Source organism: Musca autumnalis, unplaced genomic scaffold, assembly GCF_047663935.1.
Source record: "Musca autumnalis isolate F117 unplaced genomic scaffold, ASM4766393v1 scaffold_4, whole genome shotgun sequence".
Lineage (NCBI taxonomy): Eukaryota > Metazoa > Arthropoda > Insecta > Diptera > Muscidae > Musca > Musca autumnalis.
Genome location: NW_027411977.1, coordinates 131,909,224 through 131,981,312, shown reverse-complemented (window position 1 = coordinate 131,981,312; position 72,089 = coordinate 131,909,224). Strand labels below are relative to the sequence as shown.

The window sequence follows — 72,089 nt, the reverse complement described above, 5'->3', positions numbered from 1 at the left end:
TCCTGTTGGAAAAAGTTTATGCGAGTTGCGAAAGTCAAAAAAGTGGGACAATATATTCAAACAGCCACATGTTACTTGCTTATACGATCATGAATCGATCGGTAAAAGAAGTAACTGGTACCTTTGAAAACGACGAAAGAGAATTTGCCAAAGTCAGTCTGGCAGTAAACGGTGCTAAAACCAATGTTTCAAACTTGGCAGGTAGTCTGCTCGATGTCCTCAAACAGTGTGGAGTGATTGACAGTATTAAAGGCTTTTATGTCGATCACAACCAACACTGTCATATCGCACGGCTTGTTCTGGTTGAACCCTCGGTTAATGTGTGGTAAGATGACGTGTATTGCTGTGCTGCTTATGCTGGTTTCACTAGCTACTCTACTCATTTTCCAGGCTTCGGGGGACAATGTGGGTGGCAAGCGACAGATTGAGCACTTTTTTAAGTTACTCAACTCCTGGCAAATTCAGCTGTTTCAACTTTACCATGGAGATAACTTAAGTGCCTAACGCCCTGGATGATTGTAATGCTTTGAAAATTTGAAAATTTGGAGGTTCCCCCTCGACAGGAAGAAAGCTAATGCGACGTTAGTACTTTCTTTTCTCTTCGCCCTGTCATTCCTGAGCTGCTCGACAAATTGTCAACGGTCATATCTTACTTCTTTCCAGGGTTGGAGAGTGACATAATTTACTAATTCCGGCTCCATTGTTGCAACTCTTCAGATGATCTAGCCACTTTTTCCGCTTGTGCTCTCCGTCCAATCTATTAACTTCCAGTGTTAACTCCCTAACTCTGGCTCGACAAAGCTCATTACGCTTATATGCTAGTCCCTTCGCCTTTGCTGAAAAAATGTGGTATCATTTCGGTATGTATATAGCGAGCGGCTGCAGGTGTGATGATGTCCTGGTACATTCATTCTTCTAATCAAACATTAGTAGGGTTAAGGGGTATCTGGACATTGGAAAATTGCAACTATAGTAAGCATATACTGAACTCAACAATTCTTCACTAATCTCCGTGCTACGTACATTGCAAGATATAACCTTATGACAAAAATTAGTTAATATTAAGTGTGTCTGCGTACTCGATAATTTGTAATCATTATTACAAATTGTTACTGAATGTTGTTTTTTTACACAAATGTTCAGTAAAAGAGAATGAATTGAGAAACTCGTTTTGAAATTTTTATTACTGAAAACTTATAATTTTTACTGAAGGAATTTTGTTCAGTAACATTTTGTAGCTTTAAGCAGTTGTCAGAAGTTCAAAATATTCAAATATCATAATCGTAAATATTAATCAAATTGAAAATTTTTACTGAATGTTGTCTTTTTACTTTTTTAATTTTTTCCTTTGAAAGAGTTTAAAATGCTTTACTCTCTAAAAAGATGTTACTGAGTAATATTTACTGAGAAAGTACAAGGACAAACCTATTGTCAGATTATAAAAATTAAAAAATCTAATTCTTTCGAAGCTTCGAATCAAAAACTGATAAAAATATATGTTTTCTTTGATATTTTCAAGGTAAAACGTTTACGGCAACGTGTGGAGGAACTAAAACGAGAATTGGCATCTGCCGAAGATGAGTTGGATTCAGCCGTCAATCAAGTGCGTCGTTTACAAAGATCCAATGATGAATTGGTCGGTCAAAATGAAGGTTTACAAGTTCAAATACAACACCTACAAACAAGGTTTGGAATTCTATTATTTACTTATACTTTTAATTGGGGTTTCAATATTGAACTAAAACCTTTTAACTTTTTAACGTTTGGAATGCTGCTGGAATTTACCAATTACATTTATCACACTAATTTTCTATATGTATAATGTAAAATTATCTCTTAAAAATAACACACACACACTTAACATTAGACGAATCCCCAGTCCCCAGTTGCGTGGTGGTGGAAGCTATAATGGTGTTCAGTTGCGTAGCAAGATTGCTGTTGAAATACCCAGTGATTGTTTGCCAAATATCAATGATTTGCGCCAAATATTTGATGATGGGCCAACTCAAAGTAATGCTGTTGGACTACGTCACTCTACGGGTGGTGCAGCTGGCAACGAAGCATCATCATCAAAACGTTCTAGTCACACCGAACGTACCCTCTTGCAACAACAACAATCAAGTAATTTTTTCGATGCTAAGACATCGCACGTCGAGGAGAATATATTTGAATCGAAAAGTCGTAATTTGGAATTCGAGAGAGCAAAACAGAAATTTGATAATCCGTCGCATTTGCATCATCAACATCATCACCACCAGCGCGAACAACGTGAACGGTCATCTGGAAGACATGGTGGACAATCAACTACCAATAGCAATGCTTCAAATTCAACTACCAATGCCCCGAATAATCGGGCAAATTTAGTATTGCCATTGAAATCTAGCACAGCTATTGGAGGAGGTAATCATATGGGTAATTCAAATTCTCCGAATCTGAACACAAACTCATCAAATCTTTCCAAAGACGATATAAATCGTCAATTGTTTGAGGATCATTCACGTTCTTCGACGGTTGGTGGTAGCGGTATTGGTGGTGGAAATGCTGATTCCAAATTGTATGCCAAAGAAAATACAAATTCTGCTCCATCTGGAAACTATTCCAGGAACAGTATAAATCTAGATGGTCTGAAGGTATCAGACGATGAGGTAAGTAGTTTACCGGTGCAATGAGCAACAAGATGTGCTCATATTTATAATGTCAATGTAATAGGTTAAAAGTAGTTTTTTGTTACTGTGCTTACATTTTGAGTTTTATATATCTTTTGTTTTATATTTTTTAACAACAATTTGCTTGTCTGATATGTAAATTTGTAAGTATGTTGGGTCACTAAAATACAGTTTACTAACATAAGTAGAGATCATTTACCACTTTCAAAAATAAATTAACTTGAACAAATTATTTACTTTTTCACATAGACTCCGTAATTATGGATCTACAAGTTTGCTACTCGACGAAGAAACAGAAGGAAACAGTGAATGAAATATTGCAGTAGTCGAAGTCTAATTCATTAACGGAACTGTGCTAACATGGATCAATTGGTTTTCGCCAATCAACAAAGAAGATGAAGGATTACTCTTTAATCATTAATATGCAACATTTCTATTCCATTTTAGAAGAAGAAAAAAGTAACAGATCATAAGTATTATTTTAATAACACAACTACAACTACAGAGGACGTTTCCTTATCTACCTTTAAGTATTACATAACTAGTTCGTATATTATAACATTTCCATGAAAGTCTGTGTGCATTTGTATCTATCATCAAGCATTTATGCATCCATACAACATTTGTCCTACGACATCCATATTCATTAGCCTTCACAAAATGTACGTACATAATCGTATGTATGAATTCATATATAACAAAATACATTATAAAAACTGCAGTATACATTATCGACATATTCAAAATATGTGTATGTATGTATTGGAACCAATTCGATTATACAATAAAATATTAACTATCCTCAACTTTTGTTCGTTGTTTGTTTCTCTATGACACTGTTAGATGATAGCGGAGAGTACCGAAATATATATACAGTTTTGGAGTTAATCTAATTTTTGGCCAGATGTGGTATAATTTTGAACTCATTTAATTTAATTTGTTTGCTATTTTCAGTATTAAATGCCCATTACCCCACTACTAAGTACTAAGCAATGCGAAGAAACTTGGTCCACAAGGTTAGGTTAAAGGACGCGCGGCTATCATAATAGGCAGCCGCTCCACTCGGAGACCTTATGGTCCATTGTGTTTATCCTGAAAGAAATAAATGTTTTGGAAAGGATAGACAGAGTATTTAAAGATTAGATTAGAATTATTAAGTTGGATTTACGTAGAGTGGGTATTTGCCAAGTTATTTTTCCGTTAGAGCCATCCCAGGCCTTTGGAGAGGAAGAGCAGACTTATCGGTTTTGCAGAAGGCTGTTAGAGATTAAATCGTGCGTTCACCCATGGTGCGCAATCTTCTGGACATAAACATTGGAAAGCGGCATAACAGGTACGCGATTGTTTCTATCTATTCTTCATCTTCACACAGCCTGCAATAGTCAGTAATTTCATTTCTTTCCCATTTGCCAGTCATTGATCTTATCCTATCGGATTACATAATTGAGAGTAGTGATGCGGTTCTTGGTTTTGAAGGGACTGGCCAGATTGCTCTAGATAAGCTACAGACAGGTACATTTTGCCAATATTGACGGACCTTGTCCAGATAGCCTTGGCACAAGAGTGCCTTGATAGTGTTATCGATCGCGATTTTTGTTGACTCCGATCCGCAACTTGTCAATTCATACGCTTTTTTATTACCTTCGATGTCGCGGGACCTGACGATTGACTTTAGGACCCCCAAAGCATTCTTACAATCTAAAGCCAGGCTTGATGGAGTGGGTCCTAAGTGAGAGATATCCGAGAGGTTTTCAGATAGTCTCATATACTCCTATAAGAAGAGAGCTATAGGGCGAACAAAAATAAAGTATTGTCCAAAGGTGAATTTTCACGGAAATTCTCTAATTCAATTATGGTCCAATGGGAGAAAAACTTTACCAGATCATTGTTGTGGCTAAAAAATTAATCCTATAAAAATTTGTAAAAATCGGATCGGATTTTGATATAGCATCAATATGCATATTTGGCCGATTTTGGGCCCACGGCAGCTGCTTCTTTGATACCGGATTGTTCTGGAACCAAACAACACCCATGTTCCGGCCAGCTGCATCTCAGTGTAGACATGTTTGTATTTGTGTCGGCTTTCTGTGTTGGGACCAGCATTGCCCGATCCCGGAATGCCTGCTCCGGATTCTTTTGGTCCGTGCCTGGACGGAGGAATACAAAGGACTAAATCTTCGCAATTTAATTGCAATACCGAGGAAATAGTGGGTATCTTGAGTCGGAAAAATATCATGGTATCGACGCTGAAGGAAACCAAGCTCAACAACAATTGCAGCTTACAGCGTTGTGATGGTTGTAACGTGCTGAGGAAGGATCGCACCAGAAGTGGATTGGGTGATTAGCTTTCCAATTGCAACAGGCTGTTCAAGACAGACCTATCTAGCTTGAGCCTGGCTCAAACGACCCGTGTATTGAATGGCTGCCACCCCAGATGTGGGTGGAACTGTCGAGGTAGAGTTGCTGAACGTATACATCCCCCATATAAATACATAGCTGTACTCCAGGATATATATTCAATATTAACACGCTTTTGGCGGTTCTTACCGACTGGTCTTGGGGGACTTTAATGCTCATCATGAGCATTCGGTCCTCGGAAGCGACCAGAAGGGTATAGAATGGTCTGAGCAGATTGCTAGCTGTTTGTTTTGAACGGTCACAGAGGACCCTCATACAAGAATTAGCGGAAAGTGCCACAGTTCGCCAGACATAACACTCGTGTCATCTGGGCCCTATTCCTCGAAACAATTTATCAACTTTTCATTTTGCACTTAGCAATATTTTTTGAAAATTTTCACATTTTTGTGTTCCACAGAACCGTTATTTTTGGTAAATGATATGTTAATTGAGTGCCTAAGTTCTTACAAATTATTTGCTCTCTTTTTAATTTCTGTTCCACCGACGTTTTCTTCTGCTGATTTTTGATAAGTGCAAAGTGAAAAGTGATAAGTTGTTTCGTGGAATAGGGCCCTGGTCTGACAAATGAAGTCACCTGGCAAGCCGTCGTTTCTCTTGGATCAGATCATCTCCCCATAATTATGTCCATCAGCAGACCGCGAATTCCGTCGCCAAATGACAGTGACCCCAGAGTCAGAGAGCTGATACTGATAATTAACAGGTTGGTTGGTGAGCATAAGCGGAATAAGTGTTTAAATCATCTGAAGAGTTGCAACATTGTAACCGGAATCAGTGAATTTAGAATGACTCTAAATTCACTCTCGAACACTGGAAAAAGGAAGATATGACCTCAGTCACGTTTGGCGACATCTGTCTGATCCGAAGAGGTGCACAAGTAATTTCAATCAACCGACAGTTTGTCGAGTACCCCGGAAGTGACAGGGTAAAGAGAAGAGTAGTGTGGCCCATTAGATCTTTTCTTGCCTAAATACCAAATTTCAGCCATTTGGGTGGATTGTTGTGGCCACAACTTTCAAAATACCGAAAAGATGGAGGTACCATTTTATGGGGGCTATATGAAGGCGTGGGTGGATCTATACCTACAAATTTCTGGGAGAAAGTTGAATGCCCCCAACGAAGACTAAGTACCAAATTTCAGTCATTTCGGTGTGATAATGAGCCTAAAACCTTCAAAGTACCGAAAATCGGATGGTACCGTTCTATATATATATATATATATATATATATATATACTAGCAAGTGCCCGCTACTTCGTTAGCGGATAATTCACACGAATATAAAGGAGGATAATAAATAAATAAATTAAAATGCAGAGTATAGTTTCACCCGTTCCTATTTACAAATTCTTTAACCAGTAAAGTACGACAGTTTAAGGTATTACCACATATTCTTTCGGTAATTACCGAAATTATAAGCATTTTAATTTTACCGACACTTGTCGGTAACTCACAAAATTAGTTTGTGAATCGCACTACTGAACAGATTTCATTACACATTTGTTTTAAAATAGTTGTTTGGTGGATGGAATATACGGAATCGGGAGAATATATGGGAGCTATATCCAAATCTCAACCTATTCTCGTCAAAAGCAATGGCTATAGTCCTTTGGTCAAAATTGCGACCATCATAAATTTTAACCCGGATAGGATAATAAATGCGACAAAAGTGCATCAACGGATGGACGGGCACGTATAAATGGACTCAGAATGTGATGCTATGTAGATCATCGAAAGGAACCATTGACCTATTTCGTTTCCTTTTGCATGTTACATACAAATGCACAAATTGATAATACCCCTTAAGCTACTTTGCTTCATCAAAAAAGTCATCCCAATGAGCAGTGGGAAAACAAATATGATCGGGAACTTTGTTTCGCACCTATTTCTTAAACTGGGAAAGAAAAGGCAATTCAAAACATATTGCACGATTCATCAGTCTTCGAATCTAAACAAAACCAAATGATAAACTTGCTGATCTCTACAATTTTGTCGTAGTTTGCGTTCGATCACCACAAAAAATATTTTAACTGATATTTTTCCTCATAAACCACTGTTTTGTTTTGACACATTGTGTGCGCAATGTAAAAATAAAGTGGACTTCAATAAGAGCGCTGTTGAAAGATATTGTTTTTAATTCGTTATAGGGAGGTTATTTTGTGTGGGAAATATAACTTGTGTTTAAAAAAACTTCTTTATAGAGAAGTATTCGTTATAGGGAAGTTCGTTATATAGAGGTTAAAATAGGTGAGCATGGACTGAAAAAAACCTGTATTTTCAATATTTCTTCGTTATACAGGCATGTCACAGAAACCAATTCCGATCGAAAGTGGAATTGATTCCGTATTTAGCTTCTTCAGAAACCGAAAAACGAAAAATTCTTTCGGAATGAAACCACTTTTGGTTTATCAAGTGGAATTGCATTTGTTTGGTAACATGTCACTTTAAAACACTGCAAAAGCACTTAAAAATAATAAAAATATTGTTTTATTAACAAAATCGCATTTAGTCTCATATTTTTTGATCATTTTATTGAAAAAATTCGCAAATTTCCATTATTTCTCAATCAACAAAATCAATTATTAACAAAGTGTTGCCACATAATTTTTTTCGTGAAAATCACGTTTTTCTTCGAACAAAGATTTATCAGTTCTAAAAACTAAACAATCTGGCATTACGAATGATAACTTAAAGCAAACATAAAAAAGAACAAAATAAGAATGAACTCAAACACGGCATTTTTCAATGTTATGTTGATTTTTTGAGCCTCAATTACATTAAAACTGAATATCCAATAAAAATTAACATTCTTTTCACACAAAAAAAGCTTTCTTTAAACACAATATTTTCACAATTCCCACTTTCATGCTGTTTCCTAATCATATGTTTTTGTTTTGTTTCTTTTGATTCCTCTAATGTTGCCATATTTATACCAAATAATATGATTTTCGGAATTCACCAAATCGATCGGAATCTGAAGAAGCTTAAACAAAAACGATCGAAATGAAATTACGGAATTGAAACCATTCCGATCGGAATCTGTGACATGCCTGATAGAGAAAAATTCGTTATTGGGAAGTTCGTTATAGAGAAATTCGCGCCATACTTTTTGGCGCGTAATAATACAACATAATGTTCGTGTCATTAGAAAATATAACGTCATCAAAGTACTTTAAAGGACTTGAAATCTTCTCTGTAGAAAATTCGTTTCCCTATATTTTACGGGGAGAGCAGTGGTTTTTCCTATCCCTTCGTGATAATGCTTTTCTGACTTTTTCACGTAACGCACATATTCCAAAATCGTTTTCAATTACAAAACCAAAATTTGATTCTGGTTTGTGGTCTATTATTGATTTCCTAAATTATTTAGTGACGAAAAGTTATAGACTCTACATTTCTATATACCAAGAACGCCATAATAATTCTTAATTGCAAACAGAACAACTCAATTAAAAACACAATTTTTAAAACATCTTCTAACAAAAACTGTATGGGGTTAGTTTTTGATGGAATCGACATCCTCAGATGTAAAAGAAAATCTTGCAATTTTTCTCAACAATCGACTTCGAAAAATGTTGAGTATTTTGATTTGAGTCTGTTGACAGCACTCAACATGAGTAATCCTTTGTCTATACACTTCATTTGTCTATGCCCTTACCATAACTTACAGTTCTCCGAACTTTACAGTATGTATTGCATTTTTATTTTCCAGGGCTGTGAGAGGGTTGCGCCATATTTTTTGGGTTCCGTCGTAATAGTGCAACATAATTTTCATCTCATCAGAAAATATAACGTCATCAAAGTACTTTAACGGGCTTGAAATCTTCTTAGTAGCAAATCTGATTCGTTCCTTTATATTTTGCGGGGAGAAAACTTTTTCCTAACCCTTCGTGATGAATACTTGTTATGTAATACTTTTCTGCCTTTTTCACGTAATACACATACTCCAAAATCGTTTTCAATTACAGAACCAATCTTTGTCTCTGGATTTGATTTCATTAATTATTTAGCGATTTCTTCAAATTACAGATTTTGAAATTGAATAGTTATGACTGTACATCTCCATATACGATAAAATTCTTAATTGCAAATAAATCGTGGTAATATGCACAATTTTATTGCACTTTCATTGATTTGCAAGCATTTAGTTATTACCAAAAAGTCAGGTCCATACAGTTGTTGTTATTTCTGGCCGATTTCTGAATTTATTCCCCTAATGTTGTCTTCAACAGCAACTCATTTGTTCAACAAACCCAACATCATTTATTGAAAGAATTTTTGTTTTAATTTTAAATTGAAAATCAAAATTTTTACAAATGCATCGTTTGTAATAATTTTTTCTAACTGGATTTTAACGAATGAAAATCTTTTGTGCGACACCTGTTATGTGAAAACTAAATCAGGATCGGTTTGTAGTATAGAGTATTTGTATTTACGTTCCACCCTAATACATATTTCAGTACGATCCATCCTAATGTGCAGTATGTGATCTTCTTCTTCTTTTAATTACTGTATGCAGTTACAAGTATCATTTACTCTCACTCTCATCTATTTATCTCTGAGTGATAAAGATACATGGTAACTTGTATATGCATACACACATAAACATACATATAGAACCACTTGTTAGTTTTAAGCTAGTTATGTTTGTTGATGCAAAATAAAAGAATATTAAGCATTTGGAGTTGAAACAAAGAAGTTTCTTTTGGTGTTAATACACTACAATTTGGCGACGAGGAGAAAATTAATAGTTAAAACAACAACGACATAATTTGTGGTTAAATAACCTAAAAAAGAACATTAATATATGTACATACATATAATTAAAAAAAAGCAACAAACCAAACATAGTTACAAACAAATCTCAACACGAATTGAAAACAAATCAAAATCTGAAAAATTAAATAAAAGTTTTTACTGAAAATAATTAAAATATTAAAACGCTAAAGGAACATTAAAAACGCAAAAACTTGAGTGAATGCCGACTAAGATTGAGAATGAAGGCAATCAAAGTTTTAATGCCAGCCAGATTGCTGTGTTCCAAACGGCGAATGTGTCCGAGTTTAACCCCAGTGTGGAATCCTGGAGTGTGTGGAAGGAACGGCTAGAGATCCACTTTTGTGAAATAAATTGCACAGATGATAACGTGCGAAAGTCAATTTTGTTGAAAGCGGTTGGTGCAGTTGCATATAAAGTGTTGCACAGTTTGTGTAGTCCCGATTCTCCTGTGTCAAAGAAGTATGAGGAGTTGTGCGAAATTTTGGACACACAATACACACCACCGACAATTGTCTTCAGTGAACGGAAGAAGTTTCATGTGGCAACCAAAAATGAAAGTGAATCGGTTGCAGAGTGGTACGCCAGAGTGAAGTCGTTGGCGCTTAATTGCAAATTTGGCGATCATTTGGAAGCCTTTGTATTAAATCAATTCGTGATGGGCTTACCAAGTTTTATTTTTGAAAGGCTGTGTGAAGAGGACGAGAAACTGACTATGCAAATGGCGTTGCGAAAAGCCATGATTATGGAGACGAAGAGTATGTCAAGGGCGGCAGAGGCTGAGCAGAGTTCAGTGAACTATTTAAATAAGCAGAGATTTGCCAAGAAAAATTTTGGAAATGCAAATGGCGGTTGCAATAGAAGCAGTGGTAGCAGCGGTAACAGAAGCGGTTCGAGTGGCAGCGGCAGAGGCGATGGTAGCAGAGGTAGTTTTGGCGGTGGCCGAGACAACAAATTTGAAAATGGAAGAAAACCTGTGTGTTCTCATTGTGGTTGGCGCAATCATAAGTCGCAGGCATGCAAATACAAAGACAGTAAATGCCATTCGTGTGGTAAAATTGGACATCTTGCTTCAGTTTGCTACAACAAAAAGAGAAGTGTTAATTTTGTTTCTGATAATCAAAATAATTATGATGATGATGATGATGTTTTTAATTACTCAATTTTTAGTGTGTCGGAGTGCAATTCTAGTGGAGTATATTCTCTTCCGGTTATTATTGATGGAGTTGAATTAAAAGCAGTTTGTGATACAGGTGCTCCGTGTACGTTGTTGCCTAAGTCGTTCCTGGAGAAGAACAATATTAAGAAGATGCTTCGTCCATGTCTTGTGCCATATGTAGATTATAGCGGTGATAAATTGAACCTAGTTGGTGAGTATGATGCCTCGGTTACTTTTCAAGGTAAAACAAAATCGATAGTTGTTGTTGTTGTAGATTCATCGAATCCTCCTTTGTTAGGTCGTACGTTTTTACGTTCTTTTAATTTTGAATTGTTGCAAGTCAACAAAATAGATTGCTCGAATTCTAATTCAATGATTATTAATCAAATTAAAAACGAGTTTTCGAGTGTTTTTGAAGAAAAGTTGGGAGAGTTTAATGTCACTAAAGTTTCGTTGAGAGTTGAGGAAAACGCAATTCCTATTTTTTGCAAACCAAGACCCTTACCGTTGGCTTGGAAGAGTAAAGTTGAAACCAAATTAAAAGATTTAATTAAATCTGGTGTTCTAGAACCAGTTGATAACTCTGATTGGGGAACTCCTTTAGTTCCAATTTTGAAGCCTAATGGCGATTTACGAATCTGTTGTGACTATAAGGTTACTCTTAACAAATGTTTATTGGATTTTAAGTATCCGTTACCCAGAATCGATGAAATTTTTGCATCTTTGCAGGGTGGTGAACTTTTCACGAAGCTTGATTTGTCAAATGCTTACAATCAACTTGTTTTGGATGATGAATCACAATTATTATGTGCTTGGAGTACACATATTGGTACTTTAAAAGTAAAAAGATTACCTTTTGGTGTCAAAACAGCTGCGGCTATTTTTCAGAAAACTGTGGAAAACCTTTTAAGAGATATTCCATATGTTGTTGTTTACCAGGATGACATTACAGTTACTGGTAGAAATATGCAAGAGCATATCAGAACCTTAAGATTAGTTCTTCAGAAGCTTCAATCTTCTGGACTGAAACTAAATGTAAAAAAATCATTATTTCTACAATCTGAAATATCCTATTTAGGATTCAATATTGAAAAAATGGTCTTCGTAAGAATAATGAGAGAATTTCGAGTGTGATTTCTGCTCCTATTCCCAAAAATGTTTCTGAGTTGAGGGCTTTTGTCGGTATGGCAAATTATTATTCCAAATTTATTAACAATTTTGCGCAAATTATGTTGCGATTTTATCATTTACTCAGTAAAGATGTAAAATTCGATTGGTCAGAAAGATGCAAAAAGTCTTATGATGAAATTAAGAAGGCTATAACCTCAGACCAAGTTTTGGTTCATTTTAACGCTGATCTGCCAATTGTTTTGACTACAGATGCATCAAATAATGCTGTAGCTGGGATTTTATCTCATAAATTTTCTGATGGTTTAAGACCAATTGCTTTTGTTTCAAGAGCTTTGTCAAAAAGTGAACGGAATTATAGCACTCTTGAGAAAGAGGCTTTATCGATTGTGTTTTGTGTTACAAAACTTCGCCAATATTTGTTGGGAAATCCATTCGTTTTACGAACGGATCATCGTCCACTTTTATGTTTGTTTGGTAGCAACAAAGGTTTACCTATTATGGCTTCAGCGCGGATGCAACGCTGGGCATTAATCCTTTCAGGATTTGTTTATACAATTGAACATGTAAAAGGTGTTAAAAATGAAGCAGACTGTATTTCAAGAATGCCTCAGAAAAATTTTGAATCTAAAAATATTGAAAATTCTTATATCAATTTTATTGAAAGTCAAGAAAATAACTTGAATTTAAATTTTAAAGATATATCTCGTGAAACGAGACGTGACCCAATTTTGTCAAAAGTTGCCGACTTTGTTTTGGAAGGCACTTTAGTTAATTGTCATGATGACAATCTTTCACCTTTTCGTGAAAAGTATACTCAACTTTCAGTTGAGTATGGATGTATTTTGTGGGGATATCGGACAGTAGTTCCTAAAACCCTAAGATCTAAAATTTTGGATGAACTTCATCGTTCTCATTTGGGTATTGTCAAAACCAAAGCACTTGCCAGATCTTATGTATGGTGGCCTGGTCTTGACAAGGATATTGAAAATTTAATATCAAATTGCATTTCTTGTCAGAAACTTCAATCAAGTCCCGAAAAAAGCACATTAATTCCATGGATGCCTAGTGATTCAGTGTGGAGTAGAATTCACATTGATTTTGCTGGCCCAATCAAAAACTTTTACTTTTTAATAGTCGTTGACTCTTTTTCAAAATTTGTTGAAGTCTTCAAAACCAAAGACATGACAACAAATTTCACCATTTCGAAGCTACGAGAGATGTTTTCTCGCTATGGACTTGTTGATACCATTGTGAGTGACAATGGATCACAGTTCACTTCTCATGATTTTCAAAGATTTTTATCGTTAAATGGTATTAAACATATTTTGACTGCTCCTGGACATCCATCTACGAATGGACAGGCAGAAAATTTTGTTAAAACTTTCAAAAAGTCTATTTTGGCCAATTTGGACCAAAATAAGGATTCAAATTTAGACCAAATTTTATGTCGTTTTCTAATGGACTACCGAAACATGGTACATTGTAGTACTGGTGAGTCTCCAGCGAAAATTTTCTTTGGTAGGACATTAAAAACTCGTTTTTCACTTCTCAAACCTCCTAAAACAAAAGAAAGAATCATGAATTCACAACAACTCAACATTTTAAACCATAAAGGTAACCGTGACATCCAGTTTTGCGAAGGTCAGGAAGTTATGGTGCGTGATTATCGTAACCCTAACAAACCTAGTTGGACTCAAGCAACCATAAAACATCAACTAGGACCTCAATCTTATTCCTGCATTTTAAACCATAACAAGTATGTCATAAAACGACATCTTGATCAGATCCGAGGACAACGTAGACAACAACATCCACACGTCATTGAGCCTGATGTTCAAACACACATAAATAATGATAATTCTTCACTTGTTGTTAATGAAAATCATGCTCCAGAAGAGATTATACAACCTAGGAGAGGACTCAGACCAAGAGAAGGAGGTAGAGTTGTAAAGAAAAATTAAAAAAATATCAGTTAATTGTTTAAAAAAATGTGTAAATTTTCCTTTAAAATATCATATTAATATGATCTCATCATTTTTAAAGACAATTTGTATAAAAAAGATTGTTTCTTAAATTGTTTTATCATTATATATATTTATAATTCATTCAATCATTAATTCAACCACTAAATATGAATTCAAAATAATGTTATTCATTTATTATTTACATTCAAAGAATTTATATTGTACATAAATATTCATATTTTTCAATTTTATATTAATTGCCAACTTTAGGGGGAGCATATAGAGTATTTGTATTTACGTTCCACCCTAATACATATTTCAGTACGATCCATCCTAATGTGCAGTATGTGATCTTCTTCTTCTTTTAATTACTGTATGCAGTTACAAGTATCATTTACTCTCACTCTCATCTATTTATCTCTGAGTGATAAAGATACATGGTAACTTGTATATGCATACACACATAAACATACATATAGAACCACTTGTTAGTTTTAAGCTAGTTATGTTTGTTGATGCAAAATAAAAGAATATTAAGCATTTGGAGTTGAAACAAAGAAGTTTCTTTTGGTGTTAATACACTACATGTAGTTTTTGCGTAATTATCACCAACTGCGACATCTGTTGCAATGGAAGATAACAAATGTCTTGTCTTTCTATTATTTAGTGGTTTACGATAAAATAAGTGCGCCTAGATGTAAACTACAAAATTTGAAATTATGTGTGATCGTTTGCGGTATCATGAAGTTATAGCATTGTTAATTTGACACATGTCTTGCAGAGGGCCAACTAAGTGAATAAGTACGTAATAATAATGAAAAATAAGGATTTTTGTTGTTGTTATTTTCTGTGGTTCCAGGACGAATTTTCTAAAACCCGGCCTTATCTCGCACATTTGCATCAACAGTGACCCACTGGTAAAATTTCAAGCTCCTAGCTTTAGCCGTTTTGGCTGGGCGTTGATGATGAGTCAGTCAGTCAGTCAGTCACTTATCACCAAGCTCATTTATATATATCTATAAATCTTGATATGTAGATAGATTAGAAGTGGTTTGTGCGGGACCTTTTTTTAAAATTTAAATGGAATAAAATTTATTTTCGTCATTAACAGGCAAAAGACCATTCATTCGTGCTACAGAAAATAATTTTTTGAGAAAACCTTTTTTATTCATTTCATAGAATTTTTTCAAAATTTTTTGTTTTTTTAAGTAGATTGGAACCTTTTTTTATAATAAAATGGGATGAATGTTATTTTACGCATTAATAGACAAAAGTTCATTCATTCTCACTACAGGAAATAATTTTTCTGAAAAAATTTCAAAAAGCCATAACCCTAATGGTTATATCAACTTAGAATTTTGATCAAGAATATATACATACATACATTATAGGGTCTTCGATGAACATTTCGATGTGTTACAAACGGAATGACAAATTTAATTATATCATCCATATTGTTACGAATGTAACTGATAGGTTTAAGTTAATTTAGTTTAATTTCCGTTAATTTCGAAATTTGAATTGTAACGTAAAGTTTTATTACGCAGTTACTTTATTTAAGCAACAACAACTAACATGTAGAATTCTCTTCATCATTCTAGTTCTTATTTTACCTTTCATTAATGTACTTTTGTTTGTTTTGCCATAATCATGTAATTATCGTTCAGTCGCTGCTTCTTGTATTTCTTGCATTGTTTGTTGTTGTAATTACGTTATTAGAGTGCTTGTCCACTTGTATTGATCTTCGCCCATGTATGTAAGTATGGTTGTTCGCTTATTTTTTACATGTATGACATCAGCTGTTCTGTATATTAGTATACCCAAAGTGACAACATACATGTGAAAAAGCAGATGGTCTGATGGCCGCCTTAGTGCGAATGTGCCTCTGTGTGTTCGTTGAACAGATTCGAAGTGTTACCAGACGTTCTGGATAATTTCCGAACAGGGAGATTTTGGGATTAATACATATGGAATCTGCAACGGCGAGTTAGTTGTGTTTTAAGCGTTGAACTGAACAGATTGGTTAAAGAATAGCTGCGTGCTAACTAGAGACAAGCTGTGTGCTTAGTAATTAAAGTCGGTTCCGAATAAGTGTAATAAAGTAAATAAAGCATTGTAGAAACGTAATCTGAAACGAACCCTGTTTTATTTGGTGCAAATTGTACTGGGGAATAAAACAACGTATACACGGAGATTAGTTAAATCTAATTCCGTAGCAATATTATGGGGGAAGTATAAAAAGTCAATAATAAATAAATAAATATTATATTATTTGGGGTAATTGCATTATTTCTTCTTCTCTACTATTAAAAAACCATTAAATAATTGAATATTAAGCACGGTGCGCCTGAACCAACTTTAAATGGAAGGTGCTTACACCTAGGAAACTTTTTGCGGATTCTGAAACTACAATGTTTATAGATGAGAAAAATCGAAAAACCAAAAAAAGATGCCGGAGCGCTTTTTAAAGTAATCGCGGTCAAAGTTCACATTTTTAGGGCTTTTTAGGTTTTCACGATTCTACTTGGAAACCACCACACGTTGGGGCAAGATTGAAAAAAACGGGTCTTAATTGAAAAATTGAAACACAAATTTACGATAATCTGTCTTGACAGGGTTAACGAGTACAAAATTCTACCTCACTAGCCAAAATAGCAAAGTCGTATGTTGTTTACTTTTCGTGTAGCACAGTGTTAAAGTTTAACATATTTTTAAAATTTAAGAAACTTGTGAAAAGCATTAAATTTTGCTGCTTTTAAATCGCCATAACGTAGATTTTGCTACTAAAAATCTTGGCGTTTTCAAAATGGATATTTCAAACAGAGGTAATTCTTAATATTTTAGGAAAAAATCGTTCAGAAAAAGTCTTGTAGAAAAGTGTTTAAAAAATTCGTCAAAATGTGTCCAGATTTTGCATAATTTTGAAATGTATTGGAGTATAAAAAAAAGAGTGTCGAGAAGGTCGCGAGAATTTTTTTTTTGTATTTTTGTCTTGATTGTTATCTTTGATATCGCGTAAACAAAACTTGCCCCTTGCTTGCGCATTTTGAGTTATGCCAAAAATGGTGGAAATATACTTGAGTCAAATTTTTGCCTTTTTGGGTTTTTGTCTTCATTTTCTCTGATATTGCTGTACAGTATGTCGTGTTTTGGCTTAATGTCTGTGTTCACTCTAAATAAGACAATTTGCGCACGTCCACCATTATGTTATAGGTACTATATATAATGAATTTTATGAAATGATGGCGATGCACAAGAGGTGAAATAGCAAAAAAAAAAAAAAAATGGAGATTAATTAAAAAATTAAATTCGAATTTTGGTATAACTGTCGTTACATGGTAATATGTTACAAAATTCTATGTCTCCAACCAAAATGTCAAGATCATATATTGTTCACTTCTACAGTTACACTGTGTTAAAGCTAAAGAATTTTTAATAATTTTAAGAGCACCATAATGTTTTTTTTGTGCATCAAAAGTTGTCATTTTAGAATGGAATCGTCAACTTCAGACAGATATCAGAATCTTAAAAAAATATATTTATGACAAAAGAAGTTTAGAAACATATTAAAAATTAATTTAAAATTTATCTATTTTTCCCTATTTTTGAAAAGTATTTAGAGTTAAAAAAGTAGCGGAATATTTTATATGCAGGTTATTCCAAAACGAGAATATCTGGAGATGATGTTTGATAAAAATATTTTCAATCCCTTCACAATGCACAATTCACAATTTGTAATATATGCCTAAAATGTTCGAAATCCCCCAAATTTAACTGTACCTCTATATGGGGGCTATACCAAAACTTTGACCTATATTGACAAATTTTTGCACGATGAGTTCTTAGGCATTCAGAACTTTCTAATTTACAAATAAATATATTAAAAAATATGGTCAAGACTCCCGAAATACATAAAATCGGGAGATACCCTTGTATGGGAGCTACACGAAAATATTGGCCTAACTTTATAATTTTTTGCCAAATATTAGCTTAACTAATAATTAATCATATTGGAAGAATTTAGATTAATCAAATAAGAAATGTAGACAAAACCTTAAAAACACTTCATAGTTTTTATGGTACCCATTTATGAGGGCTTCGAATATACATGTCCAATCCCATTATTGTCACCAAAACTGTTTCCGTTATATTGATGGAGCTGTAAACATTCGAATAATATTAAGATTTTATCACCCAAATGCTTCCCTGAATTAATCTCCGTTTTTTGGAATCTTGCCCCAATGTGCGCCAGTCCTATCGAAGTGTGATTAGAGAAAATGTTGTAGCTGTAAAAATTCTCTACAAGATTGATCTTTATGATATTTTCCTAGGTTTTAAAATTTTTGAGATATAGAAGTTCAAATTAGGACAATGCACTGACTGTATCGCCTCCCTATAAAACAATGTCATGACTGTAATTTCCCAACTTAAACGTATGTATGTATATATCTAAAAAATGGTACCACCTATGAAAAAAATTACAAAAGCCAATATTGTAGAGAAATTTCACACCTATACGATTTTGTCTAGTCTCATTTCGACAAGACTTGCCGTTTTCAAGCAAAATCTCGAAAACATAACAATAAAACCTAAAAATGTGACCATAACGTCTATATCTCAAATATGGCAAAAGCTTGCAACAAATCATAAAGTTCAATCCTCTACAGAATTTTCACAGCTACAACATTTTCTTTAGTCCCATTTCGATTGGACTTGCGGTTTCCAAGCAAAATCACGAAAAACTAAAATAAACCTATAAATGTGAACTTTGACCTCGATTTATTTATTATAAATCCATCTGGTGATTATATATATTAACACATCATTTTCAAACTCACGCCAGCATGTCGATGAACTGGCGTTCATCTGACACCAGTCTTCAAGTACAATGAATTCCCACAGTGAGACACTTGACTGCAATAATGCCAAGCAGACAAAATAATCAAAATAATAAAATGTAATAAGAAACCAAATAAAAACTAAAGAATAAACTAAAGAATAAGAAACGTTAGCTTAAGCAAAATGTTTGTTACCTTCTTTGTGGAAATAATGAATTGTTAATTAAGAAATGTTAATCTAAGCAAAATGAAAGTTTTGTAAAATAATTTTTTGGAAATAAAGTTTAGTTCATTAATCAAACTCAAGTAAAACGGTTCTATTTAATTATAAACCGCTTAACTGGCGCCCAACAAAAAAGGAGCCCAAAGGCTCCGAAAAATGTCAAAAAGAACCCCATAGGCTCCACAGACATCTAAGGACCCCTTACGCCCATCGATAAATAAGAACCCCACAGGCTTCATTAAGGACCTCGTAAGCTCCGAATATCTTTGGCAAGGACCTCATACGCCCATCGATAAATAAGAACCCCACAGGCTTCATCAAGGACCTCATAAGCTCCGAAAATCTTTGGCAAGAACACCATACGCCTATCGATAAATAAGAACCCCACAGGCTTCAAGGACCTCATAAGCTCCGAAAATCTTTGGCAACAACCAGCAGACCAAGTCGAGGACAGGCTGCCGTGCCGTGTCCACTCCAAAGTACAGAGGGAAATGGAAAAAATGTGGACCTCCACATTGGTTGTGGTGTGAGTATTAAGTGTTAAGGAATTAAAAAAAAAATTGAAATTGTTCAAGTGAATTATTTACATACGAAAAATTAAAGAAATAATGAGTTAATTAACTACAGAAAGATAATAGAATTTTGAAAACGTATAAATTAAATGAAAAAAATTTAATTAATTTACTAAGAGATATTTAACTATTGAAAATTTTCAAGTGAAATGAAATAATTAACTATAAAAAGAAAAAATAAATTTGAAAACGAATTTACAGTGACACAGAAAAGTATACATACACCCTACAAAAATGCAGTTTTGGCTAAATCGTTGGGTTTTTTACAGCAACAACTGCACTGTGTGGCTCCTTGGTGACGAAATAACCATAATTACACAAATTTATTTTAATCTAATACGTATATTTAATGCTATTAAAGAAATTCAATTTTCACAACACAGAAAAGTATACATACACCCCAAGGAAATACGAGTATTATTGTAAAATTTATGGAATTAGTAGCAAAATTTATACATTTTTTAGTTTTGGCGAATGTCTTTGGGTGTCTGAGATATATTTTAGAGAAAAGAAAATAATTTTTGGGGGTCAAATGCCGTTATTTAGGGTCAAATTTCTTATATACCTCGTTAAAGCTGTCCCTTGCTTAATTTTTTGTGGTTTTAGGTATTGTACTTTATAAAAAGCACAAAATTCGTATCAGATGGCAAATCTTGAGACCCTAGAAAGCTTTGAAGTGGTTTTTGTGCATAATATACCTTCCTGAACGTCGATAAATGCACGTTTTCCATCAGATTTCTCAGGAAGTGAATAGATTCCGCGGAATTCTTGGTGCAAATTACATATAGATGGCTTTGAATTGCCTTGTAATATTGTCGGATACAATCCTTGGGCATCAATTGACTCAGAAATGTACAATTGTACGAAACGTTTCGCGCCTATAGTAACGGTAACGATCATGATACGAAAACGACGTTGTTCACAGTACAAATTTCATGCTTTTTTGGTAGTGCTTATATTTTGTTGCTTTAGAAGTTTTGGGAACAGGTTTGTAACAAAATATGTCACATTTCTGATTCAGTTAATGCCCAAGGATTGTATCAGACCATATTACAAGGCAATTCAATGGATTTTGTATGTAATTTGCGCCAGGATTTCCGCGGAATATATTAACTTCCTGAGAAATTTGAGGAAAAACGTGCATTACTCGATGTCCAGGATAGAATATTATGCACAAAAACAACTTCAAAGCTTTCTAGGGTCTCAAGATTTGCCATCTGATACGAATTTTGTGCTTTTTATAAAGTACAATACCTAAAAACGCAAAAAAATAAGCAAGGGTCGGCTTTAACGAGGTATATAAGAAATTTGACCCTAAATAACGGCATTTGACCTCCAAAAATTATTTTCTTTTCTCAGACACACAGAGACATTCGCCAAAACTAAAAAATGTATAAATTTTGCTACTAATTCCATAAATTTTACAATAATACTCGTATTTCCTTGAGGTGTATGTATACTTTTCTGTGTTGTGAAAATTGTATTTCTTTAATTGCATTAAATATACGTATTAGATTAAAATAAATTTGTGTAATTATGGTTATTTCGTCACCAAGGAGCCACACAGTGCAGTTGTTGCTGTAAAAAACCCAACGATTTAGCCAAAACTGCATTTTTGTAGGGTGTATGTATACTTTTCTGTGTCACTGTATTTAAGTGGGAACAATTTAATTCATTTAACTATTGAAATTTTTCAAGTGAATTATTTGAATAAGAAAGTGTAAGGAAATATTGAAATAATTACTTATAAATTTTTTTTTGAAAACATATTAATTAAGTGAGAAAATTTTAATTATTTTTTTAAGAAATAATTAACCATAAAAGAAAAAATAATTTTGAAAACGTATTAATTAAGTGAGAAATATAATCTGAAGAGAAAAATCTTTTGAATCAATCTTAATTCTGAAAACGTATTAACTAAGTGAGAAAAATAACCTGAAGGAAAAAATCTTTTGAAGCAATCTTTTGAAGTATTAACGTTAAATTTTGCGAAGTGAACATAGATTTTTTTTCGTTGAACCCACCATGTCTAATCCGGCCGCAAACTTAAATAGACCCCCGGTTATTAACATTCCTAATACGGAAGAACAAAATAGACAGTTACAGGAAACTATCGCTCGTATCTGTGCCGAACAGTGTCAAATTGCCATTAGACAATATCTCAGTCCTAGTGCGGACATTTCAGGCACGGATCAAGTAATAGAGGCTAGGTATGGAAATGACCTTTCGGACCTGGACAAGGTCCGGGACGTAGTCCGAAGTTTAATGGATTTTTCTGAAATGCATTTTTTATTTCGAAAGTAAGACGACTGCAGGACAAATTTTTTAAAATTTTTGATTGATACCGGATCTAATAAGAATTATATCAAATCTCATTTAGTAAAAAATGCTACCCCAAACGAAAAACATTTTTTCGCATCTTCCATAGCTGGACAGACAAGTATTACACATCATACCTTTATAAAGCTTTCCGATAAAAATTTGCCAAAGCAAATGCTTTTCCTTTTGCAAAAAAATACATGATAGTGGATAACAGAATTAAAATACGAATAAAACAGCTCACATCCCAATCAGTGAATACAATTAATATCAGGAACGACCACATGACTGACGAACAAAGAGTGCAACTCGATACTTTAGTTCAGAAACATAGAAACCTATTCAGTGACCCCAATGAAAAATTAGGACATTAGAAAAAGCGAACATGAAGGTTCAGCTTGACAAATGTGAATTCTTAAAACGAGAAGTCCAATTTTTAGGTTTCATTGTTTCCGATCGCGGAATAAAAACAAATCCTGATAGAGTAGAAGCCATTAACAACTACCCCATTCCTAAAACGTTAAAAGATCTAAGATCTTTCCTTGGAATGTCCAACTTTTACAGAAGATTCATTCGGGATTATGCTAAGATTGCAAAACCCCTGACAATCCTTCTGCGAGGGGAGAATGGCAGAGCCTCAAAATTCACGTCTAGTAGAATTAAAATAAATCTTAGCGAGGAAGCAATTGATTGAAAAGTGCTCTCATGTCAGAAGATGTTTTGTTAGCATATCCGGACTTTAATAAGGAATTTCACTTGACCACTGACGCTTCTAACTACGCCCTTGGCGCAGTACTGTCTCAAGATCACCGACCTATTATTTTTTTGTCCCGTACCCTTCAGAAAGCTGAAGAACACTATGCGACTAATGAAAAAGAAATGCTCGCAATTGTTTGGGATTTGAAGGAACTTCGGAATTACTTATATGGTTCATCCAAAATGAAAATTTACACAGACCACCTACCACTTACATATTCATTAAATAACAAAAATTCGAACTATAAATTGAAAAGGTGGAAAGCCTTCCTAGAAGATTATAAATATGAACTTCTGTACAAACCTGGGAAAACGAATGTCGTTGCCGACGCGTTATCCAGGTCCCCAGAAGTTTCACAAGACTGTTCTAAGACAGATACCGACCATTATAACAAAATCTCTAATCAAAATCATATTTTACAAGTGAACTCTATGACTTCCACACAACATAGTGATGAAAGCTCTTCTCACAACTCCATTCAATTTACTGACGTGCCAATAAATGCCTTCAAAAACCAGATTATTTTGTCATCTGAAGGAGAAAGTCCTTCCTACAATTTTGAAATTGTTTTCCCAACAATCCATCGACATATAATAAATGAACCAAATATTACAACGGACAATCTCACTGAACTTTCAAAGAAGTATTTGAATCCATCGGTTACGAATTGTATTAAAACTACAGATAATATTCTTGGACAACTACAGGAAATATTTCGCGATAACTTTTCGCAATATAAACTAAAATGTTCTAGGACGATAGTAATTGACCTCAAGACAATAGACGAACAAGAAGAAGTAATTATAAATGAACATAACAGAGCACACAGAAATAGCGTCGAAAACAGGACTCAAATTTTGACAAAATACTACTTTCCAGAAATGCACTCAAAAATCAAAAAAATAGTCAAGACCTGCAAAATATGTAAAGAGAATAAATATGATAGACACCCGAATAAAATTGAATTAGGAGAAACGCCAATACCACAATTTCCAGGAGAAATCGTTCATATTGACATCTATTTAACGGAAAAGAAACCAATACTTACCGCCATCGATAAATTTTCCAAATACGCCCAAGTAAAGGTACTTAATTCCAGAGCAGCGGTTGACGTTAAAGAACCACTCAGAGAAATTCTTTTGTCTTTCGGTATGCCAAAGATAATTGTAATTGATAATGAGAAATCCTTCAATTCAAATGAATAATCTTTATGCTTGAAAATCAATATAATGTCAAGGTATTTAAAATTCCACCCTATAGTAGTAGTGTAAACGGACAGATTGAAAGATTTCACTCAACCCTGTCAGAGATAATGCGTTGTTTGAAAACTGAAAACACTCATAACACATTCTCAGAGCTGTTACATAGATCAGTTTATGAGTATAATAATTCAATCCATTCCACTATAAATAGGAAACCGGTTGAAGCTTTTTTTGGTAGGAGAATTAGTACAGACCCCAAGGACATTCAGAAAGAACGGCAGGGAATTTTACAGAAAAACAGGCAGAGGATATGAACTACCATAATGAGAAAAAGACCCCACCAAAGACATACGAACCAGGACAGAAAATTGTTGTAAAGGAAAATAATAGGCTTGGGACTAAACTGAGCAAAACTTATAGGGAGAGACAATAAAGGAAAACAAAACTTCTACTGTCCTGACAGAATCTGGGAAAATTGTTCATAAAAATAACATTAGTAACTGACAATATTTTTTGATTTTTTTGATTTCATGACATTTTTTACATTGACAATGGGAGACGTACAGATATTTGATTACACTAATGCACAAATTGTGACACTGGACATTCTAAATTACAAACTGGAACCTTTAAATTGAATCACATCATCGATATCGACAAATATCAGTCATTAATTGATAGTATGAAAATGACGGTAGATAGGAATGTTAGTAGCAGCCATCACCTCCGACCTTTCATTATTTACGAATTGACTGAATTACAGGCCTACTTGGACAGACTAAAACCTAGGACCAAAAGATCCCTGAATTTCATAGGAACGGCATGGAAATGGATCGCGAGAAACCCCGATCATGACGACTTTGAGATACTTAAGAAAAAATTTGACGAACTATTGGCCAATAACGATAGACAGATCGTTGTTAATAAGCTATCTTTGGAAAAAAATAAATGAATTGGTTGCAACTACTAACAATATTTTGAAAGTGGAAAACTTCAATGAAACGCACAAAAATCAAATGATTGAAACATTTAAAATGAGAATTGACCTCTTAAAAACCGAAATTGTAAATGTTCAATACGCCAAACACTGGGCAAAAGTCGGAGTGGTAAACTCATTTATTCTGTCTTCAGATGAAGTGAATATTGTAAAAGACATAATAAATGATGAACTAATTCCGTTCGTGAATGTAGAGCAAGATTTCGAATTTGCAGAGATAAAGATTGCTTCAAATAAAAATTCAATTGTTTACATTATTAGTATTCCCACTACAGAAACTACTCCATGTAATAAACTATTAATAAAACCAGTCAAATTTGGCAAACTAGTTGATAGAATAGATTTCGAATATGTAATAATTTGTAATAAAATAATTTTTGGTATCAGAAAAAATTGTAAAACCTATAACGATATTACCATTTGTAAAAGAAAAGAATTAGAACGAATCTATGATAATACCTGCTTGGCAAATTTAATAAATAGCAAACAATCCAACTGCAGTGTCGTTGATAATAGGAATATCCCTACAATAGAAGAATTAACACCGGGAGTAATTCTTTTAAATCAATTCAATGGCACAGTTATCATTAATCAAGAACCTAGAAACCTTTCTGGCACCTATGTTTTAAAAATTCACAACTCAACCACTAAAATATTGGATAAAACATAAGATCACCTGGGATAAATAGAATTTCACATATTTTTAACCGAACGAGGACGCTCGGTATTTAGGGGGGAGGTATTAACACATCATTTTCAAACTCACGCCAGCATGTCGATGAACTGGCGTTCATCTGACACCAGTCTTCAAGTACAATGAATTCCCACAGTGAGACACTTGACTGCAATAATGCCAAGCAGACAAAATAATCAAAATAATAAAATGTAATAAGAAACCAAATAAAAACTAAAGAATAAACTAAAGAATAAGAAACGTTAGCTTAAGCAAAATGTTTGTTACCTTCTTTGTGGAAATAATGAATTGTTAATTAAGAAATGTTAATCTAAGCAAAATGAAAGTTTTGTAAAATAATTTTTTGGAAATAAAGTTTAGTTCATTAATCAAACTCAAGTAAAACGGTTCTATTTAATTATAAACCGCTTAACTTATATAAAAAACTTATATATAAAAACTTCCCAGGCGTAAGCGGTTTTCATTTTAAGTTATTTAAGGCGCACCGTGACATTGTTTTATAAGGCGGCGATATAGTCAATGCATAGTTCCAATTTGAACTTCTATTTCTCGAAAATGGTAAAACCTACGAAAATATTATAAAGGTCAATTTTGTAGAGAATTTTCAGAGATACAACATTTTCTCTAATCCAATTTTGATAGGATTTGCGGTTTTAAAGCAAAATCATGAAACCCTAAAAAAATCATAAAAATGTAAACCTTGACCGCGATTTATTTAAAAAGCGCTCTGGCAATTTTTTAGTTTTTTTCTCATCTATGAACATTGTAGTTTCAAAATCCGCAAAAACTTCCCAGGTGTAAGTACCTTCCATTTGAAGTCGGCTCAGGCACACCGTGTATGTTGAAGGGTTCTTATTCGATATTTCCAATAATTTATTTTTTTTGTTTGAAATAGGCTTAATTGCATATGTATGTACATGCCTATGTATATATATGCATATTTAATTCCGCTTATCTGTCATCATCTGTGTTGTGGGGCTGATTTAAAGCACTGCATCCATTTCTCAATCAATCGTTAGAGCGCTATCCATACACATTTACACTATGTCAGTTCAAATGTTTATAATTAAGGTTAATTCAAAGCCAGTTCTGGCTCCTTTGTCCTTTGTGTGTGTGTGGGTGTGCGTATGTGAGAGGCCTTAGTTAAACTCTTTTGAACTTTTGCAAACATTCGTATAACGTCAAATACTTTGTTTCTGGCATAAAAAAGAATACACACAACCCCAACAGCATGCATAGAAATCCCATGATAAAGAAGAAGACCATTCCATTAATGGTCGTGGAGGATGATACTAAGGCCAGGACCAATTGGAGTGTGTGCTCGCCAATCAATACCGCTGCAACACATTTAGGCTTTTGCGTTACGGTGAATGCCTCTGATAAATAGACACTGGCAGCAATGGACACACCGACACAAATGATAAATTGGAAGAGCAGCATTAGCAGTGCAATAATTTCCAAATCAAGCTGAACAATGGCTGTATTGGTATTTGCCAAATATTCCATGATGCCACCAGTTATGAGCATAAATATTGTGGCTGGCAGCATTGTTGCCACGCACATTCTACGCCGTCCATATCTGTCGATTAGCAGGCAACCCAATAAACTGCCACATGCTCCGGTGGCCGCCATCGTGTACAAACAATTGGTGTCACAATTGAAGCCTAACCAACTGGCGGACAAATAAACACGATTGAATGGCTGTGACATTGTCAGCGTAACAAAGCCGCGTAAAATAAACAATTTCAATAGTGGGCCAGCGTTGTGCTTTCGAAAAATATACCAGCCGCTCTGGCCAGCATCGAATGCCATTAATTGTACACAGTCCTCACGCACGCGCATCACTTCCGTGGTGGTCAATTGGGTACCTATGAGCTGTTTCAATACATTGCCTGCAGCATGGTCACGTTGTTGCTGAATGAGTAGTAGCGGAGATTCGACACGTTGTTTAAAAGCCGCAACGATGGCTGCTAATCCTAAACAGGCAACCACAATGCCATGAATCTGATCGGGTTGCATAGTGCGGTGACCTGTTGGCGGTTCGAGTGCATACCACATATATGTGAATGTCAGTTGCATGAGTATACCAAACCAGAGAGAGCATCGTTCTGTCGACATAACAAAGCCACGCATTTCCTTGCTGCACATTTCGGGACCGACAACAAAGTTTTGTACTTGTGTTAAGCCCATAGCTATGCCTTCAAATAAACAGGTGAATGCAAGGGCAAAAAATGAGTTTGGAAATGTTAGGAACAATAATCCGCCAACAACAAGTAAAGAACCGCTGGTTATCTGCATAAAGAGATATAGAAAAGAAAATAAATTACATGAAATATCAACACATACATATGTACAAATCTAATATATAAAAGGCAATGTGTGTATGTTAGTATGTTTGTATGTTCCGAATAGACTCAAAAACGGCTGAATAGATTTTCTTGAAAATTTCAGATAATGTACTGGGAACACCGGTGGTGAAAATAGGCTATATATTTTTTTGAATGGTCGTCGCGGAAGTGAATTATCGCGGTCATCCCAAATTATTCAAAAATGTATTATTTCTGATAATATACCTAATTTTAGTAAGCGTTACTACAAAACCGCTATAACACTGGCTTCAATATGTGGGATAACGTGGTCAACGCCATATTTTGGAATACAGTAAAATCCCGATAACTTGAGATGTCACTATATAGAAATTCCAAAAAATCGATTGGGAAATCTTATGAAATTTTGTATGTGGAGTTTTTAGGTCTGAGAATAGGTCGTAATCTATTTTTTTATCCCGCTAAGTGTAGTGACCGGTGGTCCTCCCCACAATTTTTTAAGAAAACCGCGAAATTCAAGATACGTTTTAGTTTATTGTTTACAAATTGTTTGCAATGCTATGGAAATTACAGTCTTGACCTTGAATGGTCGTCGCGGAAGTGAAATATCGCGGTCATCCCAAAATGTTCAAAAATGTATTATTTCAATTAATTAGAACTGTCGTAAGCTGTTTTTATACTGCTAAGAGTAGTGACCGGTGGTCCTCCTCCACAATGTTTTTAAGGAAATCTGAAATCTTTGATATTTTTGAACGTATTGTTTACAGATTGTTTTCCCTGAATGATCGCGGTCATCACAAAGTTTTCAAAAATGTATTATTTCAATTAATATACATAATTTTAGTAAGCGTGACACAAAAATGATATAAACACTAGCTTGAACAAGTGGGATAGCGCGGTCGTGAGCTATTTTAATACGGCTAAGTGTAGTGAACGAAGGTTCTCCTTCAATTTTTTTTTTAAATCCGAAGTCCATTAAGTTTTGAACGTATTGTTTACAGAATTGGAATACAGTAAAATCCCGATAACTTGAGATGTCACAAGATCGAAATTCCAGAAAGATCTATTGGAAATCAGACAAAGTTATTGATATACAATACAATATCATCATTGGAATCAGAATACCGCGATCGTGTTCGATTTTTGAAAATATTATAATTACGGATAAAATCTCAAAATGTGGGAAGTGAAACTTCATGAGCATTGATTTCTATCATTGGAATAGCTAGATAAAGATACATTTTTTAAATACAGCAAAATCTCGATAATAGCAACTACAATTTATAGAAGTAATTTTTTTATGAATTATATAAATGTTGCCATACATATCCCGAAGGAACATACATTTCGCTGAGGGGTATTTTACCACTATTGCATATAGAGCGCGAAGAAAAAAGCCGTTACGTTCGATCGGGCTGAATGAGATTAAATCCACCAAAAAAATAGCGAAAATCAGACGCCACCGTTCTATGGGAGCTATATCAAAACGAGGACGTATACTGAAAATTCTCTGCAAGACTGTTTACGACCCCCAACAGTGGCTATATCTCTGCACTATCGAAAACCGGGAGGTACTGTTTTATGGGAGCTATATCAAAACGTGAACCTATAACTGTTACATACCGAACGCAAATAAAAAGGCGTGGCTTTCGGTCGATCCGAATATTTATGTTCTCCTCTTTAAAATATATTAAAACCAGATTTCAGCCATTTCGGTGTGATAATGATGTTAAATCCTCAAAAATAGCGAAAATCAGCCGGTACCGTTCTATGGGTGCTATATCAAAACGTGGACCTATACCAACAATTCTCTGCAGTAATAATTACGATCCCAACCGAGACCAACAATCCAATATATAGCAATGCTAATTGACGTGCACCGACCATTATATGTGGGTCACAAAGTGCTTTAAACTGTCGATTTATGGTGAAGGGTATAATAAAAGAGATTTTATATCTTATATTTGGGGTATACCATTACATGGAATTTATTATGTCAAAACATTGATTTATATTATGAAGTTTCTAGAGGGATGCCTAATTATGGGTTTATCAATACTGGATAGATAACTAAAGTTTACACGGAGAATCCAAACAACGGGCCAGCAACGCGGACCGGGTCAGCTAGTATTATATAAAATGTATGTACATTGCAGTAAAAATATTATGTTTAATCGCCCGAGCTTTTTGGAGTGTCCACTACACCTGAACATAACACACTGAATAGTAAATTTCTTGTTGGAATGAATAACTAGAAGTAACTTTTTAAGATTTGTTTGATCAAAGATAGCTTCTCATGCATTTTTTGTACTTTCTTGGACTGTTTCGTGTAGGAATTTTTTTCATGGGACCCGGACTTCGTTACGAATAATTGAGGTTTTCGTTTTAGAAAAAAATCAGAGAAAAATCAAAAAACAAAAAAAAAAAAAAATCGCCGGAGAGCTTTTCAAATAAATCGCGATTCAAGTTGTCGTTTTTAGGGGTTTTTTAGGTTTTCACGATTTTGCTTGGAAACCGCAAGTCCTATCGAAAATGGACTAAAGTAAATGTTGTAACTATGAAAATTCTCTACATTATTGACCTCTACGGTAATTTCGTAGGTTTTACCGTTGTTGAGATATAGAAGTTCAAATTGGGACAATGTATTGACTGTATCGCCTTCTTATAAAATATGTCATGACTACAATTTCCCAACTTAAACTTATATGTATATTTCGACAATGGTACAACCTAGAAAAAATTACGAAACCCAATCTTGTAGAGAATTTTTAAAGCTAAAAGACTCTCTCTAGTCCCGTTTTCAAGTAAATCGTGAAAACCTAACAAAAAAGCAAAAAATGTGACTTGAACATCTATATATCTCACAAATGGTAAAACCTAGGAAGAAATCATAATGGTCAATCACATTTCACAGCTACATCATCATTTTCTTTAGCCCCATTTCGATAGGACTTGCGGTTTCCAAGCACAATTCTAAACCTAAAATAAACATAAAAATGTGAATTTTGACCGCGATTTATTTGAAAATCCCTCCAGCGATTTTTTCTTGTTTTTGGATTTGTCTCATCTATGAACGTTGCTGTTTCAAAATCCGCAGAAATTTCTCAGGTGTAAGTGGTTTTCACTTAAAGATAGTTAAGGCGCACCATGTATGACATTGTTTTATAAGGTAGCGATACAGTCAATGCATTGTCCCAATTTGAACTTCTATATCTAAATAACGGTAAAACCTACGAAATTAACGTAAAGGTCAATCACGTAGATAATTTTCATAGCTACAATATTTGCTCCAATGTCATTTCAATAGGACTTGCGGTTTCCAAAAAAAAAATCGTGAAAACATAAAAAAACCCCTGAAAATGTCAACTTGAATCGCGATTTATTTAAAAAGCGCTGCGGCGATTATTTTGTTTTTCAATTTTTCTCATCTATGATCATTGTAGTTTCAGAATCTGCAAAAATTTCCCCGGTGTAAGCACCTTCCATTGCTTCAAGAGCACCGTGTGTACGAATTTCCTACTGTACAAACGTATTTTGAAGTTACATGATGGTCAGGCGTTACCACTGTCATGTCTTGTGGTATTTTTCTCAATCGAAATTTTCAATTTTCTATACTGCTTCCGTGAGGTATTCGAGTTTAAAATGGCAATCCCAAGAATCTCTTCCATTTTACAGGACCACTTTGAATAACTTTGATACAAAGCGGAGAAGGAAATGGAACCTCCCCTATAACCAGGATCTGCGCATAAAATATATGGACAGGGAATGAACAGTTTACGCAGGGGGCGATATAAACCTTACAAAAAGGAAGCATGTATATTGGTGTGATGACTTTTCAACTTTTTTCTCTGTTGCACGAATGCCTGAACTTATGTCTATTAGCAAGTAAAAAGGCGTTAAGTTCGGCTGAACTTTTTATACCCTCAAACATGACAAATTATGAAATTATAAAAAAAATAGTTTTCATTCTGTCACCCTAAATTACAAATTATTTATAGCTAATTCGGAAATGTAGTTAAAACTCTAAAAACTTTGTTCCAAAACGGGGATCTATGTCCACAATTTTCGATGTAGAAGTTTTTTGACAACCAAAATTACAGCCAATTTGGACGAAAATATAGAAAAAAACCTTAAAAATACCGCAAATCGTGAAGTACCGGTTTCTAAACATGGACCTATACTAAAACATGGACCTTTGTTTGATAATTATTGGTGAAGAAGTTTTGTGACCGCTGGAGACGGGTAGTTCGGTCAAAAATGTAGCTAAAAACCTTAAAATATCTATACGCAAAGAAGAGTTATTGTAGGAGCAATCGTAATCCAAGAACAAGAATAGTGTATTGTAAAAATTTGAAAATATGTATTGTTGTTTCAACCTCATATTTTGTGTCAGGCACAAGCTAAAATCCTCAAAATATCTAAAATCGGAAGATAACAATATAGGGGCAATACCAAAATATGAACCTGTGTTGAAGGGCAAATGTCAAATAACAGGTAGTTCGATAAAAAAAAGTAGCTAAAATTCTGAAAATATCTAAAATCGGGAGGTATTCTCATGGGGGGGTTACACCAATACGTGGACCTATCGACGCCTCCAAACAATAGTATGGTAAGTCCACTTAGCATGTTTTCAAGTTCTTTACATTTTTATATTTAACGTCCTTTAACTTAAATTCTGTCAAATTTAGGTAAAGATCGGACAATCCGAACAGAAGTTATAAACAAATATTTACTTAGCATAGTACTGAAGGTCAAAGAAATTTCCAAACTTTTAGAGCTTGCCCTGCAAAACTCGCTTTTTAGACTTAGCATACTATTATTTGGAGGTGTCGATATATTGACAATTTTTAGTGCAGAAGTGTTTTGGCCGCTAAGAACCTCACATAACAAATTACGAGGTAAAATCAGCAAAATACTGAAAGTCAGGAGGTAGTGTTATATGAGGGCTATACCAAAACATGAACCAATGTTGGAGAAGTTTCTGACCACTGGGAATCTCAAATGTCAAATGAAAGATAGTTCGCTAAAAACTCGAAAATCAAAATATGTTGAAATTTTTGGTGGAGAAGTTTCGTTACCACTGAGAACCTAAAACGTCAAATAACAAGTAATTCGGTGAAAAAGTATCTAAAATCCTGAAATTGTCTAAAATCGGAAGGTACCTTTAAATGGGCGCCATAGCAAAACTTGGGCTACATACTCGTACATCGACAACTTTTGATGGAGGAGTTTTGTGACCACTGGAAACATCAAATGCCAAATTGCTGACAGTTCGGTCAAACAATTTTTGCTAAAATCCTCAAAATATCTAAAAACGGGAAGTACTCTTATATGGGGCTATACCAAAACATGGACCTTTTTTGGTGAAGAAATTTTGTGAGCATTGGGAACGGCAAGCAGCTAGTTCCGTCAAAAAATGTAGCTAAAATCCTCAAAATACCGAAAATCGGAAGGGCTATATGAAGGCTATACTAAAACCTATACTGACAAATTTTGGTGGAGAAGTCTTGCAACCAGTGGGGTTAAATAACAAGTAGTTCGGAGAAAAAAATTAATGGAAGATGTTCCTAAAATCCTCAAAATAACTAAATTGGAAGGGGAGAGGGCTTTACCAATACTGACAATATTGGTTGAGAAGTTTTGCGACCAAATAGCAGGTAGTTCGATGAAAAAAGTAGCTAGAATCCTCAAAATATCGAAAATTGAGATTTTACCTTATATTGGGGCTATACCAAAATATGAACCTACTTTGACAATTTTTTGTGGAGGAGTTTTGTGACCGCTGGGAACCATAAATGTCAAATAACTTAAATGGAGGCTATACCGTATAATGAATATTTTTGATGGAGAAGTTGTGGCAAATTACAGCTTGTTCGGTCAATTCTTGGTGGAGAAGTTTTGCGACCACTGGGAACCTGAAATTTCAGATAAATAAATAACAGTCGGTGAAAAATGTAGCTAAAATTCTCAAAATATTTAAATCGGATGGTACCCTTATTTGGGGGCTAATCCAAAAAGTGGACCTACAGCTGTGTTCAAAATAATAGGAGTACCCATACACACACCAAGGGAATGGTCAAATAATCATGGATAATATTCTCCAAACTGGACGATTCTGTATTTGTTTTACATTGTTGGTATCTTAACTGTTAATTCATTAACAGAAATGTTACAAATTGTATTAAATTATTTGCTGTTTAAACCAACATTATAAATCGTCTTCAAAATTTTTGTTCATAAAATAGGAGTGTGAAAGACAAAGGACAATAACAATTTTTATACCGTCCACCATAAGATATACCCCCCCATCTCATGGTGGAGGGTATACAAATTGTTATTAAGTTTGCCATTCAGTTTGTTACTACTTGAAATAATCATTTAAGACCCCACAAACTATGTACATTCTTGATCAGCGTGCAATTGTACATCGATATAGCCATGTCCGTCCGTCTGTCCGTCTGTGGAAATGTGGATGAAATTCTGTTAAATTCTATTGTATGTACGTAGGACTTTTGGTATTGAAAACGGGCTATGTAGGTCCACGTATAGCCCCCATACAAAGTGACGCGTGACGCGTCGTCGTTTTAAGGAAATTTTAGGATATTTGTCCCATTTAACCACCGAATTGGTTGTAATTTGGTATTTTGTGTCTCCAGAGGCTAAAAACCATTTCTACCAAAATTTGTTTATATAGGTTCACGTTTTGATATAGCCCCTTCCTAGGACGATATCTCCCCATTTTCGGTATTTTGAAGGTTTAAGTTAATTTTTCCAGTCGAAATGGATGAAATTTGGTATTTAGTCCTCCTTTGGGCTACAAAACTTGTTCACAGAAATTTGTCAGCATCGGCCCACGTTTTGATATACCCCCATAGAACGGTACATAGAACGGTATACAACTTTCCACCTGAAATTTGCTGGTATAGGTCCACGTCTTCATATAGCCCCCATAGAACGGTACTTCCCGATTTTCGGTATTTTGAAGGTTTTTGCCTCAAAATACCACTTTCCGCCAGAAATTTGTCCGCATATGTATTTATAAAGTCCCCTAGAACGGAAATCGCAAATTTTCGACATTTTGAAAGTTATAAAACTTTATAACAGGTGCAAAACATTCCTGGAAAAAAATCAGACAGCATACATCCACGTTTTGCCAAAGGCCCCCATTTAAGGGTACCACCCAATCATTGGACACCGGTCGTTTGTATGAACAAAATGCGTATACTTAATATCTCACGCTAGTTTGTATGATGTTACTCATACGTTTGAACTAGGACAGTGAACTAGGTCGTTCAATTCCCAACTCTAAAACTTACTCGCAAAAATACTACCCATTCACATATGTATGTATATCAAGCATGGTCACATTTGGCACGGCGGTACCGATGATTTTCGGCAATTTACACGCACACGACCCGAATGCATAGAAAGAGCGTTCAAAAGAGAACAAATGTTTTGATTTGTTATTGTTTTATAGCTTGCGTGAATACAAACTTACTAACACACTGTTATAAGTTGCCAATATTTTGAATACATTCACATTTTCTCCGTTCTCTTTTTGGTCATGCCTGATGTATATGTAGGATTAATCAAACCTTCATGGACCGATATTTACCAATTTTATTTATATGGAGTAGTTTTCTCAAATTTTGGAACAGAGATTGTTATAATTTGGTATTGTGTTCAGTCAGAGGATAAAAGGAACAACGATTAGCTCTTTTAATGAGTGTTACGACATTTTTCTTCTTAAGTGGATGTAACTTGGTATTTTGGGATCTCAATGGGTGGAAAACCTCCACAAAAAAATTATCTGTATAAAGTGACTATCATCAGTTAAGTTTTTATTCTCGTCCAAACAATTATACTTAACGTAGAGAAAGAGCTTAGTAGTTACTGCTTATATTTACTTCAATACAGTGGTGATGAAGAGTATAAAAAGTTTGTTTTTATTTCTTTTTTTGACCAGCATTTTCAATATTGTAGTTTATAGTAATGAGTCCAATAGATTTGAAAACTGCTTGAAAACAAAAGTCCTTTGATGGTAGCCAAATGCATGCCATTGTCCTTTCAGCGTATTTTCCTATAAATTGAGCATTTATTGATCAATGCAATGGGTTTTATAGACAAAACCTTTAGTTATAAGACTTGTTCGGCTTCTACGTCGAACAATATATAGTGATTGGTATCCCATAAATTTGTGTATTTTGATCATTGCTCCAAGATTAAGCAGAGCTCCGAAATACTCGCTCGAATTCTACTCGCAGTTGCAACTCGCGCGAGTTCGAGCGGGAGTACTCGCGCGAGTAGAAAAAATAAATCGAGTCTACTCTATTTTTACTCGTCACTCGCGAAGCATATTTCAGTCTTTCTCGAGTGAAAAAGAATTGATATGCTTTTGAAAAAAGGAAATTGTGCAGTGTTGGGGCAAGTTGAGGCGGGTCATATTTGGGGTGGGTCAATTTGAGAGTGGTATGTTGAGGGGGTGGGCAAGTTGAGGGTGGGACAAGTTAAGGGCGGGGAAAATTGCCAACCATGATTACCCATGTATACCTGGCCATTCCCTTGGTATGTTTGGGCACTCCTATTATTTTTGATGGAACTAGCTGTAATTTTCCACATGAGTTTCTCAGCGGTCACAAAATTTCTCCAACAAAAAAAAGTGAACATTTGTCAACGTTTTGGTATGGTCCCATAAAACAGAAGAACCGATTTCGGTTTTTATACCCTCAGCATTTATGCTAACGAGGGTATATACACTTTCATACGGGCGAAATGTGCCTCATCGAAATAATGGTTTTAGACCCCAAGTATGTTCGGACGAAATCCGTTTCAGACAATTTGGGGCTGATTTAGCCATGTCCGTCCGTCTGTCTGGCTGGAGCGCACAATAACTTTCGAACGGATCAACCGATTCGGTCCAAATGTTGGGTATTCTAATATTTTGCCTAAACTTAGTTTAAGTTCGAAGATATCGGTTAATCTCCCTCGGGTACCTCCCCCACAAAAGTTCGAAAATGTTCTGAAAAATTGTGCGCACGATAACTCTTGAAGGTAGTGATCGATTTGGTCCATACTTTACACATCCTAATATATTTACCAGATATACATAGATCAGGTTCGAATATGGACTATATTTGTCCACTCCTTCGGGTACCTCCCACACAAAATTTCGGATAAGTTCACTTTAAAACCTGCTCTCGAATCACTTTCTGTTGAAGCAACTTGCATTCACTGACCCCCTTACGATGGTAAAAGTTTTTTCAGGGGCTAGTAAATACTTCCTGAGAAAATAGCCCGAACTATGTGTAATGGCTGGAGCGCATTATAGCACTCGAACTGGTCAACCGATTTGGTTGGAAATTTGTTCATCGACATATTTTGTCCAAACATAGTTTCAATTCGATGATGGGCAATACCGGTCCACAACTTCCACTACTTCCCCCCAAAATTTAAAAATGTCACTAAATTGGTATGCATGATACACTTTCTTGAACGGGGTAACCAATTTGTTCCAAACTTTGGATCTTCTTATATTTTGTCGAAATTTAGTTTAACTTCCAAAAAAGGCCTATATTGGTCCTCTACTTAAGGTACCTTCCCTGCAAAAGTTCAACATTTTTGTTTAAATGCAGCTTAGGGTCTGTTCGAAGATCCTTTGGAAATGTATACCGATGCTATTCGTTGGGGTCCTCTTTACTGCGATATTATGTTTTCCGTGGACAAGTTCATGCTTCCTGGCATACTGGTCCAAATGTTATACGTTTACCCACTGAAATGACTAGTGGATGTGATATCTATAGAAAAGATATGACTCCCAAAATAAGATCCACTTTCATAATGGACTATGTCGGTCCATTCCTTGAAGTACCTCCTCCGCAACAGTTTTGAACTTAAATCCTAATCCACATTTGTCTGTAAGTTCATATGTTCAAAATTTTGAAAATACCCTAAATACATTCGATCTGTCCGTAGATGAAAGTTTTATGTATAGTGGTTTAAAACTTCTCTATCAACAATTATTTGACATTGACCTCCTTGTGGTATAGTCCACAATATAATAGTAACGCCAGTTTAAGTTGACCGAATTATATAGAAATATAGAACGCCAAATAGTTCCCAGAGCTCAAAGAAATCTTAACGTAAAATTGTGAACATTAATTATTCCATACGAATTATAAATATTTCATGGTGGAGGGTGTAAAAAGTTAGGACCGGCCGAACTTAATGCTTTTTTGCTTGTTTAGTTATTTGTTATCCCTTCAGGACATCCAGCTTTATCTCGCACCTTCGCATCAACAATGCCTTTTAATATTTTAAATTCCGAGTTCTAGCCGTTTTGCCTGGTCGTTGATGATGAGCCAGTCATTTAGTCGCTTATCACTCAACTCTTTTATATATGTACATATAGATAATTTATTGGCCTAAAACGATTTCCTTGGCTAGGTCATGATGTTTGCAATGGAAAAATCTTCGTTGAAAAATCAAGGGAAATATGGTATCGCAAATCATGGTATTTCAGATTGAAGAAATTGCTTAAAAAATCGACATATTTGGACCCCTTATGAACCTTTTGCCTCGGACCCCCTAACAAAGTAATTACTTGTGCTCCTATTATGACCTTTTTGAACCTACAACAAGCGAAATGTTGTTTGTTCTTAATGGAAACTGTAAAAATAAGGACAAGACCGAGCAAGAAGTATTACTTCCTCGCATCTGCTTTACTTACATGAGCAATATTTTTCGATACACGTCCAACAAACATTGACGCTGCAATACATCCCACTATGGCGCCAAAGAAAAATGCCACTATTAAAAGGCAACTGTCATAATCGTAATCAAAACGATTCGGTGGTGCTTCGTATACTGTCCATGCTAGCTTTAAACCACCGGCAAACATAATCAAAGATGCTGGTATTGTGAGTTGTAGCTGGATGCGACAATGCCATAGTTGTTGTAACCATGTTTGGCTCTCCTCCTCCTTGATGGTAGGTAAAATGGGCATTTTATTTCCACAATAAAATCACGACTTTTCTACTCGGAAAATTGCAATGGTGGTGCAATTTTAACAATGAAACATTTTCCCATTTGGAACTTGCTGATGCGCGTTGTGAAGAATACCCGCTGAAGACAAATGATTCACTAACGGTTGAACTACTTCAATTTGAATTAAGGTACGTAAATGACAAAGTGATACTCCGCTATCAATAAATATTTTATTTATATTAACGATTTATGACAATTGATGGTTCTTTTTACTTTCCATATTCGCTTTCGCAGTTTTATGTGCATACATCCATACAGACGAGTATGTGTATGCTTAACTTTGTTGGACTATCGGACGCGTTTTTTTATTCGGCTGGTAAAGCGTGTGTATAATCTATGGGAACTGAAAAATATATGATAAACAGTGGTTAAAATGGAATAAAATGTTATGGAAATCAATAACTTTTAGCACTAAGGTAAAGGTAGTAATTTATACTGGAAATGGGGTCTTTGAGTCTAAATGATCGAACGCAAAGGCAATGCGTATAAACCATGTCTTATGGTATGTCTATGTTAAAATAAAATCTCTAAAACATTATTTTTAAATCCTTTACTTTGTAATTAGAGCTTTTGCTGGATTAGCAATATTTGCCAGATTGGTCCTCAATAGATTTTTTTTGTTGTTGTTGGTGTGCGAATGATTAACCACAATTTCCGTTTCAAAATTCTGATATTGATAAGTTACCTTTGTTTTTCGATTTGAACCACTGTAGCGGCATTGTTAAGTAAATTTGTTGTATATTAATTGATAAGATATGGCTGCTTCTATGTTTGGATTTCTTATCAGTTTTTTTTTGCTGTACTTACACAAAATATCGACTGAATAGAATTAAATTTATTGGATAAAAGGCGTGATGTCGATAAGAAATAAAATAACAATATTTGCAAACAAACAAAAACATTTTTGAGTGCAAAATACCACTCGAAAACCGTGGGGGTATGTTGCATTCATAATAAAAATCTACTTTTAGGAAAAAAAGCTTCGGCAACGACACACAATGGTTCAGAAATCGATTTTCCTGGCCAAAACCACAATTATTTTGTGGCGCCACCGATTTTTAATTTATTTACGGTAATCGATATTAAACGTATTGAAACGAAGGAAACAAGTAAAAAAGTATCAATATTATGTACTTATGAACTTGCCGAAAAGAATATGGATTTGGATTAAAGCTCAAAAGTTTTGCAGGGGAGGTACCTAAAGGAAGTGGGTCTTATTTCGGGAGTTATTCTTCTCGATAGATATCGCGCCCACCAGTCACCATTGGTTATTTCAGTTGGACACCATTTTCTTTAGATCTTTGGACCATTATATCAGGAAACATGGACTTGGCCACGAAAAATATAAAAAAATATATTATTGTTGTAAACAAGGACACTAGGAGTAGCTTCGGTATTCGAACAGACCTTTAGCCGCACTTAAATAAAAATGTTGAACATTTGTGTGGGTGGTACCCCAAGCAATGGACCTTTTGAACATAAACTAAGTTTGGACACAATATTACGAGATCCAAAGTTTGGGTCAAATTAGTTGCTCCGTTCATGAGATAACGCGCGTAACATTTTAGGGAATATTTTCAAACTTTTGTGGGGGAGGTACCCGAAGAAGTGGACCTATAAGCAACATCTTCGAATTTTATATAATATTTGAAGTAATTTTACGATATGCAAAGTGTGGACCAACGCAGTATTCGGTTCGGGAGTTGTCGTGCGCACCAGCCATTACACATGCTGATCGTAGAGGTTTTTTTTACAGTTTTCGGGTAATTTTCTCAGAAGTATGGACTTGCCACTGAAAAAACTTGTACCATCGTAATACGGGCCTTGAGTACAACAAGGAAAATCTAAACAATTCGAGAGGAGGTCCTAACCTGCACTTTTCCGAAATTTCGTTTGGGAGGTATCCGAAGGAGTTGATATATACAGTCCACATTCTAACCTGATCTATGTCTCCTAAAAATATTATGATGTCCAAAGTATGGATCAAATCGGTTACTGCCTTCGAGACTTATCATGCACACCATTCTAGCGAAAAGTTTTGAACTGTTGTGGGGGTGGTACCCAAAGGAGTGGACCGATATGGCCCACCTTAGAAGTTGATTGAATTTTGCGCAAAATATTACCACTTCCAAATTTTAGATCGAATTAGTTTATCCGTTGGAGAGTTATCGTGCTGTGCAACAACTATACATGTTACTTTAGCGGGTTATTATAGCTTTCAGGCCACTTTCCCAGGAAGTAATGACTTGACCCTGAAAAAACTTGAACCGTCGTGATGGGGCAGCGAATTCAAGCTGCTACAGTTAAAACCAAAACGATTCGAGAGGAGGTTTTAAACTGCACTTCTCCGAAATTTTGTGTGGGAGATATTGGAAGGACGGGACCGATTAATTCCATATTAGAACCTCATCTAATTCTGATTGATATTTCACGATGTGCAAAGTAAGGACAAATCGGTTACTCCCTTCTGATCTGATTTTTTTGGAAAGTTTTGGAAAGTTCGAGCATGTGTTGTGTTGTTTACACTGACTTGAAAAAATCACTTTGCAAAAAATTGAATTTACTTGTGAACATTTTCGTTCGATAATTTTTCACAACTTCCAACGTGGATAATCATGGCAAGAGTGCATCTATCAAATTAAGTCTTTGTATGTCGATAAAGGGCCATCCTATAGCACTAAGAAAAACTGGTTTAATTAATTAAATCGTGACCGACACTCGCCAAACAACGAAGGTCGTGAGGGCCGCCAAAAAAGGCAGTTGTGCCAGAAAAAATTAAGGCGTGCATGACCGGATAATGCAAGCTTGCCTTGTTATATACCGTGAGATAGAGGCATCCTTGAGTATTTCTTCCATCAACTAACATTTGCTATTGCATGAACACCTGGTCGCAAAAATGGATTTTTGTCGCTAGATCCAGCAAAAATGGCCAATCGCTCAAAAAAGCCTCTTGTGGATTAGTGCAAAGAAATCCTGAATAAAAACAATCGCGATGTTTCAAACGATATTTATTAGATCGTCACAGACGACAAATCTTGGATCTATGCTTAGGAGCCAACGAAAGTTAATCATGGAAGAAGTCCTTCGAAGCAAATGCTCGCCTGCTTCTTCGGCAAAACTGACCGTGTAGCGACTATACGTCTTGAGAAATGTAGGATGGTTAATTCTGAGTGTTACGCTGCAATTTGTTTGCCTGAAGTCTTCTGAGAAATTCGAAAAACGAACAAGAGAAGACGAATTATTCTTCATCATGACAATGCGAGCTCCCACACATACATAAATATGAACAACATCGGCTAATATTTTGGTATAGCCCTCATTTCACGGTACCTCCTTATATTCGGAATTTCGAGGATTTAAGCAAACCTTTCCTTCCAAATAAGTTGCAATTTGGTACTTAGGGTTTCTAGTGGTCACTAAACTTTTTACCAAAAATTGTGGACATAGGTCCACGTTTGTTTACAAGTCCCTTTTTAGGTACCTCCCGATTTTCGCTATCTTGGGGGATTTAAGCTACATTTTCCGCCCAAATTAGGTGTAATTTGGTATTTGGAGTTCCCAGCGGCCACAAACATTCTCCACTAAAAATATGAACTATATTTGTCCACTCCTTCCCACACAAAATTTCGGATAAGTTCACTTTTTTGTTGAAACAACCTGCATTCTCTGCCTCAATTACGGCGGTAAAAGTTTTTTTCAGGGGGAAAGTCCATACTTCTGGAGAAAACAGCATATGTAGCGGCTGGAGAGCACGATAACTTTCAAACTGATAAACCGATTTGGTCCATATTTTGTAGTTTCAGTTCGAAGATACGCAAAACCGGTACACAACCCCAGGAACCTTACTTACTTACTTAGCTGGCCCATTACAGAACATTTGTTCTATAGGCCGAACTAAGAAGAGATCTCCATTCCTCTCTATTTGTTGCTTTGCACTCTGGAATACCGCGCCTTTTCATCTCAACATCCACTTGTTTGCGCCATCTATTCCTTGGCCTGCCAATTCTGCGTGCACCGCCATGTGGCATGTATTCATACGCCTTTTTAGCGGGTTCATCATCGCTCATTCTTATGATATGGCCTAGCCAACGCAATCGCTGCATCTCGATACGTTTAACAATATTCATGTCGTTGTATAGCAGATACAGCTCGTGGTTCATGCGACGTCGATATTCACCGTCAACGCAGATTGGTCCGTAGATCTTTCGAAGAATTTTTCTCTCAAACACACCAAGCACTGCCATGTCTGCTTGCGCAAGTACCCAGGCTTCGGAGCCATACATCAGCACGGGTAGTATCAGTGTTTTGTAGAGCGTTATTTTTGTTTGACGAGATGTGGCTTTGTTTTTAAACTGCTTACTTAATCCAAAGTAGCATCTGTTGGCCAATACAATTCTTCTTTTTATTTCACAACTGATGTCGTTTGTTGTGTTGACGGAGGTGCCGAGGTAGACGAAGTCTTTTACTACCTCAATATTATAGGAACCAACTTCCACAGTCGGTCCGAGCTCAATGGACGCATTGCGCGTCGACACCATCAACTTGGTCTTCTCACCGTTTACCGCCAGACCCACTTTAGCAGATTCTCCTTCGACCTTTATAAAGGTATCAGTTACTTCTTTTACTGATCGACCCATGATGTCTATATCATCAGCATAAGCAAGTAACATGTGACTATTGGTGTAGATTGTGCCACTTCTTTTGACGTTTGCCTCTCGTATAACCTTTTCTAGCAGGATGTTGAAGAGGTCACACGAAAGGCTGTCTCCTTGTCTGAAACCTCTTTTGGTACCAAACTCTTCGGAGAGGTTCTTTCCTATTTTAACTGAGGACCTCGTGTCAGTTAAAGTCATTTTACAAAGCCGGATGAGCTTTGCGGGAATACCAAATTCAGACATGGCTTGGAATACCTTTGAGCGCAGCGGACTGTCGAAGGCTGCTTTATAATCGACAAAAAGGTGGTAGGTGTCGATCTGCATCTCTTGGGTCTTCTCTAGGATTTGCCGCAGGGTAAATATCTGGTCAATGGTGGACTTGCCAGGTCTAAAGCCGCATTGGTATGGTCCAATAATCTCGTTGACCATAGGCTTTAGTCGTTCGCACAATATCCCTGACACGATCTTGTAGGCAATAGGGAGTAGACTTATGCCCCTATAGTTAGAGCATACAGTCTTATCTCCCTTCTTGTGGACTGGGCACAGGATACTTAGGTTCCAATCGTCGGGTACTCGTTCTTCCTGCCAGATGGTGCTAACTAGCTGATGAATACACCTTATCAGCGTGTCGCCTCCGGTTTTGAACAGCTCGGCTGGTAAACCATCGGCCCCTGCTGCCTTATTATTCTTCAGCCGATTTATTGCTGTCTTTACCTCATCTTGGCTGGGCGGTATACATTCAATACCATCTTCTGGGATTGGGACTGTGGTATCTTCGTCGTCTTCGCTGCTATTGGATACCAACAGATTTGAAAAATGTTCTTTCCATATCCTGAGTACACTATCTGTATCAGTTACCAAATTACCTTGCTGGTCTCTACAGGAGGATGTGCCTGTACCAAAGCCATCAGTTTGATGCTTGACTCTTTGGTAGAATTTTCGGACTTCATTCTGGCTCCTGTACATCTCGATTTTTTCACACTCCCGCTTTTCCATCTCTCTCTTTTTCCTGCGGAAAAGACGTTTCTCCTCTCTCCTTTTCTCCCTGTATCTCTCTCGTGCGCTACGCGTTGCTACGGATTGTAAAGTAGCCTTATATGCCGCATTTTTCTCTTCGGTGGCAGCACGACACTCCTCATCATACCATGGATTCCTTGGTGGAGGTCTCTGGTATCCAAGTATGGATTTTGCGGCTGTTTGCATGGAGTGGGCAATGCTTTGCCATTGCGCTGATATGTTATCGGGATGAGGAGGGCTTTGATTAAGCAATTGGGCTAGTTGAGTGGAATATGCTGTGGCTATCTGTTGTGATTGCAGCTTAACGATGTCTAACTTTCGTGTTGTGTCTGTTCGTACTTTGTTTGCTACGTTTAAGCGGGTGCGTACCTTTGCTGCAACAAGGTAGTGGTCCGAATCAATGTTTGCGCCTCGGAACGATCGTACATCCAACACGCTCGATGAATGTCTTCCATCTATCACAACATGATCAATTTGGTTTCTTGTTTTCTGATCTGGAGACAGCCAGGTGCCCTTATGAATATCGAGATGATTAAATCTGGTACTGCTAACTACCATGTTTTTTGCAGCTGCAAAGTCTATCAGTCTCATACCATTGTCAGATGTTTCACTGTGGAGACTGAATTTCCCGACTGTTGGGCCAAAGATATTCTCCTTTCCAATTTTGGCATTAAAATCGCCTAGAATGATTTTAATGTCATGGGCAGGGCAACGGTCATATGTTTCTTCTAAGCGCTCGTAAAATATATCTTTGGTCTGTTCGTCCTTTTCTTCAGTGGGAGCATGAGCGCAAATAAAGCTGATGTTGAAGAATTTAGCTTTTATTCGAATTGCAGCAAGTCTTTCATTCACTGGAGTGAAGCTGGATACAAGATGTTTTAGTCTCCGACTAACTACGAATCCACAACCAAACTCATGCTTTACGTCATGGCAGCTATAATACAGTGCGTCACCTTTAGGTGTTGTTGTGACGCCTTTCCCAATCCATCGTATTTCCTGTATGGCAGTAATATCGGTCTTGTACTTTTCAAGTACGTCTGCCAATGCGAAGACTGCACCTTCTCTATAAAGAGTGCGAACATTCCAGGTGCAGATTCGCAGATCATGGTCCTTAAAACGTTTGCGGGGTTCGTCAACTTTAGAGGGGTTTGTTTTTCTTTTCTTTCGTTTTTTCATAGTAGGCTGTTTTTTCTAGGGGAGGGTTACTAACCCGACGCCCAAACCCAAGTTTTTAACGTTCTTATGGGTGAACGCGCGGCACATGTTAGCTCACTACCTTTAACGGGTGTTAAAGGCAGTTCCCCAGGTGACACCACGGGGAGGTCAGTGTCCACTTGGGATGAAAGAGGGACCAAGATAAATCCTGGGCTTTGCCATGTTAAAACCGGTCAGGACCGTTCCTTGGTATCTTCCATCCCCTACGTCACCTTAGGAACCTCCCCCCAAAATTAAAAAATGTCTCTTATATGTTAAACACTATATCTGTTGAAGGGATTTGGTCCAAACTGTGGATCTCCTAGTATTTTATCCATATTCGAAAACGGCCCATATCGGCCCTCTCATTAGGGTACCTCCCCCAAAAGTTCAACATTTTTGTCTAAGTGCAGTTTAGGTCTGTTCGAAGATCCTTTAGAAATGTATTACGATGCTATTCGTTATGGCCCTGTTTACAGCGATATTATGTTTTCCGTGGACAAATCCATGCTGTCTGGCATACTGCTCCAAAAATCATACGATGGCCCACTGAAATGACTAGTGAGCGCGATATCTATCGAAAATATATGACCCCCAAAATAAGATTCACTTCCATAATGAACCATTTCTTTAAGTACCTCCTCCCCAACACTTTTGAACTTTAATCCTAATCCACATATTTGTAGACAAGTTCAAATGTCCAAAAAGAGGCCATTCTGAAAAGACCCTAAATGCATTCGATCTGTTCGTAGATGAAAGTTTAAATTCACATAGGCTGAGGGGATACTTTTTAACTTGTTTAGAGACCCCAAAAACCCTAGTTGGGGTTTGTCCTGTCAGATCCAGTTCGGATTTTATGGTCTCATCTAAACCCGTGCTAAAATTTAATTTTTTTGCACTAATCGGGCGTTTATCTCAGATTCGAATAGGAATTGCTGTCTTTAGCAATATTGTAGTCCTAAAGCATTAGAACTTATCTGTTTAACAGATCATATAAGAAAAATAACATCTAGGGATCAAAATCGATAAAATATAGAAAATTTAACATAATTACTGGAATTCTGGTCAGTAGCTGCTAAACTAGTTGGACCAAGTAACCAAGTAAATAATCTTCTCAGCAATTCTTCAGAACATTCTGAAACTCTACACTGCTTATTTCATGTTGTTTCAAGAAGATTCGCATTGGTTTCAGAGATATTGTTCCGTCAATATTTAACCATGGGGCCATAAAATCCAAGCTGGATCTGACACAACAAAACCCAGCTAGGGCTTTGTCGTTTGGATCTGTAGTTCAAATTGTTTGCACAAGATTATCTTAAAAATGTTGCACAGTGTTATTATAACTAATAATAATAATTGTTCCACAAACATCCCATACGGGACAAGGGAGACTTCTCTCATATCAATGAGTGCACCCCGATTCATATTAGCTCAATGATATGAGACCTACTGTTTATCGCCGAGTCCGAATGGCGTGTCTTAAGACACCACTTTGTAGAGAAGTTTTACATGGCTGAAATACTCAGGAAATGTCGCCAACATTACTGAGGGGTATTTTGCCACCGTTGAAAATTTTGATGTTGACTGGCCGGGGAATCGAACCCACGACCTTCAGCGTGCATGGCGGGTGTGCATACCATTGCACCACGGTGGCACCCGTGTTTTTTAACTAATGTTAATAAAAACGTATAAAATGTTTTTTGTTTTTTTTTTAATATTTATTAAAAAAATAATATATGAATGTATAATATCAGATATTTAAATACATTAATTAATATTGATAATTTATAAATTTACGGAATTTAACCAGACATTCGCGTAACGTATCTTTTTTCGTTTCCGGCAATGCCACTATGGTCAAAAAGAAGAAAAGAATTGATAATCCACCCACAGTGTAAAAATATGCCGGCAAATCGTAAACATTAAAACGCCAAGGCTCTGATCGTATGGCAATGATTAAGATGTGAACGGACATCTCCACTATAAAAGCAATGGCTATAAAATACTGTTTCACTGGCAATGGGAATGCCTCTGATAGATATACCGATGATGATGCTGTCGATATGGTGGCAAAGAATTGATAGGCCATTAATAGAAGTAGGACAATAGTCATGGTCTCAGTATTTTTTAAATTCCTTTTGTCGTGCAGAATACCGGCAAGGGCAAAGGTCAGACAGGAACAAACAAAGAAACCAACAATCATTGGGGTTTTTCGTCCTTTGGAGTCCAAAGTAAAGCTGACAATCATTGATCCGACCCACGCTAAGCATCCATATACGTAATATGTCCAAATAGCATCCTGACCAATGGCGATTGAGGTGGCATACGAAAATGCAAAGTAGGTATAAAAACAACAGCTTATGGCTGAGAATGCTCGATAGAATGATATTTTCACCAGAGCAGGCAACCCAATGATGACACTCTGTCGAAGTGTTATTTCCTTACTTTCAGCCAAATAATGTTTGTGTTCTATCAGCTGTTCGTATGTTTCGTGCGTCACTGTAAATGGCCGCTGGAGACGTCTTAATATATCTATGGCCATCTCCTCTTGACCGCGTGACAAATATAATATGGGCGATTCCAGTTGCAAAATAAATGCCAAAATAAAACTTATAAATCCCCAAAGAATTGAAAGTATGCCCATCATTTGGGTGCCATCGAACGATGAATCCTTTGGCCACATATACGAATATATGATTTGTAGAAATATGCCCAGTTGGAAACACATCGATCCAACCATAGCAGCAGTCATACCGCGTAAGCTCTTTACCACTTGCTCGCCTACCAGCACAAATGTCAGGGGAAACACTAGACCCAAGGCACAGCCATTGATGTAACGTGCCGCCAATAAGGCGTTTAATGAGCGTGGATCTGCTATCAATAATATGCCCGAAATTGTCACCAGCAAAGAGGCGAAACACTGAAAATTAAATTAAATCAAATTATATGTAGATAAATTGGCAAAAAAATATTTCGCAAGTTTAACTTACCGTTATTAATTTCTTGGGAATTCTATTACATATGATGGCTCCCACAATGACACCGATTATTGCACCAATGAACCAGCTCAAAGGTAAATGCTTATTTGTAAAGTATACATCCTTGCCTGGATCTCCTAGGAACATACCACCTGATATGAATAATAAGGTCGCTGTTGATTGGAAGGAGAAAATAGAAGGATAATTAACTAAATATGCATTTTTTATTTAAAGGTATTCCTTACGATATCACTGTGCACTTTGTTGCACATATATATGTATACATATGTATGTATGTATATTATACTGACAAAAAAATTTTTTTCCATTTGAAATTTTATGGCGATCGGTTAAGGTTTACCAGTTCATTGTTGTGGCTAATAAAACGATTAAAAAAATTATCGTGATCGGTTTTGACCAATCTTTATACCCTCAGCCTTTAGGCCAGAAAGGCTATATAAACATTGATAAGACCAAAAATGTGCCACATCGAAAAAACGGTTTTAGACCAAATGTGTTCTTCTTTGACACAGCGGTGCCGAAGTTTTTCGGCAATTTACACACATACGACCCGAATGCATAGAAAGAGCGTACGAAAGAGAGATAATGTTTTGATTTGTAGCGTGCGTGCATTAAAACACACTAACGCAGTCATGAGTTGCCAATAGATTTATTTCATTCACATTTTGGCCTGTTCTCTTCTTGGTCACGCATGTTTTAGACCCCAAGTATTTTTGGAAAAAAATCGTTTCAGACAATTTAGAGTCGATTTAGCAATGTCCGTGCGTCTGTCTGGCTGGTGCGCACCATAAATCTCGAACGGATCAACCGATTCGAACCTAATTTTGGGTATCGTAATATTTTATCCAAACTTAGTTTAAGTTCGAAGAACGGCAGCATCTTTATTTAAGCTTAGCGAAGAATATTTTACCGTTTTCTTCTAACTTTTGTGTATATTTCGCGGAAAAAAATTTGACAGCAAATGAAGAGTACGGTCAGAATTCGCCTTTTGGATCACCTTGTTAAATTCGCCTTGTTTAGGCCCATACAAATTACTATGGAAACAGAGATAACTAGGTCAGTCAATGTATGTATCAGAAGGATGGAGTATAGCCTCCATATAACGGTACCGTCCGATTTTCCAGATTTTGAAGTTTTTATCGATATTTTCTGACAAAATTAGCTCCCAGTAGTCAAAAAAAAAAAAAAAAATCCAACAAAAATTACGGACAAAGCTTAACGTTTTGATATTGCCAACATGTAATGGTATCTATCTCCAGATTTTAGGTATTCGGATAAAATGTGCCTCATCGAAATAATGGTTTTAGACCCCTAATATGTTTGGACGAAATCCGTTTCAGGCAATTTGGAGTCGATTTAGCAATGTCCGTCTGTCTACCTGATTGGAGCGCACGATAACTCTAGAACGGATTAACCGATTTTGTCCACAATTTGGCTTTCGTAATATTTTGTCCAAACTTAGTTTAAGTATGGGCCATATCGGTCCACTCCTTCGGTTACCTCTCCCACAAAAGTTTATTTTTTACGCAAAAATTATGCGAACGATAACTCTTGAAGCGATTTGGTCCATACTTTGCACGTCTTTATATTTCTACCAGACATAGATCAATTTAGTTTAAGTTTAAAGATGGAATATATCGATCCATTTCTTCGAGTACCCCTCACACAGAATTCAGGAAGAGTGCCGTTTAAGACCTCGTCTCGAATCGTTTTGATTTTAAATGTAACAACGTGTATTCGATGGCTCCATTACGACGGTACAAGTTTTTTTCTGAGAAAATGTCCGAAAGCTGTAAAAACCCGCTAACGAACTATCTGTAGTGGATGCAGCGCACGAAAACTCTTTAACGGATAAACCTGTTACATCCCAAATTTGATAGTCGTAATATTTTGCGCAAACTTAAATCATGTTCTAAGATGGGCCATATCGGTCCACTTCTTCGTGTACCTCCCCCACAAAAGTTCAAAACTCGTTGCTAAAATGGGGCTCACGATAACTCTCGAAGGCATACTTGGGTCACATTGAAATGTTTATACGAGACATAGATCCTGTTAAAATATGGATTATATATGTCAACTTCTTCGGGTACCTCCCACACAAAATTTTGGAAAAGTGCAGTTTAGGACCTCCTATCGAATCGTTTTGATTTTTTTTTTTTGCAACAGATTGGTCTCAAGGTCGCGATTACGATGGTACACGTTTTTTGAGTGGAAAGTTCATTCTTCTTGAGGAAATAACCCGAAAGCTGTAACAAACGGCTGGTGCGCACGACAACTCTCGAACCGAATACTGCGTTGGTCCACACTTTGCATATCGCTATATTTCTTCGAATATTAGATAAAATTCGAACGTGGGCCATATTTCCCCCACAAAATATTAAAAATATTCCCTAAAATGGTACGCGCGATATCTCATAAACGGAGCAACCGATTTGATCCAAACTTTGGATCTCGAAATATTGCGTCCAAACATAGTTTATGTTTATTGCCTTATCGGTCCACTGAACGCAGAGAAGAGATATTGTAGGAGCAATTATATTCTAAGAACAAAATAGTGTATTGTAAAAATCTGAAAATATGTATTGTTGTTATAACAATATATTTTATGTGATATTTCCAGATTTTTACAATACACTATTTTCTTCTTAGAATATGATTGCTCCAACAATATCTCTTCTCTGCGTGTGCTTGGGGTACCACCCACACAAATGTTCAACATTTTTGTTTAAGTCCGGTTAAGAGTCTGTTCAAGGAAACTTTGTAAATTTTTACCGAAGGCACTCCTAGTGTCCCTGTTCACAGCGATAATATGTTTTTTTGCGGGCAAGTCATTGTTTCTTGATATATTGCTTCAAAAGTTTAAATTATACGGCCAATTCCTTTAGGTACCTCCCCCTAAAAACTTTTGAGCTTTAATCCAAATCTATATTTTTGTCCGCAAGTTCATGCGCCCAAAATTCTGAAAACCCCCTAAATACATAAGTTTTTTTGGGAAAGAAGTGTTTGAATTAACACGGGCTGAGGGTATATCTCGGTCGGCAAAGCCGATTTATACTTTTTTACTTGTTTAAACTAAATTTTCTTACAAATAAGCCAAATTTTGATTTTTAATAACCTCTCTTTATATGAACTTTTTTGAATAGCTCAATTTATTAAAAACTTTCACAAATAATAACCTTCGTTCTAATAATCTAAGCGCGGCACAGTGTGTCCAAAATGGGTTTTTGTGTCAAAAATCTATATTTTCTAAAAGGAAAAAGATAGAGATATGATATTTGGAGGATATGTTTGCCAGACATGGATGTTTTGTTACATGTAGCTACAAGCCATTCGGTCGACGTCTTCTATGGAATGTTATTGAATAAATAACGGGTTTTCGAAATTTAAAAGTTTGTGTAATATAGATACATTTAAATAAGAAGTGATAATTTCTTAGAGTTATATAAAATACGTTTTGGAGACATAGAAACGTAAAACGTTACATGCTCAAATACAGACTTGTGTTTTAACAACATAAAATAATTCAAATAATATGTATACTATAACAAAAATAGAACTAATTAAATTCATGGAGGAATATTTACTTAGCGTAAAAATGGTAATATTTTGCAGTTTAAATTATTTTTTGTTTGTGGGTGCTATTCAAAAGCGTGGGACTATGCCAACGGCAGCTGATTCATATTCCGCAGCTGATCATCAGTATCATAAACTGATGGTAACATTATCATCACCAACAAAGTGGCAACGTCATTGTTGCCATAAATAAAAGAATGACAGTCTGTCAACAGTGAAATTATTTTTGGTGTTTTATTTTGTTAAATATTACCAAATTATATTTGCCAATATTAAACAATATATAATTCGGTCGGAAATGTATTTTAGAACTCCAAAATACCTAAAATATGAGAGTTCTATCAAAATGTGGACTTATGCCCAGAATACATAATATCGGGTGGTACCTTTATAGGGGTCCTATTTCCCGTCGTCGCACCTTGTCGCAATTAATCCATTGAGAAATTGATAGTTTGAGAGCTCTTTTATATTTGAGTACCATTACAGCAGTGGAACCCCGTGGAACTTTTTAGTTATGTCCTATTAAAAAAGAATTAAATAAAAATATGCACGTAAAAATGCTCAAAACAAGTCAGGTTATTCTACAGAACAGGAACACATATACATTTAGTTCTAAGCACAGTTTAATACTACAGGTTTCGCGTTATCGGATAGCAAAAAGAACCATTAAAAAATTCCAATAACTCGTGATATTATGGTCCACACAAAATCGACGAATTTCCTTGCGATTTTGAGTATTTGTTGTAACGAAAATAAGGTAATGTTGTAGGTAGCGTTACTTCAATTATAACGGTACAACCAACGAAATTTTTGTTTTTCTCTGTTAGCTAGAATGTTTTCTATCCCTTCATGTAAAATTTTTGGGAATTTTCGACAATTTGTTTTTTGCATTTTTGGCACAAAATATTGAATTTGGACACACTGTGCGCGGCTAACGTGGCAGAGGTTTACAGCTGGGAACTACCAATCTATAAATCTTCTAAACTGGAAGACATAATACAATACATGAAGGAAACAAGTAAAAAATAATTAAAACAAGTAAAAAAAAAACATTTTTGGACATTTGAACTTGCCGACGAAAATGTGGATTAGGATTAAAGTTCAAAAGTGTTGCAGAGGAGGTATTTAAAGGAATGGACCGACATAGTCCATTATGGAAGTGGATCTTATTTTGGGAGTCATATCTTTTCGATAAATATCACGCCAACTAGTCATTTCAGTGGGTCATCTTGTAACTTTTGGACCTGTATGCCAGTAAGCATGGACTTGTCCACGGAAAATATCGTGGTAAACAGGACCACAACGAACATGGACCTATGGCCATATCCTTTGGGTTATAAGTTTGTTGATCACTAGGAACCCTAAGTGCCAAGTTATAGCTAATTCGGTCTGCAAATGTGGCGAAGAACGTCAAAATACCTCAAATCCGGAGGTACCGTTATATAGGGGCTATACCAAATAGTGGACCGATATAGCCCATCTTCGAACTTGACCTCCCTATGGAAAAAAGACACTCGGGTGCAAAATTTCAGCACTCTATCTCAATTATTGCGGACGCTAGAGTGATTACAACAGACGGACAGACGGTCGGACAGACGGACATGGCTAGATCGTCTTAGAATTTTATCCTGATCAAGAATATATATACTTTATAGGGTCGCAAATGATTAGTTCGATGTGTTACAAACGGAATGACAAACTTAATATACCCTCCATACTAAGGTGGAGGGTATAACAAAAAAAAAAAAAAAAAAAAAAACAAACAAAAAAACAACAAAAAAAAAACTTATCCGAAATTTTGTGTGATAAGTACCCGAAGAAGTGGACAAATATAGTCTATATTCGAACCTGATCTATATCTGATAGATATATTAGGCTGTGTAAAGTATGGTTCAAATCGGTCACTCCCTTCAAGAGTTATCGTGCGCACAATTTTTCCGAACATTTTTGAACTTTTGTGAGGGAGGTACCTGAAGGAGTGGACCGACATGGCTTATCTTCGAACTTAAACTATGTTTGGACAAAATATTACGAAGGCCAAATTTTGGACCGAATCGGCAGATCCGCTCGAGAGTTATCATGCACACCAACTACTACACACGGTGACGTAGAGTTTTTTTGCACCTTTCAGGCTATTTTCTCAGGAAGTATGGACGCGCCCCTGATGAAACTTGTACCGTCGTGAATACAAGTTGTTAAAACAGGATTTGGGAGCAGGCCCTAAACTGAACTTTTCCGATATTTTGTGTTGGAGGTACCCAAAGGAGTGCACCGATTGAATCCATATTGGAACTTCATCGAAGTCTAATAGAAATTTCACGATGTGCAAAGTATGGACCAAATCGGTAACAGTCTTCAAGAGTTATCGTGTGGACAAATTTTCCGAACAATTTCGAACTTTTGTGGAGGAGGCATCAGATTGGAACTTAAACTAAGTGTGGACAAAATATTACGAAAGCCAAATTTTGGACCGAATCGGTTGATCCAATCGAGAGTTATCGCGCGCCCCAGGCAGCCAGACAGACAACTCCAAATTGTCTGAAACGGATTTCGTCCAAACATGCTTGGGATTAGACCCCATTATTATTTCGATGAGGCACATTTTGCGGTATGAAAGTTGATATACCCTCGTTAGCATAAATGCACTCCGTTCGATACATTTTAGAAACGCTCGATTAATGATCCAAAAAAAAAAAAACAACAACGGAATTGTCAAATATATACATACATACATACATACATATGTGGGTTAGAACTCTAATGCAGTTATTCCATTACTAAATTTTTTAGGCGAACTCTTTTACTGATCCGAAAATTTCAGTTCAAACAATTGATTTCAATTAGGCATGTACTTAAAATCACACAGATCCACCACTTTTGCATCATCGATCAGATGAATAGTTTTTAAGAATGCAAAGTTTCTAAAACTATAAAAAATGGACTGCTTTGCAAATGCGTATATAATCCGCGAAAACATCAACCTTTTTATTTTGAAAAGCACAAAGGACGTATTATATAAGCACCATATATAATTTCAAGTAAGATATACTACAAAAAATTAAAAAAAAAAATAATTTTTTACAAATTTTGCAATATGCGAGGTACATACATCATCACAATGTCCATAAATGAAAATGTCGGGAGTCCACCTTAGCGATTATAAAGCAAAATAGCTGTCAAGTATACATTTTGGTTGCAAAATAAATAATTAAATTATTAAGTGGAATTTTGCGATTCAATTGACAGGGAATTCTTCTGGAATAGATCCTTAAATACATACATTTCATTTCTGATACTATTACATAAAATGTTCCACCCAGGTTGCGATTTTAAATTACCTGCAACCTACAATAGGTGTGTCTTTTTACGTGATAATTAGTAATAATTATTACTAATGTTGCAGATTTTGACAGTTGTATAAAGGAAAAGTTGCTGAAAAAATGTTTCAGCAACATTTAGTAAGTAAAAATACACCCCTATTGTTTCTGTTAAGGGTATTGTTTCTACACATTGTTTCATTAACATTTTTGTTGCATGCATTGTGCCTTGTCTTTACAGTTGTATGTATGTCTTTGTAAATATGTAGTATAGACCCTCTTAAGAGATTGTTTAACCAAGAGCTAAAAATGCAATTTTTTCCTTTGTTAACAATTCTGATTATAAATGTATCGTAATTTTTCTGGTAATTAATCTTATCGATACAATTGTTTAATACGCATTTGCAGATCGTATACCCTCCTCACATGACGTTATTTTCCCCCTTCGGATGTAGATAAAAATACACAGTAAAATTTCGAAATTCCCAGAACTAGCTATGTTTTTCGAATTAACCAGATTTCCGATATAACCAAATAAAATACGGATGAAGCGGGTATAGGAGGCATACATAGGAGTTTGTTGTAAAATTAATGAGGTTTTCGGGTCGCGAATTATCAGAATCCTACTGTACTTTTGCATTGTATTTTTTGCAATAAACATTTTTATTGGTATTAAATACGAATCAGAGGCCGGTGCCTCCTTGAATTTGTACACATACAAAGATATGTATGTATGTATGTAAACAATACAATTTCAATAGAAAAAAAAATAGAAATAGAAAAATTAATTGCACATTAGCCATAGAAGAGCATGCTATTTGACGTTGTTTTTCCTTTTTTCTCTGGACAAACTTAAACACAGCAAATACGAAATATTTGATTGACGTTTTTGTTTTTAAACATAATAAAATCCGATGTTTTATAATTGTTGTACATTATAGTGGTTTTAAAAAGTCGATGTCGGTTTTTTTTATGCGGCACCCCCCAATGTTTAGTTTTGCTAGCCATAAATCCTCAACTGGATTTAATAAATCCAGTACAAATCGCATTGCATTTAGATATACCTTTGGAGGATTTACATGGCAGCCAGCTGATTTTTGTTCATAGCATAATTACCAAGGTAGATGCATCAGCCCATCTGATCGAATTTGAAACGTCAAAAGAAGGTGTTGTAAATGGAATTCGGCAAATTAAAAATTTATTGTTTAATATTGAAAATGTTAGCACATTATTGGTCTGTTCCTTTACTTTTAAAAATGGTAACAGTGGCAGAAAATGGTAAAAGTGGTAAACTGCTATCATATAAATTGTATGCTATTAAAAGTAAGGGAACACTTTACAGGTTAAAAATGGTAAGAAATGGTAACCTCTGGCACGTAAAGGAACAGAGCATATGCTGCTTATGCTAACTAATGAGCAAATCATGAATTATTTTATCGTTAGATGTCGTAGATATTAGTCTTGGTTGATTAAAATCAACTTTGTATATCAAGGAAAATTAAATTTGTTCGCCTTGTTTAAAAATTTTGACATTTTAAATCATTTTCGTTGTAGCAATTCACCGATGCAACTACCTTGTGTCTTGTGCCAGCTTGCAACTTTTTGTATTTTCTAGCAACATGTCGCAAAAACAGAGTTGTATACGAGGATTTATGACGGATTTAAAATAAATCCACTCAATACGAGGATTTCTTTTTGTATGGGAAATCTGTAGATTATTGCCGGATTTAGCAAATAAATCCTGATAATGCGCTAAATCCGCTAAAAATTTCTCATCGACAATTTTGGCAATCTTAAAATCTAACAAAACTAAAAACGCACCGCATAAAAACCCCGACATCGATTTTTTAACTTTGAGTTAAAACCAGTATGTACATACATATTTATTTGCTATTCTGCCATCTGAAGGAAACCGATTCGAGTTGTTTCTTTCTTTTTTATTCACCAATATTTCATGTTTACAACCCACCTGCTGCGGAGGAGTTAGATTGTGGTTTATTTTTCTGATTTGTTCGCAGCCATCCTTCTGGTTCTTCCGCCCTGGGCAGTGCTGGGAATGTTGGCACCGCTGACCGTGGTGGATAGTTAACATTTTCGTTTGTTTTTGATTGATTCCTCATTCCAAAACGAAAATTATTGCATAGTTTTTTTCGTATCTTTAATGTCTACAGTTCTGTTGTCGTCGTTTGGAAGCACCGTATCGTACAACGCTTAAATTATAACTGATTAAATTATCGATATTGTTGTTGTTAGACAGGCAATTATTCAGTTGAGAGAATGTGTTCGTCAATCGTAAATGCTATCGCTTTATATTTTTAAACGAGGGCTTATCACAGGTTAACCCAATCAACATAAAATGCAATGTACACTACTAACTCGATTTGCGTCGTCAAATATGATCGTAATAAGTGATAACAATTGTTACAAAATGTTTTTGGAAGTTGTCTTTTTTTACTAAATTCTTGGCAACTGTATAATTGGGTACATTCCAGAGGTTACTGGAAGATTTTTTGTCCATTTGAAACACATAGCAAAAAATAAATAATTATTTTTCAAAGGAAATACATGTCCAAATTAATGATGCAAATCGAGGTATAAGTGTGTATTGATATAATTAATTGATTAAAAGTAAGAAAAACAAGTGAAAACAAGTAAGAATTTGTTGGAAAGGGCCAATCGTCGGACACTCTACACTATTATACCAGTAGTGGGATTCTCTAACTCATTTTTAGAGTTACCGACAAATGTCGGTAAAATTAAAATACTTATAATTTCGGTAATTAAAGATGTTTGTCGGTAAGTTAGCGACGAATAAATGGCAGTCGTAACGTTCTACCGATAGCAAGACTCAAAAAATGAGTTAGAGAATCCCACTACAGAATATAAGCCTTTCCATAGATCAAACTATTTTCCGTTTTTCGACTGACTTTTAGACTTATTTCCCTCAAAAATCTTTTTTTCTGTAGCAGGAATGGATGAACTTGTGCTTATTGATGGCTAAATAAATAACGTTCATTCTGTTTAAATAATGAACAAGTAAAAAATTATTAAGTTCGACCGGGCAGAATTTTTTATAGTTTCCTTTCCTCTCCACAATTTTTGGTGGAGAAGTTTTTCGAGCACTTATACCCCAAATGGCTAAATTAGGTCAGACAATTTATTTAAAAATGTCTTCAATCGGGCGGTCAACAAATGAAGCTAAATTGTTCCCAACTCCTAAAACGAGTAGGTATCGTTATATGCGGGTTATACCAAAACATGGACCTATGCTGACAATTTATAGCGGAGAAGTTTTGTAACTAATACAGTTATATGGCGGCTATACCAGAACACGGACCTATATTGACACATTTTTATAGAGCACCTGTTTGACCCCTGGGAACTTCCAAAGCCAAATTACTGCTATTTCGGTAAAAATGTAGCTAAAATTCTCAAAATAACGAAAATCTAGAGGCACCGTTATATGGGGCCTAAACGAAAACATAGACAATTGTTGACAATTTTTGGTGGACAAGTTTTGTGACTGCAGGTAAAAAATGTAGCTAAAATCCTCAAAATACCTAAAATCGGGATGTACTGTTATATGTCGGCTATAATAAAAGATGGGACTATCTTCACAATTATAGGTATAAAAGTTTTGCGACTACTAGGAACTACAAATGTCAAATTATCACCATTTCGGTAAAAAATCGTTCAAAATCGGTAACTTTATGGGGGCAATATCAAAACTTGGTCATATATGGGGACTATACCAAAACATGGACCTATGTTGACTATTTTTGATGGCGAAGTTTTGTGACCTCTGGGAACTTTAAGTGTCAAATATAAAATGTAGTTGTGTCAACAAATCCTCAAAATCCCTAAAATCGGTATGTACTATTATATGGGGTGACGTAGGGGATGGAAGATACCAAGCAACGGTATTGAGGTAGTAAAAGACTTCGTCTACCTCGGCACCTCCGTTAACACAACAAACGACATCAGTTGTGAAATAAAAAGAAGAATTGTATTGGCCAACAGATGCTACTTTGGTTTAAGTAAGCAGTTTAAAAACAAAGCCACATCTCGTCAAACAAAAATAACGCTCTACAAAACACTGATACTACCCGTGCTGATGTATGTCCCCGAAGCCTGGGTACTTGCGCAAGCAGACATGGCAGTGCTTGGTGTGTTTGGTAGAAAAATTCTTCGAAAGATCTACGGACCAATCTGCGTTGACGGTGAATATCGACGTCGCATGAACCATGAGCTGTATCTGCTATACAACGACATCAATATTGTTAAACGTATCGAGATACAGCGATTGCGTTGGCTAGGCCATATCATAAGAATGAGCGATGATGAACCCGCTAAAAAGGCATATAAATACGGACCGCTTGGCGGTGCACGCAGAATTGGCAGGCCAAGGAATAGATGGCGCAAATAAGTGGATGATGAGATGAAAAGGCGCGGTATTCCAGAGTGCGAAGCAACAAATAGAGAGGAATGGAGATCTCTTCTTAGTTCGGCCTATAGAACAAATGTTCTGTAATGGACCAGCTAAGTAAGTAAGTACTATTATATGGGGGCTATAACAAAACATGGACCTACATTGACAATATTTGATGAAGAAGTTTTCCGAACACTGGGAAATTCAAATGTCAATGTAATTTACCTCTATTTCGGTAAAAGAAAGTCTCAAAGTACCGAAATTCGGGAGGTAACGTTATGTGGGGGCTATGGATCAATGTGGACAATTTTTGGTGGAGAAGTTTCGTGATTGCAGGAAATCTCAAATGTCAATTTACCGAAAATTTAGTCAACAAATCTAGCTAAAATCCTCAAAATACCGAAAATCGGGAGGTACCGTTATATTGGGGCTATACCAAAACATGGACCTATGTTCACAATTTTTGGTGGAGACGTTTTATTCGAACCCTAAATGAAAAATTTTGGCTAATTCTGTCAGAAATAGTAGGTACAAACGTCATTATATGTGGGGCTATTCTAAAACATAGACCTATGTCCCCAAGTTTTGGTGAATAAACATTTTTGATCACTTAGGAACTTAAATACCAAATTATAGCTTATTCAGTTTGAAAATGTAGCTAAAAACTTCAAATCGGGGACAACAATTTTTGGTAGATAAGTTTTGGGTGACGCAGGCGATGAAAAGTACTAAGTAACAGTTCTGATCGGCTTTAGGATGGCAAAGTCCAGGACTTAACTTGGCCCTTCTTTCATTTCAAGTGGATACTTACCTCCTCATAGTGTCACCCACCTGGGGAGCGGCCTTTAATACCCGTTAAAGGTAGTGAGCTAATATGTGGCACGCTATAAAACTACTATAAAAAAACAAGGAAAAAGAAAAACAAATCCCTCTAAAGCAGCGTCAGGCACCATACTTTTCTATTTCATACTTTACGGGGTGTCATTGTGTGAGTACGTGCTTTTTCAATGGGTTGAATTGTGTGTGTGGAGAGAGCAACTTTAAATGAGCACACGTGGGCGTTCTCTCGCCTGACGCTGCTCTAAAGCAGCACCGAACAGCCATTTGTCGCTGGTTACGAAGACTTTCGGCAACATACGATCCGAACGCAAAGAAAGAGCGTGCAAGAGAGAGCAAATGTTTTGATTTGTTTTTGGTTTGTAGCTTGCGTGCATATAATCTTACTAACACACTGTCATAAATTGCCAATGTTTTTAATACATTCACATTTGTGGCTTCGATATTCTTGGTCGACACTGCTCTAAAGATGACGATCCCCGCAAACGTTTGAACGACCATGATCTGCGAATCTTCATCTGGAATGTTCGCACTCTTTATAAAGAAGGTGCAGTTTACGCACTGAAAAATACAAGGCCAGTGGTACTGCCATTCAGGAAATATGTTGGATAGTGAAAGGCGTCGCAACAACACCTAAAAGTGACGCATTGTATTATAGCTGACATGACACAAAGCATGAGTTTTGGTGCGGATTTGTAGTTGGTTGGAGGTCAAAACCACGGTTTCGGAGTCGAGGTATTTTTGGACACTGACCTCCTCGTGGTGTCACCTGGGGAACTGCCTTTAACACCCGTTAAAGGTAGTGAGCTAACATGTGCCGCGCGTTCACCCATAAGAACGTTAAAAACTTGGGTTTGGGCGTCGGGTTAGTAACCCTCCCCTAGAAAAAACAGCCTACTATGAAAAAACGAAAGAGAAGAAAAACAAACCCCTCTAAAGTTGACGAACCCCGCAAACGTTTTAAGGACCATGATCTGCGAATCTGCACCTGGAATGTTCGCACTCTTTATAGAGAAGGTGCAGTCTTCGCATTGGCAGATGTACTTGAAAAGTACAAGGCCGACATTACTGCCATACAGGAAATACGATGGAATGGGAAAGGCGTCACAATAACACCTAAAGGTGACGCACTGTATTATAGCTGCCATGACGTAAAGCATGAGTTTGGTTGTGGATTCGTAGTTAGTCGGAGACTAAAACATCTGGTATCCAGCTTCACCCCAGTGAATGAAAGACTTGCTGCAATTCGAATAAAAGCTAAATTCTTCAACATCAGCTTTATTTGCGCTCATGCTCCCACTGAAGAAAAGGACGAACAGACCAAAGATATATTTTACGAGCGCTTAGAAGAAACATATGACCGTTGCCCTGCCCATGACATTAAAATCATTCTAGGCGATTTTAATGCCAAAATTGGAAAGGAGAATATCTTTGGCCCAACAGTCGGGAAATTCAGTCTCCACAGTGAAACATCTGACAATGGTATGAGGCTGATAGACTTTGCAGCTGCAAAAAACATGGTAGTTAGCAGTACCAGATTTAATCATCTCGATATTCATAAGGGCACCTGGCTGTCTCCAGATCAGAAAACAAGAAACCAAATTGATAATGTTGTGATAGATGGAAGACATTCATCGAGCGTGTTGGATATACGATCGTTCCGAGGCGCAAACATTGATTCAGATCACTACCTTGTTGCAGCAAAGGTACGCACCCGCTTAAACGTAGCAAACAAAGTACGAACAGACACAACACGAAAGTTAGACATCGGTAAGCTGCAATCACAACAGATAGCCACAGCATATTCCACTCAACTAGCCCAATTGCTTAATCAAAGCACTTCTCATCCCCATAACATATCAGCGCAATGGCAAAGCATTGCCCACTCCATGCCAACAGCCTCAAAATCCATACTTGGATACCAGAGACCTCCACCAAGGAATCCATGGTATGATCAGGAGTGTCGTGCTGCCACCGAAGAGAAAAATGCGGCATATAGGGCTACTTTACAATCCGTAGCAACGCGTAGCGCACGAGAGAGATACAGGGAGAAAAGGTGAGAGGAGAAACGTCTTTTCCGCAGGAAAAAGAGAGAGATGGAAAAGCGGGAGTGTGAAAAAATCGAGATGGACAGGAGCCAGAATGAAGTCCGAAAATTCTACCAAAGAGTCAAGCATCAAACTGATGGCTTTGGTACAGGCACATCCTCCTGTAAAGACCAGCAAGGTAATTTGGTAACTGATACAGATAGTGTACTCAGGATATGGAAAGAACATTTTTCAAATCTGTTGGTATCCAATAGCAGCGAAGACGACGAAGATACCACAGTCCCAATCCCAGAAGATGGTATTGAATGTATACCGCCCAGCCAAGATGAGGTAAAGACAGCAATAAATCGGCTGAAGAATAATAAGGCAGCAGGGGCCGATGGCTTACCAGCCGAGATGTTCAAAACCGGAGGCGACACGCTGATAAGGTGTATTCATCAGCTAGTTAGCACCATCTGGCAGGAAGAACGAGTAACCGACGATTGGAACCTGAGCATCCTGTGTCCCGTCCACAAGGAGATAAGACTGTATGCTCCAACTATAGGGGCATAAGTCTTCTCCGTATTGCCTATCACCTTTTTGTCGATTATAAAGCAGCATTCGAAGTCCCCTCCGATCAAAGGTATTCCATGCAATGCCTGAATTTGGTATCCCCGCAAAGCTCATCCGGCTTTGCAAGATGACTTTAAATGATACTAGGTCCTCAGTTAAAATTGGAAAGAACCTCTCCGAACAGTTCAGTACCAAAAGAGGTTTCAGACAAGGAGACAGCCTTTCGTGTGACCTATTCAACATTTTGTTGGAAAAGGTAATACGAAAGAAATGACACAATTTACACCAATATCCACACGTTACTTGCTTATACTGATGACATAGACATCATGGGACGATCAGTAAAGGAAGTAACTTATAGCTTTAGGAATGTCGAAGGAGAATCTGCGAAAATGGGTCTGCCGGTAAACGGCGAAAATACCAAATTGATGGTGTCGACGCGCAAAGCGTCCATAGAGCTCGGACCAACTGTGGAAGTTGGTACCTATACTATTGAGGTAGTTAAAGATTTCGACACTGCCATAAAAACAACAAACAACTTCAGTTGTGAAATAAGAAGACGAATTGTATTGGCCAACAGATGCTACTACGAGTATGGTTTAAGCAAGCGATTTAAAAACAAAGCCACATCTCGTCAAACAAAAATAACACTATACAAAACGCTGATACTACCCGTGCTAATGTATGGCTCCGAAGCATGGGTACTTGCGCAAGCAGATAAGGCAGTGCTTGGTGTGTTTGAGAGGAAAATTCTTCGAAAGATCTACGGGCCGATTTGCGTTGACGGTAAATATCGACGTCGTATGAACCACGAGCTATATCAGCTATACAAAGACATGAATATCATAAGAATGAGCTATGATGAACCCGCTAAAAAGGCGTATGAATACATGCCACATGGCGGTGCACGCAGAATTGGCAGGCCAAAGAACAGATGGCGCAAACAAGTTGATGAAGAGATGACAAGGCGCGGTATTCCAGAAAGCGAAGCGAAAAACAGAGAGAATTGGAGATCTTTTCTTAGAACAAATGTTCTGTAATGGGCCAGCTAAGTTAAGTTAATCACACCAAAATGGCAGAAATTTGGTACGTAGTCTTCGATATTGGCTAAAACATTTCTGGTGGAGTTTCTTGATATTTCTGTTATGAAATTTTTTCGTCTTTATTTCTTTGTTATGTTTGCGATATTGTCGATAAACATTGTTGTCTTGTGTTCGGTAACCTACCCATATGATTGTATGTTGTCTTCGTCAACACTTATTGTTTGTGCAAATGGGAATTTTATAAACAAAACATAAAAGTATTTTTTGAAACATAACAATTTAAAAAGCGTTAAGTTCGACCGGGCAAAAATTTGTATACCCTCCACCATAAAATATTCTGAATTAAAGCGGAATAATTATTTTCTTTCCTGTCCACAATTTTAGGCGGAGATAATTTGTGACCACTGATACCTAAATAAGGTAAAAAAGCATAGACAAATGTATTCAATCGGTCGAGAACCTTATATGGGGCTATATCAAAGTGTGGGCCTATGGTTTTGGTGGAGAAGTTTTATGACCAATGGGAACCTCAAATGTCGAATTGCAGATACTTGGGTCAAAAAATTTAGCTAAAATCCAAAAAACCAAAAATCGGGAGGTTCCGATGGACCTATGTTGACAGTTTTTCGAATTACAGATAGTTCGGCCAAAAATACCGAACATGGGGAGACAACGTTTTATGGTAGCTATACAAAATCATGGACGTATGTTTACAATTTATATAGGGGGCTATACAAAAACATGGACCCATGTTTTTGGTGGAGATATTGTGGGACTACTGGGAACCTCAAATGTCGACTTACAAATAGTTCTGTCGAAAATTTTAGCTAACACTTTCAAAATACCGAAAATCGAGAGGTACCGTCCCAGCTAACATTTTTTTCCTATTGCTCTGATTTCCTATTTTTTCTGAGATTTTCTGAATATTTTTTTTAGAAATTTGCCGATTTCTCTAATTTTTTGCTAGAAATTTGACCGACTTTCTAAAAGTTTTTTTTTTTTTAAGAATCTCTGCACATTTTCTGAGGTATCTTAAGAACCTTCGTTCCATATAACGTTATATGGAGGCTATACCAAAACATATACCTATATAGACAGTTTTTGGTGGAGATGTTTTGTGACCAATGGAAAGCTCAAACGTCAAATTACAGGTAGTTCGGTCGCAAAATGTAGCTACAATCCTCAAAATACCGAAAATCGGGAGGTACCGTTATATGGGTGCGGCTCCAAAACGTGGACCTATGTTTACAGTTTCTGGAGGAGATATTTTGTATATACTGGGAACCTCAAATGTTAAATTACACGTAGCTCGGTTAAAAACTGTAGCTAATATCCTCAATGGACCTATGTTGACAGTTTTTAGTGGAGATGTTTTGTGATTGCTAAGAACCTCAACTGTCAAATTATGGGTAGTTCGGATACAAATTTTAGCTAAAATCCTCAAACTACCGAAAATCGAGAGGTACCGCTATATGGGGGCGATACCAAAACATGGACCTTTGTTGAACATTTTGTAGTCGAGATGTTTTGTGATCACTAGGGACCTCAACTGTCAAATTCCAGGTAGTTCGATCAAAAATTGTTGCTAAAATCGTCAAAATACCGAAAATCGGGAGGTACCCTTATATGGGGACTATACCAAAACATGGACCTAGGTTGACAGTTTTTAGTGGAGATGTTTTTGATCACTAGGAACCTCAACTGTCAAATTACCGGTATTTCGGTAAAAAATTGGCGAATTGGTGCTTTGTTAAAAACAAAAAAACAAAATTCCAATAAACAACCTCACAGGCAACTGTGTTGGTGTTCTTTTCAACTCACAGAATTCGAAGAATTCTTAGTTGATACGTGCTGACATGTTGCAAAATATTTTGATTTTGGTGTTTCTTTGGAAAAGCCGAAAAGTGAGTGTGATTCTCATTCATATGAGAATACTAGACACTTAAAGAGTTCGGTTTTTCGCTAAAAAGGCATCATTTCAAAAACTGAGAAGCCAATTGATAATTCCCTTCGCCGGGATGAAATCATGATATTGGTAGCGATCAGTAAAATTTTGCAACACTGTCAGTTCGTTTTGAAAAACATTACTCTCTGTAATAGAGGGTAATAAATGAAGTTGAGCCAATGGGGGAATACTCCACTCAAACAATCGAAAATGAGATTGAACTTCAACAATAAACAAAACAAACAAGTAAAAAATTGTAGCTAAAATCCCCAAAATACCGAAAATCGGGAGGTACCGTTATATGGGGGCTATACCAAAACGTGGTCCTATGTTGACGTTTTTTTGTGGAGGTATTTTGTGACCACTGGGAACCTCAAATGTTCAATTGCAGATAGTTTGGTCAAAAAATGTTAACTACATCCACAAAATACCGCAAATCGGGAGGTACCGTTATATGGGGCTATATCAAAACATGTACCTATTTTGACAGTTTTTGGTTGAGATGTTTTGTGACCACTGGGAAGCTCAAACGTGAAATTACATGTAGTTCGGTAGCAAAATGTAGCTACAATTCTCGAAATACCGAAAATCGGGACGTACCATTATATGGGTGTGGCTCCAAAACGTGGACCTATGTTTACAGTTTCTGGAGGAGATATTTTGTGAATACTGGGAACCTCAAATGTTAAATTACACGTAGCTCGGTTAAAAACTGTAGCTAATATCCTCAAACTACCGAAAATCGGGAAGTACCGTTATATGGGGGCTATACCAAAACATGGACCTATTTTGACAGTTTTTAGGGGAGATGTTTTGTGATCGCTAGGAACCTTAACTGTCAAATTATAGCTAAAATCCTCAAACTACCGAAAATCGTGAGGTACCGCTATATGGGGGCGATACCAAAACATGGACCTATGTTGAACATTTTGTAATCGAGATATTTTGTGATCATTAGGAACCTCAACTGTCAAATTCCAGGTAGTTCGATCAAAAATTGTTGCTTAAATCGTCAAAATACCGAAAATCGGAAGGTACCAAAACATGGACCTAGGTTGACAGTTTTTAGTAGATATGTTTTTTGATCACTAGGAACCTCAACTGTCAAATTACCGGTAGTTCGGTAAAAAATTGTAGCTAAAATCCCCAAAATACCGAAAATCGAGAGGTACCCTTATATGGGGACTATACCAAAACATGGTCCTATGTTGACGGTTTTTTGTGGAGATATTTTGTGACCACTGTGAATCTCAAATGTTCTATTGCAGATAGGTTGGTCAAAAAATTTGGTTAAAATCCACAAAATACCACAAAACGGGAGGTACCTTTATATGGTGGCTATATCACAACGTGTTCCGATATAACCCATCTTCGAACTTGACCTGCCCAAGGAAAAAAGGTGCAAAATATACAACATTTCGTGAAGATTGGTCTATGTAGGTCCATGTCGGGGTTTTAAGGAATTTAAGATATTTGTCTTATTAGACCACCGAATTGGTAATTTGGTATTTTGTGTCTCCAGAGGCTAAAAACATTTCTACCAAAAATTGTTTATATAGCTCCACGTTTTGGTATAACCCCCATATAAGCCACATATATAGTACGCGCCACTTTAAGATATTTTGAATGTATTAGTCCCATTTGAACACAGAATAGGTTGTAATTTGGTATTTTGTGTTTACAGAGTCTAAGAAACATTTCTACAAAAAACTGTTCATATAGGTCCACGTTTTGATATAGCACACATAGGACGGTTTCTCCCGATTTTCGGTATTTTGAGGATTTTAGCCTCATTCCTTCACCAAAGTGGCTGAAATTTGGTATTTAGTATTTTTCGGGGCTACAGAACTTTCTCCCAGAAATTTATTGGGAGAAAGTTCTGTACCCCCCATAGAACGGTTCATCCCAATTTTCGGTATTTTGGGAGTTTTAGCCTCATTATAACACCGATGACCGAACTTTGGTAGTTAATCTTCGATGAGGGTACAAAACTTTCCGCCTGAAGTTTGTCGGTATAAGTCCACGTCTTTATATAGCCCCCATAGAACGGTACATCCCGATTTTCGGTATGTTGAAAGCTGTGTCCTCAATATCCAACCGAAATGTCTGACATTTGGTAGTTAGTCTTCGTTGAGGGTATAAAACTTTCCACCTGAAATTTGTCGGTATAGGTCCACTCCTTCATATAGGCCCATGAACGGTACCTCCCGATTTTAGATTTTTTCAAAGTTGTGGCCTTACATAGCCTCCATAAAACCGTACATATCGGGTTTCGGTATTTTAAAAGTTGTGGCCTCAATATAGCACCGATATTATACAAAACTATTGCAGAAGAGAATAATCAGTGTAAGTCTATGTCTTCAAATAGCCCCCGTAGAAGTGTACTTCCCGATTTTCGGTATTTTAAAGTTGTGCCATCAATATCCCATCCAAAGACTGAAATGTAGTATTTAGTTTGCGCTGGTGGTATAAAACTTTCTACCTGAAATTTTCCGGTATTGTTTCATGTCTTTATATAGGCCCCATAGAACGGTCCCTCCCAATTTTCGGTATTTAGCCACATTATTCAACCGGAACAACTGAAGTTTTGGAATTTAGTCTTCGCTGGAGTTACAAAACTTTCCCTCAGAAATTTATCGGTACAGGTCAGCGTTTTATACAGCCTCCATAGAACGGAGCTTCCGATGTTCGTTAACTATCCAATATCCTGATTTAGGTGTAGCCCAATTTTATGTATTTCGCTCAATTCGGAAAATTGTAAATATTGGACCATGTTTTGGAAAGAACAACGATGACGCCCCATATGAGCTGTTTTGAAGGGAGTTGGGATATAAGTACACTACTTCTGCACAGTGAAATTAACGAAAATTTCCAACTATTATTTTTCATTCATAATTTGCGTTTTAATTTTACCGAGTTTTGTCGGTAACAAAAAAAAAAAAAAAAAAAAAAAAATAGTTACAGAATTCAACTTCAGGAATTTCTATTCTGTTCCTTAAAGATTTAGCTAAACTATCAATCACGGGTCGAATTCTTCTTGGGAATTTATTGCTTTGATCATAAACTTTAAAATATGGGTTCAGTGTGGATAAACATACATTTGTATCAGCTTGGATATATCCTGGCGAACGTGAAGAAGTCACATTAGCTCAGACATATGTACATACATACATACATACCAATATGTATGCCAATAAATTTCATATTTTATGTTGTCTATGTTAATATATTTATTTGCCACATTTAGAGTTAGGACAACAATAAAGATATTTCACACTTCATCGCCAGGACGCCTTCCATATGCTTGCGGCAAACTATTTTTGCTGTGTAAATGGGTAAATACTGCATTGCAGTATTTAATTCCCATACAAAGACATTTCAGTTCAAACTGATGTCAAAGTTTGTTACGCCTACAAGCATTAACTCTATGAAATACTTAGAGACGTACTTACATACATGTATGTATGTGCTAGTATGTACATACGTATCCGAAACGCCTTTGTAAAGGACCCACTAAAGAAACACAAAAGAATATTTGTTGTTGTTCACTTGCAAAAATTGCAATGCAAACAAAACAAAATACAAAAGAAGTTATACGAAAGAAAGTGCGAAAGTTGGTTCGTTGGTTGTTCTGTGTTGTGTTCATAAAACTTCATGTGAATAAAAAGTCGCAGCCTAATTTTTTTTGAGAAATTTTTGTATTCAAAAGACAATGTATCTAACATAGACAATGCAAAGAAATAAGTGATATTTAAACATGAAGTTCCAATAAGGATATTTTAAATAAGAAGACTTTTTATGCTGACACCAAGAATGGAACATTTAAAACTTTAAGATATACACGTGTGTTAAAGTCAGTAGTGCCGTGGCATGAAGATTTAACTAATTTATAATTTGGAATTAAAATAGATTTAAATTTTTATATTAATTGAATTAATGGAGCTAACATGATCTGAGAAGTTTTGTATTGAAAAAGTGAATTCTAGTGAAGTCCCACACACCCAACCAATATGAGACGATCGTTTCGCTGTTGGTTTAATTCAGCTCATCTAGTGTCCTATCTAGAATAATTTCTAAATACAAATCGAAGGGGGTGTTCCTTCATGAATTGTAATACCTTCCATTTGGAAAGTTTGATATGATAAATATTAGATTGGAATATTTTATTGAAGTCAAGTATGTTTAAAAATATTTTCTGAATACATACATACATACATACATAATACAATACCTACTATGTTATAAATCAACATTATAGAATACAGTACATATTAATTTGTTAAACACATATTTCAACACTTTCCCTTGTTTAATTAATTAATATTTAAATGATTACATAATTATTGCAATCGAGGCTTAGGTAAGGGTTTGGTCATTAAATCTGCTAGTTGATTTTCAGATGAAACTTGACATGTTGACATTATACCCTCTGTGACCTTTTCACGTATGAAGAAGTGTTTGAGATCGATGTGTTTCGTTCGCTTATGAAATTCTGGATTCTTTAATAGACGAATTGCAGCAGTGTTGTCTATTTTTATCATTGGAATACAATTGTAATTTACTATATCCTTGAAAAGTCGTTTAAGCCATATAACTTCTTTTGCGGCTTCACTTCCAGCTATTATCTCTGCTTCAGTTGTTGAAGTTGAAACAGTTGGTTGTCTTTGACTCATCCAAGATATAGCTCCACCTGCATAGGTTGCAACAACACCTGTTGTAGAACGTCCAGTACTGACACATCCATCATAGTCAGCATCACTATAACATTCTAATACCTTGGGTCCTTCTTTCTTGTATGTAATTCCAACATCTATGGATCCAGCAATATATCTAAAGACTCGCTTTAGTCTCTGAATATCTTCATCGGTGTAGTTATCAAGGTGTCTTGAGAGAAAACCAACACTGTATGCCAAATCTGGCCTTGTTCCCAGCATCAAATACATTAGAGCACCTACTGCCTGTCTATAAGGAAATTCTCTTGGTGCTTTTCCTGCTTTTGCAATGCATTTGACTTTGTTTTCCATTGGTGTTGAAACTGGGCGACACTCTGAGAAATTAAACCTCTCCAATATTTTTCTAGAATATGCCTTCTGAGAAATTTTGATTCCATCATCTCTGTTTTCAATTTCCATTCCGAGAAAGTATGAAGCGTCATTAGAAACAATTTTGAACTCTGATTTTAAACTTCTTAGAAAATACTCCAGTTCATCTTTGTCTGATGCAGCTACTAACCCATCATCAACATAAAGGGAAAGGATTAACTTTTTACCATATTTCTCCCTTATAAACAAACAGCTATCTGCGGCGCTTGACTTAAAACCAAGTTTCTTCAGGAAATTTTGCATTCTTTTGTTCCAACATCTGGGTGCTTGCTTCAAACCATAAAGACTTCGTTTTA

The 72,089-nt window shown here is 36.1% G+C and overlaps 3 protein-coding genes across 6 annotated transcripts in view; 1 reads left to right on the top strand and 2 right to left on the bottom strand.

The window, feature by feature from the left end:
• The window catches only part of LOC141403666 (coiled-coil domain-containing protein 102A), an 11,332-nt gene extending 7,860 nt beyond the window's left edge, over positions 1-3,472 (top strand). The window contains exons 9-11 of one of the 4 annotated variants that reach the window (XM_073986424.1): positions 1,520-1,686; positions 1,868-2,645; positions 2,940-3,472. In XM_073986424.1, coding sequence (XP_073842525.1) covers positions 1,520-1,686; positions 1,868-2,645; positions 2,940-2,975 — 981 coding nt within the window. In that variant the 3' untranslated portion in view covers positions 2,976-3,472. Of the gene's footprint in view, positions 1-1,519; positions 1,687-1,867; positions 2,646-2,814 lie in introns of all 4 variants that reach the window. The other 3 variants (XM_073986426.1, XM_073986423.1, XM_073986427.1) reach the window with 3 other exon arrangements.
• Positions 3,473-26,584: 23,112 nt separating this feature from the next.
• Positions 26,585-39,358, bottom strand: LOC141402011 (solute carrier family 2, facilitated glucose transporter member 12). Its single transcript, XM_073982619.1, has 2 exons — positions 38,766-39,358; positions 26,585-28,004 (listed from the first exon to the last, which is right to left on the bottom strand). Exons 1-2 carry the CDS (start codon positions 39,039-39,041, stop codon positions 26,856-26,858), a joined length of 1,425 nt encoding a protein of 474 aa, XP_073838720.1. The 5' UTR covers positions 39,042-39,358; the 3' UTR covers positions 26,585-26,855.
• An 8,286-nt stretch (positions 39,359-47,644) lies between these two features.
• On the bottom strand, positions 47,645-58,088 carry LOC141401271 (probable metabolite transport protein CsbC). Its single transcript, XM_073981354.1, has 3 exons — positions 57,807-58,088; positions 48,939-49,099; positions 47,645-48,868 (listed from the first exon to the last, which is right to left on the bottom strand). Exons 1-3 carry the CDS (start codon positions 57,955-57,957, stop codon positions 47,720-47,722), a joined length of 1,461 nt encoding a protein of 486 aa, XP_073837455.1. The 5' UTR covers positions 57,958-58,088; the 3' UTR covers positions 47,645-47,719.
• Positions 58,089-72,089: the final 14,001 nt, after the last annotated feature.

Coding starts and splice junctions, on each gene's coding strand:
- LOC141402011 (XM_073982619.1), bottom strand. CDS start 39,041: ATGCCCATTTTACCTACCATCAAGGAGGAGGAGAGCCAAACATGGTTA. Junction 28,005..38,765: donor TATCGAAAAATATTGCTCAT/GTAAGTAAAGCA, acceptor CTCTTTATGCAG/ATAACCAGCGGTTCTTTACT.
- LOC141401271 (XM_073981354.1), bottom strand. CDS start 57,957: ATGAGGAATCAATCAAAAACAAACGAAAATGTTAACTATCCACCACGG. Junction 49,100..57,806: donor ATCTAACTCCTCCGCAGCAG/GTGGGTTGTAAA, acceptor TCCAATCAACAG/CGACCTTATTATTCATATCA. Junction 48,869..48,938: donor TTCCCAAGAAATTAATAACG/GTAAGTTAAACT, acceptor TTTAATTTTCAG/TGTTTCGCCTCTTTGCTGGT.